This window comes from Aquarana catesbeiana, linkage group LG04 (genome assembly GCF_042186555.1).
Source record: "Aquarana catesbeiana isolate 2022-GZ linkage group LG04, ASM4218655v1, whole genome shotgun sequence".
NCBI classification, from domain to species: domain Eukaryota; kingdom Metazoa; phylum Chordata; class Amphibia; order Anura; family Ranidae; genus Aquarana; species Aquarana catesbeiana.
This window is the reverse complement of record NC_133327.1, coordinates 119752690-119824778: the sequence shown is the minus strand read 5'-3', so window position 1 is coordinate 119824778 and position 72089 is coordinate 119752690. Positions and strand designations below refer to the sequence as shown.

The 72089-nt window shown below is 45.3% G+C and overlaps 1 protein-coding gene across 1 annotated transcript; it reads right to left on the bottom strand.

The window, feature by feature from the left end:
- Positions 1-32038: 32038 nt before the first annotated feature.
- On the bottom strand, positions 32039-52628 carry LOC141141406 (alpha-1,4-N-acetylglucosaminyltransferase-like). Its single transcript, XM_073629057.1, has 3 exons — positions 52441-52628; positions 52017-52314; positions 32039-32740 (listed from the first exon to the last, which is right to left on the bottom strand). Exons 1-3 carry the CDS (start codon positions 52611-52613, stop codon positions 32153-32155), a joined length of 1059 nt encoding a protein of 352 aa, XP_073485158.1. The 5' UTR covers positions 52614-52628; the 3' UTR covers positions 32039-32152.
- Between the last annotated feature and the right edge of the window lie 19461 nt (positions 52629-72089).

The following is a 72089-nucleotide window of genomic DNA, read 5'->3' as shown; positions in this document are numbered from 1 at the left end:
TTCCCTGGATTTGTTTTGAATGATCCTTGGTCTTCATCAGTCTGGGTATTTTACTTAAAACATTCTGTGACCTTAAAGAAACAGAAGTAGTTATTCTGAGATCATGTGACTTCATGTGACACCAATTATGTGACTTCTGCAGGCAATTCATTAAACCAGAGTTTTTTTTAGGGGTTTCACAGTAAAGAATGTAAACAATTACATTTGTTTACACTTGTTTGCAATCAGCGGTGCAATACTTTTCTGCTGTTTACATGAAAATAATTTGGAAAGCTATGTAGATTTTTTACACCTCAACATTATAGACAGTTTTTTGCAGGTAATATAAAATCCCAACTAAATCTAAACCACAAACTGGAAAGTCCAGTGAATAAGTATGCAAAGAACAATGTGTGCCCTTTTACTAAAGGCTAAAGTTTTTTTTCTTAGTTTTGGGTAGAGCACAGAGGGATTAGAACACCTGCCCGATTTGTATTGCTATCTGTGCCCCTGTTAGGAAGATTCATCTTTTGTAATTGCTCTGTTTATTGGTATTATTTAAACAGAAAGTGAAAAGAAAATCCTAAATTTTAGGGTGTCACCAGAACAAGAATAGAGATCTTCCAATGAGGATACTACAGTAGTTCTGGTAACCCTGGTGACACCCAGGGATTCTCTAACTTTGGACGGATTTCTTCTCACTTCCTCTTTTTACTATGGGAAAGGAAGTAAAGGGAAATCTCACCAATAAGACAAAGGTGGCAAAATAAAAAAAAAAAACCTGACAGGGATTATAACTTTTACACTTTTACACTATTAAAAATGAAAAAAGAAAAGTTTTACCATTAGTTCTACTATAAAATTTCAGTGGATGCTACTTGCCAGCCACCTCAGTGAAGCCCAGATCATAAAATATCTTCATCTCCGCTCTTGACATCTTGAACGTGTGGCCCACTGGCTGTTTGAAAAAAATGGCCCATTTATAGCTTAAGCTTTAAATCATATGTAAACACTATCAAACAAACTTATTTTCTCTTTTGATCTGTTAACGACTGCCTGTCCACATGTTGTCATATGACGTCTTGAAATTTAAGGGTCTATATCTGGATGATGCCTACAGCTACATGCATCATCCAGATATCTTGTTTTTTCAGCTACCAATTTCCTACACAGTTAAAGCCATCCTAGTGGCTGATAAGCCACTGGATGGCTTTTACAGGCAGTGGGAGGGGATGTCCCTTCCCCTCCGACCACCCACCGGCGCTTCCTGAGCTCTCCCGTTCGATCGGGAAGCCAAAGACTCAAGTCAGCGATGGCGGCTCCGGATTACCTTAGAGCTGGCTGAGGACTGGATGGTCCCAGGTTATCTCTATGGCCCTCGGAAGCTGGAAGCAACGCCATGATGTCACTTCCGGCTCTGGCAGATGTAAACACTACCATTTTGTTCCCCCCTAGAAATCAGAGAGCAGTGTATTTTTATTGATCTCATGCTTTCTCAGGTCCATAAAGAGAATCTGTCATGCATTATTTCTATCACAAGGGATGTTTACATTTCTTGTGATAGGAATAAAAGTGATCATAAAAAATAGAAATAAAAAATTAAAGTGGCAGTGTAAAAATAAAAAAATAAAAACAAAATAAATAATAATTAAAAAAAGGTTTAAAGCGCCCTGTCCCCTCGTGCTCGCACGCATAAGCAAACGCATACATAGGTCGTGCCCACATAATGTAACCGTGTTTGTAACACCCATGTGAGGTATCGCCGTGATCATTAAAGAGAGAGTAATAATTCCACCACTAGACCTCCTCTGTAACTCTAAACTGGTAACCTGTAAAAAAATGTAAAGCTTTGCCTATGGAGATTTTAAAAATTCCATGAGCATGCAAACTTTTAAAGCATGACATGTTAGGTATCTATTTACTCCGCGTAACATCATCTTTTATATTTTACAAAAAAATTGGGTTACAGTGCCTTGAAAAAGTATTCATACCACTTAAAATTTTCCACATTTTGTCATGTTACAATCAAAAAACGTAAATGTATTTTATTGGGATTTTACGTGATAGACCAACACATAGTGGCACATAATTGTGAAGTGGAAGGAAAATGATAAATGGGTTTCATTTTTTTTACAAATAAATATGTGAAAAGTGTGTTGTGCATTTGTATTCAGCCTCCCTGAGTCAATACCTTGTAGAACCACCTTTCACTGCAATTACAGCTGCAAGTCTTTTTGGGGATGTCTCTACCAGCTTTGCACATCTACGGAGTGACATTTGTGCCAAGTCTACTTTGCAAAATAGCCCAAGCTCTCTCAGATTGAACGGAGAGCGTCTGTGAAACACAATTTCCAAGTCTTGCCACAGATTCTCAATTGGATTTAGGTCTGGACTTTGAATGAGCCATTCTATCATTCATTATCATATCATGCCATTGATCTAGACCATTCCATTGTAGCTCTGGCTGTATGTTTAGGGTCGTTGTCCTGCTGGAAGGTAAACCTCCGCCCCAGTCTCAAGTCTGTTGCAGACTCCAACAGGTTTTGTTCTAAGATTGCCCTGTATTTGGCTCCTTCCATCTTCCCATAAACTCTGACTAGCTTCCCTGTCCCCACTGAGGAAAAGCATCTCCACAACATGATGCTGCCACCACCATGTTTCACGGTGGGATGGTGTGTTCAGGGTGATGTGCAGTGTTAGCATTTTGCTTTTAGGCCAAAAAGTTCAATTTTGGTCTCATCTGACCAGAGCACCTTCTTCCACATGTTTTCTGTGTCCCCCACATGGCTTCTCGCAACCTGCAAACTGGACTTTTGATGGCTTTCTTTCAACAATGGTTTTCTTCTTGCCACTCTTCCATAAAGGCCAGATTTGTGGAGTGCATGACTAATAGTTGTTCTGTGGACAGATTCTTCCATCTGAACTGTGGATCTCTGCAGCTCCTCCAGAGTTACCATGGGCCTCTTGACTGCTTCTCTGATTAATGCTCTCCTTGCCCGGCCTGTCAGTTTAGGTGGATGGCCATGTCTTGGTAGGTTTGCAGTTGTGCCATATTCTTTCCATTTTCGGATGATGGATTGAACAGTGAGATGTTCAAAGCTTGGGATATTTTTTTTTTATAACGTAACCCTGCTTTAAATGTTTCTACAACTTTATCCTTGACCTGTCTGGTGTGTTCCCTGGCCTTCATAATGCTGTTTATTCATTAAGGTTTTCTAACAAACCTCGGAGGGCTTCATAGAATAGCTGTATTTATACTGAGATTAAATTACACACAGGTGTACTCTATTTACTAAATAGGTGACTTCTGAAGGCTATTGGTTCCACTAGATTTTAGTTAGGGGTATCAGAGTAAAGGGGGCTGAATACAAATGCACGTCACACTTTCACATATGTATTTGTAAAAAAAAGTAAAAACCATTTGTCATTTTCCTTCCACTTCACAATTATGTGCTGGTCTATCACATAAAATCAAAATAAAATACATTTACGTTTTTGGTTGTAATATGACAAAATTTCAGGGTTGTGAATACTTTTTCAGGACACCGTATGTATTGTGTTTTTTTGTATTTAAATTCATTAAAGTGTATTTTTTTCTCCAAAAAATTGCATTTAAAAAATTGCTGGCCAAATATCGTGTGACATAACAAATTGCAACAACAACCATTTTATTCTCTAGGGCAGTGGTCTCCAAACTGCAACCCTGACTGCTTGACTCTTTCTTGCTATTGGGGAACTTTTCCTTCCACTGATACAATACACCATTCTTCCCACTGACACCAACAATGGGGCATTATAACTCCCAATGACAACAATGAAGGGGTGCTATTCCTCTCAATGATATCAATGATGTGGCACTATTCCTCTCACTTACACCAATGATGGGGCACCATTTCTTCCACGGATACCAATAATGGGGCACCATTTCTCCCACGGTTACCAATGATGGATCACTATTTCTCCCACTGACACCGACAATGGGGCAGTATTCCTCCCACTGACACCAACAATGAGGCCCTATCCTTCCCACTGCCACCAACAATGGGGCACTATTCCTCCAACTGACACCAATAAGGCACTATTTTTCCCCTTAATACCAAAGATGTATTGTTTACTCCCACAGACACCAAGACAATTTCTCCTCCCAATGGCCACAGTCTGGCCCCCCTAAAGTATGAAGGACAGTAACCTGGCCCTTTGGTTAGAAAGTTTGGCGACCCCTGCTCTAAGGTCTCTGCTAAAAAACATATATAATGTTTGGGGAGTTCCAAGTAATTTTCTAGCAAAAAAATACTATCTCAGTAAATCTCAGAATTGTTAAAAAAAGTTAAAAATACCATGGAAAGTGTTTTGTTATATCTGCTAGATAGGTGGAAAACATACCTGTTGGTCCTTTCATAAATCTTGCCAGTTGATAATCTTTCTCTACTCTCTGCCTGTGCTGCATCATTATCAATTACATTGTTGTCAGTTGTTGTCGCTGAGTACCATACCCCTCTATGTTATGGAGAAGAGGAAGTTCTATAGTGTGGATTTTTTTTCAGACATTTTCCATCGGATTTTCCGACACACAAAGTTGGAGAGCAGGAGATAAAATTTTTCGACAACAAAATCCGATCGCGTCAATTCCGACCGTGTGTGGCCTGTTCCGACGCACAAAGTGCCACGCATGCTCAGAAGAAATTCCGACACGGAACAGCTCGGTCTGGTAAACTTAGCGTTCGCAATGGATACAGCACTTTCGTCACGCTGCAATGTTAAAAATGGTTTAATACAGCGCACTCTCTTCTTCTTTATAATTTGACAAGAATTAAGTAGTTTTGCTGCTCATATTCACACACATTTCTCACAAACTTATTTCGTTACTATTTATCGTGATTCAGTCAATATATTTTGATTTCTCACATCTGACCACATTATTTTGGTGTTTATTTATTTTTTTTTTGGGTTTAATGTAGATGATTTTTTTTGTGTTTGTATTTTTTGGAAGGGTTTTTTTTTTTTTTTAGGATTTTTATTTGTACTCCCTAAAATGTTTGAGTGTGTTTTTTGTGTCAAGTTACCACAACACCATTGATATGTTGTTATATTTAATCTGTAGGAGATTGTTTGGTGTTGTTGTCCCTTGTTAATTTCACATTTTATGTTAGAAATGTACCTGAATCCTCACCAACAAACTGTCTTTTTTGGTTGAAAACACACACAGGAGAGTAGAATTTCACAACAAAAAACTTTTATTAAGGGCTCACAACTAAACAAAGAGGGAGGCAACGCTGGAGAAACTGCAGAAATTGGCAAAGCCTTGGACCCCCAGGGCGGACATCAATTATTTTAAAGCAAAATTAGTGGCCTGAGGAGTCCTTATCTAAGGGAGTGCAGTCTGGTCCAGAAGTCCCAGAGATCCGGAAAGCAGCAGATGACATCTGTGTCCCCAGGCTGTGGTCATACGAGAGACTGCATCTTCTGTCAGACCAGACTGAACCCAGGGTCATCACTCTCAGGTCTTCTTTCCACGCTTCCTTCCACGCTGTGGCTGTGGTGGTGGAGTTGTGGCAGCAGGAGGAGGAGGAGGATGGTCCAACTCAACCACGTCGGTCTTGGGTGTTAGTTTCCCACTCACCCCCTTAGTTAGTACTTTATAAAGCAGTTGCTCACATAGGGGGCGTTGACTCTCCTGCATGCACTTCAGTTTGGTGGCAGCCATGCAGGCAAAGGCCTCTTCAGGAGTGGGTAAGGCTCGTAGGGACGCCGAAGCCTCCTGAATTAGCCTGAACGCTGAATCCTGCATGGGAGTCGTCTTCCTGGCTCTTTTATATGGAAGGCGGAGGGGAGGAACCTGAGATTTAGTCAGGCTTCGACTTGTCCCAGGCTTCTCTTGGCTGACACTTAGCCCCGCCTCCTCTTGGCTGCCACTAATCCCCGCCTCCTCCTGACTGCCACATTCCACAACCTCCTCCTGGCTGAGGTCTTCCTGTGTATGAAAAAGGGACATAGTTTTAGTATTTTCTTCATCAATAACACACAATTGTCACCTCCTGACTGTTGCAAATTGAATGTTAACAAATATAACAGACTATCATTCTGAGCCCAGCATTTTTGTTTCTTTTTTACCAATTTTGGGTGCCCACTACTGTCTATTAATATGTAAAACACTTTTTTTCAATCAGCAATTAGTGATTAATAATAACATCTATAGTAAACATCATTTCTTTATTGACCAGAAATCTGTAGAGGAATGCTATACCTGACTCCAGCTGGGCTCCTCCACTTCTTCCTGGCTGGAAGGCCCAAGTTGGACATCGGAAGCCTCAGCTGGGGTGGAAGGAAGCGTGGAAGGAAGAGTAGAGAGGGATTCCCTGACTTCAGTGTGGTCTGACAGAAATCGCAGTTTCTCATAGTACCACAGCCTGGGGACATAAACGTCATCTGCTGCAGCTCCGGATCTCTGGGAATCTGTGACCTTCTTGCGCTCCCTAAGATAAGTGCTCCTCAGGCCACCAATTTTGTTTTTTAAATAGGGGATGGTTGCTGTGGGGACCACCGGCTTCACCAACTCCAGCAGTTTCTCCAGCGCTGCCTGCCTCTTTTGTTTATTATTGTAATGGGGATGTCTCACCTGCCACAGACAGGGCAGCTCCCTGTACTTGTCTATGAACAGGGGGAGGAAATTGTGGTCGTTGAACCCATCCATTTTCTCTGCAAGACACAACACAAGACAAACCCTAAGGTCAGGCCAAACTCCCCTAATCTTGTTAAAATATAGGCTTCCATTTCGAAGCAGTATAGGCGCAAGTTTAGATCTTACCTTCGTTATTATGATCGGCGCCTCCGATGCTCCTTCCTCCGCTCACAAATTGTACGTAATACGCACGCGTGTTACACTTTATACACACTGCGCATGCGTGTAACTCCGCCCGCCCCTGACGTTCTTTCTAGTCTATTCCCTGCCCCTTTTCAATCAGCGCAGTGGGGGAAGAGCACATGGCGGAGACACAGCAGGATCGTGCTAATTGTAGCAACGAGGAGGAGGAGGAGGAAAGGCCGAATCCGGAAACGTCCCAATCCAGAAGGAGTAGATTTAAGGCCTCAGATATGTCCTTTGGGGAGATGTTGAAGATGATGGACATCCTGAAGAGGGTCGACTATGATGGGAAGTATGGACCTTACCCCAACCCCAATGTCAGAAAGGCCAAGATCATTGCGAAAGTGGTCAAGAGTCTGCACCGGAAATTCGGGGTACGTCGATCGAAAGATCAGCTCAGGAAGCGGTGGTCGGACCTCAAATTACGAGAACATAAGCAGTACAGAAAGATCCGGAGAGTGCTGCAAAAAAGTAAGTAGTTGTGCTGTGTTCCTATTCTTTTTTGTGTTTATTACGTTCGTGGTGCTCCATGTGCTTTTATTACAAGTGTACATTTTAAAATGGCAACTTTCATGTTCATGGGCACATTATTCGTTCGTATCAAACATTTTTCTTTCGGCCTATAAAACACCATTGTTTAGGCCATATGCATTTGGCCACCATTTTTACGCCCTATACTTGTCTGAAACGAATTTGGTTGTGTAGATGGCTTTGTTACTAGAATGAAATGCAAACTAGATTCTGTTTAAGGAGAGGACACTCAGCAGCTGTTTTCACATCTGGACACTGGAGCACTAGTGTGGGACACAAGAACACCATTTTTATTAGGGGGCCACACAGGTGCTCCAGTGTATACTATAGGGGGGGCTACATCTGTGAAGCTTGTACCAAACAGGTAAAGTATTGAAGCTTGACAAAGGACACTGAAAATGCTACATTTTTGAACTCTGCTAAAATTGACAATTGTACCCCACTTCCAAGCAATGTTTCCTATTTATAGTTCTGCCATCAAATATCTGTGTGCTAATTATACCATTTTGTTTTACATAGGGGAGAAAAGACTTGGAGGACACCCCTCATCCGAGGAGACCAGAGCCCACCCCCCTCTGGAAGAAGGGGAAATCCCCCAACACAAGCTGAGCAGGAGGAAGAAGACGTGGTGGAACTAGTCACCACAACAGGTGAGTGTCTGCGACCACAGGCTCAGGTAAGAAATGTATGGCGGCATATTTTTGATACCTATTTTTTTGTGTGTTCCTCTCTTTTTAGGTGATCGTGAGGTTGTGGATCCAGATCCTTTCACATCCGAAAGTTCCCAGATCCTGATTGGGGAGATCATGGGATGTAATTTACAATTGGAAAACCTCAAGAAAAACATCAATGATGTTATTCAAAAAAATAAAAACATCATTAATGTTTTGGGGCGAGTTTAAAGCCCCTCCAAATCCCTTTGTTTTTTGGTGTACTACAATGTGAAAAATGTTTTTGTGATTTTTCCAAAAGCCAAATTTGGAGAATGCACACAGTGTGCCAACATGTGCTATCTGCCATCACGGGAGATCAGTTTTGGGGGTGCAAACCCTTCCTCAATAATAAAGTAGCTGAGAGGAAGGGGTTTCTCCCCCAAAACACGTCCCTTGATCCCCCGTGATAGCAGCTAGCACATGTTGACATTCGTAAATTGGTGTGCATCTTCCAAATTTGGCTTTTCCTGGGGTGACTTCACCCCATCTGAACGCAATATCGAACACAGTTCCTAAATACTTATGTGTGATATTGCCTTCAAATTCTACCAAATGTGAACGTTGTAAGTTCAAGATTTGTGTCTTTCTTGTTGGTTTTACACAGGCCTGTTTTATCTTAAATGGACATTTCTATTTGTGATAATGCCACCCCAAAAATTGTTATACAACAAACATTTTGGTTTGTTAGTAAAACCTTTGGTAAATGCACATGTGATTGTGCAGGTATTAAAAAGTGTGTTAATCAAGAATGTGTGGATTATTGTGTCAACGCTAAAACACTTTGGTGGTGATGTAATTGTTTTTTTCGGTGAAAATGGGGGTTATTTCCTAAGGGCAAATCCTCTTGGCACTACAAGTGCAGTTTCAGTGCAGTTGCAACTGCACTTGTAGTGAAAAGTGTCTTTGCATTTAGTAAATAACACCCAACAGTGCTTTGTATAAGGTTACACAATCACGCCATTTTCTGGACTAAACACATTTCTGTCAGGGTCAGCTAAAACAAACACAAGCAGTAAATGTCCACAAATATTTTCTTTTTTTTGCTTTTTCATTTGAAAAAGGCTTCACATATTTGCTGGCATATTTATGGCCCCCCTACCCGCAAAGAACTCCAGGTATCGTAACCGGACATCACGGGCACTCAGGGAGGGCAAGCCAGGACGGTCGCTTTCAAGCGCCATCAGTGTTGTTTCAGGGATCACTCCGGCCTCAGGCCCAGCAGAGCCAGCATAGTTGGCCGAATGTTTCCTTAAAAAGTTATGGAGAATACAGCACGCCATGATGATATGGTTAAGTTTATACTCCGCCATATGGATAGGTGTCAGAAATAGGCGGAACCGGCTGGCCAGGATTCCAAATGTGTTCTCCACCACTCTTCGGGCTCTGGCCAGCCAGTAATTAAAAACCTTCTGTTCGGGGGTGAGGGTCCTCATAGGGAATGGCCGCATAAGATGGTCCCCCAGCGCAAAAGCTTCATCAGCAACGAACACAAATGGTAGTCCTTCCACATTGTCCTCTGGAGCTGGCAAGTCCAAGCTGCCATTCTGGAGACGCCTGTAGAACTCCGTCTGGGCGATGACTTCACCATCGGACATCCAGCCATTCTTCCCCACGTCCACATACAAGAAGTCGTAATTAGCCGACACCACTGCCAACATCACTATACTATTGAACCCCTTATAGTTGAAATAGTATGACCCCGAGTTGGGTGGTGGGACGATGTGGACGTGTTTCCCATCAATTGCCCCTCCGCAGTTAGGAAAGTCCCACCGCTGGGCAAAGTGGGAGGCCACAGTCTGCCATTCCTGTGGCGTGGAAGGAAACTGTTGAGGAAAAAATAAAAAAATTTGTATTTTTGCACATAAACATGGCAAGCAGATTAGACACAAACATTCTTGGCCAACCTTCAGATAGCATTTAGTAAGGGGAATTTAATAACGCCAAAGTATAAGGTACACCTATCATATCCCCCCCCCTCTCATGGGCCATTTCTAACATTATAGGGGGGGATCTTGGACAGGTAACCCTCTTCACTTCATTGAGAGATGAATGCCTAAATACAGAGTATTACTTGGAACAGCCCCTCCTTAGTTACACTATTGGCAGCCCACTGGACAGGTAAGAAGTGTCATAATACAAAGATATAAATACACACTGTACACATTTGAGCACATTTGGACATTCTGCTATTACCTATCAAGATAATAATAGGATCTAAAAAGTTTAAACACTACCATTGGAAAGTATACAGGCAGGCCCTTGCACTACATGCTTTGGGGAATTCATCCATAAATCTGACCACAAAAGAGATGGGTATAGTGTGTATGGGTTTGGCAAAGTCAGCAGATAGATGATTGAGGATAGATAGAGAATTGGGATCAGCTGACTTAGCAGTTGGGGGAGGGAGGGTTACTAAAAATGATTTGGGGACACCACAAAAAATAAGCCTCTGCCACTCTGCCAGAATTTAAAGCTAAAATAACATTTCTAAACATTTTAGGGGGTGTTTGGGGTAAAGCACTACTATGGAGCTGATATAATACATTGTTAAGTGACTACATGCGGTGAATATAGGGCCCGTAGAGCATGCTGGGGAGGTTAGTGAAGGACAATCTGTATGAAGGACCTAAAAAATTAATTACATAAAAATCCAGCATGCATGAGGACAAAGGGGACATTCACAGCATATTCCAATCATGGTAATTAGGGAATGAGGAAAGAAATACAATATATTAGCAAACATTAAATACAATAAAATGTGAGATTAAAGGATACAAATCTTACCTTCAGATACTCCTTCTGCAGGACCTGGATGATGGCAGAACAGGTCTCTGGGATAATGATACCCAGAGCCTGGGGGGAGATGCCTGTCGAGAACTTCAAGTCCTGCAGACTTCTCCCTGTCACCAAATACCGCAGGGTAGCGACCAACCTCTGCTCCGGAGTGATGGCTTGCCTCATGCAGGTATCCTGCCTGCTAATATAAGGGGTCAGGGAAGCCAACAGACGGTGAAACACGGGGTCCGTCATCCTGAGAAAGTTCCTGAAATCATCAGGATTATTCTCATGGATCTCACGGAGCAAAGGCATATGAGAGAACTGGTCACGCTGAAGCAACCAATTCTTGGTCCATGAACTCCTCCCCACCCTGTTCATGGACTGGACTTGTGTCAAGGTCAGGACCCCAACACCAAGCCCCCGCACAGCACGAACTCTACGAGGAGTACGCATACGCAACATGGCTAGAAAACAGTCGGCTGCTCAGAACGAAGTAACAGAACGCACTGAAGAACAGCAAGGCCTGTGAAGAGCGACCTGAAAAACAGTAACGAACGAACAAGAACACAATGACTAAGTCACGCGGAACTTGCTTGCACGCACTGAAGAGCAGATACAAACCCACAAGCACAAACTGAACGTCAGAAAATGATCTGAAAACCACGAGTCTGAAAAAGCGCGAATTGTCTCTCACCAAACTTTTACTAACACGAGATTAGCAAAAGGAGCCCAAAGGGTGCCGCGCTTGGTTCTGAACTGGCCTTTTCTAGTCTCGTCGTACTTGCTTGACATCACCGCGTTCTTGGCGATCGGAAATTCTGACAACTTTGTGCGACCGTGTGTACGCAAAACAAGTTTGAGCCAACATCCGTCGGAAAAAAACCTAGGATTTTGTTGTCGGAATGTCCGAACAAAGTCCGACCGTGTGTACGGGGCATAAGTGAGCGTTGCCACCTGTAGACAGGAAATGTGTTACTGGCAGAATCACCAGATGTAATTAAAGAAAGCAAAGCATGAAAAGGAAAACACATGCAGCCACCACATTTAAGGACTGGTCATGTTTTGTTGTGAGTGTGGATACAATTTATCAATTAAATGCTGCAAAAATCACGTTCTTTGTTTTTCCTAATACTTTGTCACAGAAACACTTACATCATGTGTAGAATTTAAATAGTCAAGTTATCAGTCTCAAGGCAATTATTGTTGCGTTATCTTAGGTCTGTGGTCAAATGTATTGTTCAGTTCTTTTCATAATCAGCTTCAGTAACAAAACATGAGATAACCACATCCTTTTAGGTTTGTTAAACCAGGAACCGTACTGTAAACAAATGTACTAGCTGCTAAATGGTCTTACACATTATGTACATAAACTATGTCTCACCAGCACAACATGCTGCATATTCCTTGTGAACTAATCATAAACACCCTCACAGTATATACCGCAGCTCTCAATCAAAAGGGTTTATAGACTGTGTATAAAAAAAATGCACAAAATTCAAGAATAATATTATATATTATAATATTTATTATAATATTATATATTATAATATATTATAATATTATAATGTTTGTATTATGTGTAATGTTAGTTTCTATTTGTTGCCTGGTGAATGTAACAGTGTTAATTTTGACTTCAAATTTCAATTTAATTTTAGTCATAGTCTTTTGAGTAAAATGCCATTTTAGTTTTAGTCATATTTTAGTCATCTGAAATGTTTTATTCTTAGCTGTATTTTCAGGGGTCAAGTCCTGGGAAAAAAAAGTTTGCGATCTCACCCAAGCTGCCCCCCACCTCAAAAATAAAAAAATGTGTGTGTGTGTAAATATATATATATATATATATATATATATATATATATATATATATATATATAAATGATACGTACTCCTTTTTTAACAAGTAAAGTGCAGTATTTATTGTAAAGTGCCAGTTTACGGGGACACTTTCAAAATTCACATGCATTAAACAAATAGATACAGAACAGGTGTAACAACAAAATCATTTAACCTGTATGCTATACTAACAAAAAAAAAACACCACAATGTGTAATAATGGTTCCTTCGCAGGGAATTTCTAAAACAATTAGTGTATTAAAAAAAAAAAAAGACTATGCGGCCATGATACAGGAGATTGTCAGAGGCTGTGCGGCCATAATACAGGAGGTGGCCAGAGACCGTGCGGCCATAATACAGGAGGTGGTCAGAGACCGTGCGGCCATAATACAGGAGGCGGTCAGAGACTGTGCAGCCAGGATACAGGAGGCGGTCAGAGACTGTGCAGCCAGGATACAGGAGATGGTGAGAGACTGTGCAGCCAGGATACAGGAGATGGTCAGAGACTGTGCAGCCAGGATACAGGAGATGGTCAGAGACTGTGCAGCCAGGATACAGGAAATGGTGAGAAACTGTGCAGCCAGGATACAGGAGATGGTCAGAGACTTTGCAGCCAGGATACAGGAAATGGTCAGAGACTGTGCAGCCAGGATACAGGAGATGGTGAGAGACTGTGCAGCAAGGATACAGGAGATGGTGAGAGACTGTGCAGCCAGGATACAGGAAATGGTCAGAGACTGTGAAGCCAGGATACAGGAGATGGTCAGAGACTGTGCAGCCAGGATACAGGAAATGGTCAGAGACTGTGCAGCCAGGATACAGGAGATGGTCAGAGACATTGCAGCCAGGATACAGGAGATGGTCGGAGACTGTGCAGCCAGGATACAGGAGATGGTCAAAGACTGTGCGGCTATGATACAGGAGATGGTCAGAGACTGTGCGGCCAGGATACAGGAGATGGTCAGAGACTGTGCAGCTATGATACAGGAGATGGTCAGAGACTGTGCAGCCAGGATACAGGAGATGGTCAGAGACTGTGCAGCCAGGATACAGAAGATGGTCAGAGACTGTGCGGCCAGGATACAGGAGATGATCAGAGACTGTGAGGCCAGGATACAGGAGATGGTCAGAGACTGTGCGGCCAGGATACAGGAGATGGTCAGAGACTGTGCGGCCAGGATACAGGAGATGGTCAGAGACTGTGCGGCCAGGATACAGGAGATGGTCAGAGACTGTGCGGCCAGGATACAGGAGATGGTCAGAGACTGTGCGGCCAGGATACAGGAGATGGTCAGAGACTGTGCGGCCAGGATACAGGAGATGGTCAGAGACTGTGCGGCCAGGATACAGGAGATGGTCAGAGACTGTGCGGCCAGGATACAGGAGATGGTCAGAGACTGTGCGGCCAGGATACAGGAGATGGTCAGAGACTGTGCGGCCAGGATACAGGAGATGGTCAGAGACTGTGCAGCCAGGATACAGGAGATGGTCAGAGACTGTGTGGCCAGGATACAGGAGATGGTCAGAGACTGTGCGGCCAGGATACAGGAGATGGTAAGAGACTGTGCAGACAGGATACAGGAGATGGTCAGAGACTGTGCAGCCAGGATACAGAAGATGGTCAGAGACTGTGCGGCTATGATACAGGAGATGGTCAGAGACTGTGCAGCCAGGATACAGGAGATGGTCAGAGACTGTGCAGCCAGGATACAGAAGATGGTCAGAGACTGTGCAGCCAGGATACAGGAGATGGTCAGAGACTGTGTGGCTATGATACAGGAGATGGTCAGAGACTGTGCGGCCAGGATACAGGAGATGGTCAGAGACTGTGCGGCTATGATACAGGAGATGGTCAGAGACTGTGCAGCCAGGATACAGGAGATGGTCAGAGACTGTGCAGCCAGGATACAGAAGATGGTCAGAGACTGTGCAGCCAGGATACAGGAGATGGTCAGAGACTGTGTGGCTATCATACAGGAGACAGTCAGAGCGTGTGCGGCCAGGATACAGGAGACAGTGAGAGACTGTGCAGCCAGGATACAGGAGATGGTCAGAGAATGTGCAGCCAGGATACAGGAGATGGTCAGAGACTGTGTGGCTATGATACAGGAGATGGTCAGAGACTGTGCAGCCAGGATACAGGAGATGGTCAGAGACTGTGCAGCCAGGATACAGAAGATGGTCAGAGACTGTGCAGCCAGGATACAGGAGATGGTCAGAGACTGTGTGGCTATGATACAGGAGATGGTCAAAGACTGTGCGGCCAGGATACAGGAGACAGCGAGAGACTGTGCAGCCAGGATACAGGAGATGGTCAGAGAATGTGCAGCCAGGATACAGGAAATAGTCAGAGACTGTGCAGCCAGGATACAGGAGGTGGTGAGAGACTGTGCAGCCAGGATACAGGAAATGGTCAGAGACTGTGCAGCCAGGATACAGGAAATGGTCAGAGACTGTGCAGCCAGGATACAGGAGATGGTGAGAGACTGTGCAGCCAGGATACAGGAGATGGTGAGAGACTGTGCAGCCAGGATACAGGAAATGGTCAGAGACTGTGCAGCCAGGATACAGGAGATGGTCAGAGACTGTGCAGCCAGGATACAGGAAATGGTGAGAGACTGTGCAGCCAGGATACAGGAGATGGTCAGAGACTTTGCAGCCAGGATACAGGAAATGGTCAGAGACTGTGCAGCCAGGATACAGGAGATGGTGAGAGACTGTGCAGCAAGGATACAGGAGATGGTGAGAGACTATGCAGCCAGGATACAGGAAATGGTCAGAGACTGTGCAGCCAGGATACAGGAGATGGTCAGAGACTGTGCAGCCAGGATACAGGAAATGGTGAGAGACTGTGCAGCCAGGATACAGGAGATGGTCAGAGACTTTGCAGCCAGGATACAGGAGATGGTCGGAGACTGTGCAGCCAGGATACAGGAGATGGTCAAAGACTGTGCGGCTATGATACAGGAGATGGTCAGAGACTGTGTGGCCAGGATACAGGAGATGGTCAGAGACTGTGCAGCTATGATACAGGAGATGGTCAGAGACTGTGCAGCCAGGATACAGGAGATGGTCAGAGACCGTGCAGCCAGGATACAGAAGATGGTCAGAGACTGTGTGGCCAGGATACAGGAGATGATCAGAGACTGTGCGGCCAGGATACAGGAGATGGTCAGAGACTGTGCGGCCAGGATACAGGAGATGGTCAGAGACTGTGCGGCCAGGATACAGGAGATGGTCAGAGACTGTGCGGCCAGGATACAGGAGATGGTCAGAGACTGTGCGGCCAGGATACAGGAGATGGTCAGAGACTGTGCGGCCAGGATACAGGAGATGGTCAGAGACTGTGCGGCCAGGATACAGGAGATGGTCAGAGACTATGCGGCCAGGATACAGGAGATATTCAGAGATTGTGCAGCCAGGATACAGGAGATGGTCAGAGACTGTGTGGCCAGGATACAGGAGATGGTCAAAGACTGTGCGGCTATGATACAGGAGATGGTCAGAGACTGTGTGGCCAGGATACAGGAGATGGTCAGAGACTGTGCAGCTATGATACAGGAGATGGTCAGAGACTGTGCAGCCAGGATACAGGAGATGGTCAGAGACCGTGCAGCCAGGATACAGAAGATGGTCAGAGACTGTGTGGCCAGGATACAGGAGATGATCAGAGACTGTGCGGCCAGGATACAGGAGATGGTCAGAGACTGTGCGGCCAGGATACAGGAGATGGTCAGAGACTGTGCGGCCAGGATACAGGAGATGGTCAGAGACTGTGCGGCCAGGATACAGGAGATGGTCAGAGACTGTGCGGCCAGGATACAGGAGATGGTCAGAGACTGTGCGGCCAGGATACAGGAGATGGTCAGAGACTGTGCGGCCAGGATACAGGAGATGGTCAGAGACTATGCGGCCAGGATACAGGAGATATTCAGAGACTGTGCAGCCAGGATACAGGAGATGGTCAGAGACTGTGTGGCCAGGATACAGGAGATGGTCAGAGACTGTGCGGCCAGGATACAGGAGATGGTCAGAGACTGTGCAGCCAGGATACAGGAGATGGTCAGAGACTGTGCAGCCAGGATACAGAAGATGGTCAGAGACTGTGCAGCCAGGATACAGGAGATGGTCAGAGACTGTGTGGCTATGATACAGGAGATGGTCAGAGACTGTGCGGCCAGGATACAGGAGATGGTCAGAGACTGTGCGGCTATGATACAGGAGATGGTCAGAGACTGTGCAGCCAGGATACAGGAGATGGTCAGAGACTGTGCAGCCAGGATACAGAAGATGGTCAGAGACTGTGCAGCCAGGATACAGGAGATGGTCAGAGACTGTGTGGCTATGATACAGGAGACAGTCAGAGCGTGTGCGGCCAGGATACAGGAGACAGTGAGAGACTGTGCAGCCAGGATACAGGAGATGGTCAGAGAATGTGCAGCCAGGATACAGGAGATGGTCAGAGACTGTGTGGCTATGATACAGGAGATGATCAGAGACTGTGCGGCCAGGATACAGGAGATGGTCAGAGACTGTGCGGCCAGGATACAGGAGATGGTCAGAGACTGTGCGGCCAGGATACAGGAGATGGTCAGAGACTGTGCGGCCAGGATACAGGAGATGGTCAGAGACTGTGCGGCCAGGATACAGGAGATGGTCAGAGACTGTGCGGCCAGGATACAGGAGATGGTCAGAGACTGTGCGGCCAGGATACAGGAGATGGTCAGAGACTATGCGGCCAGGATACAGGAGATATTCAGAGACTGTGCAGCCAGGATACAGGAGATGGTCAGAGACTGTGTGGCCAGGATACAGGAGATGGTCAGAGACTGTGCGGCCAGGATACAGGAGATGGTCAGAGACTGTGCAGCCAGGATACAGGAGATGGTCAGAGACTGTGCAGCCAGGATACAGAAGATGGTCAGAGACTGTGCAGCCAGGATACAGGAGATGGTCAGAGACTGTGTGGCTATGATACAGGAGATGGTCAGAGACTGTGCGGCCAGGATACAGGAGATGGTCAGAGACTGTGCGGCTATGATACAGGAGATGGTCAGAGACTGTGCAGCCAGGATACAGGAGATGGTCAGAGACTGTGCAGCCAGGATACAGAAGATGGTCAGAGACTGTGCAGCCAGGATACAGGAGATGGTCAGAGACTGTGTGGCTATGATACAGGAGACAGTCAGAGCGTGTGCGGCCAGGATACAGGAGACAGTGAGAGACTGTGCAGCCAGGATACAGGAGATGGTCAGAGAATGTGCAGCCAGGATACAGGAGATGGTCAGAGACTGTGTGGCTATGATACAGGAGATGGTCAGAGACTGTGCAGCCAGGATACAGGAGATGGTCAGAGACTGTGCAACCAGGATACAGAAGATGGTCAGAGACTGTGCAGCCAGAATACAGGAGATGGTCAGAGACTGTGTGGCTATGATACAGGAGATGGTCAAAGACTGTGCGGCCAGGATACAGGAGACAGTGAGAGACTGTGCAGCCAGGATACAGGAGATGGTCAGAGAATGTGCAGCCAGGATACAGGAAATGGTCAGAGACTGTGCAGCCAGGACACAGGAGATGGTGAGAGACTGTGCAGCCAGGATACAGGAAATGGTCAGAGACTGTGCAGCCAGGATACAGGAAATGGTCAGAGACTGTGCAGCCAGGATACAGGAGATGGTGAGAGACTGTGCAGCCAGGATACAGGAGATGGTGAGAGACTGTGCAGACAGGATACAGGAAATGGTCAGAGACTGTGCAGCCAGGATACAGGAGATGGTCAGAGACTGTGCAGCCAGGATACAGGAAATGGTGAGAGACTGTGCAGCCAGGATACAGGAGATGGTCAGAGACTTTGCAGCCAGGATACAGGAGATGGTCGGAGACTGTGCAGCCAGGATACAGGAGATGGTCAAAGACTGTGCGGCTATGATACAGGAGATGGTCAGAGACTGTGTGGCCAGGATACAGGAGATGGTCAGAGACTGTGCAGCTATGATACAGGAGATGGTCAGAGACTGTGCAGCCAGGATACAGGAGATGGTCAGAGACCGTGCAGCCAGGATACAGAAGATGGTCAGAGACTGTGTGGCCAGGATACAGGAGATGATCAGAGACTGTGCGGCCAGGATACAGGAGATGGTCAGAGACTGTGCGGCCAGGATACAGGAGATGGTCAGAGACTGTGCGGCCAGGATACAGGAGATGGTCAGAGACTGTGCGGCCAGGATACAGGAGATGATCAGAGACTGTGCGGCCAGGATACAGGAGATGGTCAGAGACTGTGCGGCCAGGATACAGGAGATGGTCAGAGACTGTGCGGCCAGGATACAGGAGATGGTCAGAGACTGTGCGGCCAGGATACAGGAGATGGTCAGAGACTGTGCGGCCAGGATACAGGAGATGGTCAGAGACTGTGCGGCCAGGATACAGGAGATGGTCAGAGACTGTGCGGCCAGGATACAGGAGATGGTCAGAGACTGTGCGGCCAGGATACAGGAGATGGTCAGAGACTATGCGGCCAGGATACAGGAGATATTCAGAGACTGTGCAGCCAGGATACAGGAGATGGTCAGAGACTGTGTGGCCAGGATACAGGAGATGGTCAGAGACTGTGCGGCCAGGATACAGGAGATGGTCAGAGACTGTGCAGCCAGGATACAGGAAATGGTCAGAGACTGTGCAGCCAGGATACAGGAGATGGTCAGAGACATTGCAGCCAGGATACAGGAGATGGTCGGAGACTGTGCAGCCAGGATACAGGAGATGGTCAAAGACTGTGCGGCTATGATACAGGAGATGGTCAGAGACTGTGCGGCCAGGATACAGGAGATGGTCAGAGACTGTGCAGCTATGATACAGGAGATGGTCAGAGACTGTGCAGCCAGGATACAGGAGATGGTCAGAGACTGTGCAGCCAGGATACAGAAGATGGTCAGAGACTGTGCGGCCAGGATACAGGAGATGATCAGAGACTGTGAGGCCAGGATACAGGAGATGGTCAGAGACTGTGCGGCCAGGATACAGGAGATGGTCAGAGACTGTGCGGCCAGGATACAGGAGATGGTCAGAGACTGTGCGGCCAGGATACAGGAGATGGTCAGAGACTGTGCGGCCAGGATACAGGAGATGGTCAGAGACTGTGCGGCCAGGATACAGGAGATGGTCAGAGACTGTGCGGCCAGGATACAGGAGATGGTCAGAGACTGTGCGGCCAGGATACAGGAGATGGTCAGAGACTGTGCGGCCAGGATACAGGAGATGGTCAGAGACTGTGCGGCCAGGATACAGGAGATGGTCAGAGACTGTGCGGCCAAGATACAGGAGATGGTCAGAGACTGTGCAGCCAGGATACAGGAGATGGTCAGAGACTGTGTGGCCAGGATACAGGAGATGGTCAGAGACTGTGCGGCCAGGATACAGGAGATGGTAAGAGACTGTGCAGACAGGATACAGGAGATGGTCAGAGACTGTGCAGCCAGGATACAGAAGATGGTCAGAGACTGTGCGGCTATGATACAGGAGATGGTTTAGAGACTGTGCAGCCAGGATACAGGAGATGGTCAGAGACTGTGCAGCCAGGATACAGAAGATGGTCAGAGACTGTGCAGCCAGGATACAGGAGATGGTCAGAGACTGTGTGGCTATGATACAGGAGATGGTCAGAGACTGTGCGGCCAGGATACAGGAGATGGTCAGAGACTGTGCGGCTATGATACAGGAGATGGTCAGAGACTGTGCAGCCAGGATACAGGAGATGGTCAGAGACTGTGCAGCCAGGATACAGAAGATGGTCAGAGACTGTGCAGCCAGGATACAGGAGATGGTCAGAGACTGTGTGGCTATCATACAGGAGACAGTCAGAGCGTGTGCGGCCAGGATACAGGAGACAGTGAGAGACTGTGCAGCCAGGATACAGGAGATGGTCAGAGAATGTGCAGCCAGGATACAGGAGATGGTCAGAGACTGTGCAGCCAGGATACAGAAGATGGTCAGAGACTGTGCAGCCAGGATACAGGAGATGGTCAGAGACTGTGTGGCTATGATACAGGAGATGGTCAAAGACTGTGCGGCCAGGATACAGGAGACAGCGAGAGACTGTGCAGCCAGGATACAGGAGATGGTCAGAGAATGTGCAGCCAGGATACAGGAAATAGTCAGAGACTGTGCAGCCAGGATACAGGAGGTGGTGGGAGACTGTGCAGCCAGGATACAGGAAATGGTCAGAGACTGTGCAGCCAGGATACAGGAAATGGTCAGAGACTGTGCAGCCAGGATACAGGAGATGGTGAGAGACTGTGCAGCCAGGATACAGGAGATGGTGAGAGACTGTGCAGCCAGGATACAAGAAATGGTCAGAGACTGTGCAGCCAGGATACAGGAGATGGTCAGAGACTGTGCAGCCAGGATACAGGAAATGGTGAGAGACTGTGCAGCCAGGATACAGGAGATGGTCAGAGACTTTGCAGCCAGGATACAGGAAATGGTCAGAGACTGTGCAGCCAGGATACAGGAGATGGTGAGAGACTGTGCAGCAAGGATACAGGAGATGGTGAGAGACTATGCAGCCAGGATACAGGAAATGGTCAGAGACTGTGCAGCCAGGATACAGGAGATGGTCAGAGACTGTGCAGCCAGGATACAGGAAATGGTGAGAGACTGTGCAGCCAGGATACAGGAGATGGTCAGAGACTTTGCAGCCAGGATACAGGAGATGGTCGGAGACTGTGCAGCCAGGATACAGGAGATGGTCAAAGACTGTGCGGCTATGATACAGGAGATGGTCAAAGACTGTGTGGCCAGGATACAGGAGATGGTCAGAGACTGTGCAGCTATGATACAGGAGATGGTCAGAGACTGTGCAGCCAGGATACAGGAGATGGTCAGAGACCGTGCAGCCAGGATACAGAAGATGGTCAGAGACTGTGTGGCCAGGATACAGGAGATGATCAGAGACTGTGCGGCCAGGATACAGGAGATGGTCAGAGACTGTGCGGCCAGGATACAGGAGATGGTCAGAGACTGTGCGGCCAGGATACAGGAGATGGTCAGAGACTGTGCGGCCAGGATACAGGAGATGGTCAGAGACTGTGCGGCCAGGATACAGGAGATGGTCAGAGACTGTGCGGCCAGGATACAGGAGATGGTCAGAGACTGTGCGGCCAGGATACAGGAGATGGTCAGAGACTATGCGGCCAGGATACAGGAGATATTCAGAGACTGTGCAGCCAGGATACAGGAGATGGTCAGAGACTGTGTGGCCAGGATACAGGAGATGGTCAAAGACTGTGCGGCTATGATACAGGAGATGGTCAGAGACTGTGTGGCCAGGATACAGGAGATGGTCAGAGACTGTGCAGCTATGATACAGGAGATGGTCAGAGACTGTGCAGCCAGGATACAGGAGATGGTCAGAGACCGTGCAGCCAGGATACAGAAGATGGTCAGAGACTGTGTGGCCAGGATACAGGAGATGATCAGAGACTGTGCGGCCAGGATACAGGAGATGGTCAGAGACTGTGCGGCCAGGATACAGGAGATGGTCAGAGACTGTGCGGCCAGGATACAGGAGATGGTCAGAGACTGTGCGGCCAGGATACAGGAGATGGTCAGAGACTGTGCGGCCAGGATACAGGAGATGGTCAGAGACTGTGTGGCTATGATACAGGAGATGGTCAGAGACTGTGCGGCCAGGATACAGGAGATGGTCAGAGACTGTGCGGCTATGATACAGGAGATGGTCAGAGACTGTGCAGCCAGGATACAGGAGATGGTCAGAGACTGTGCAGCCAGGATACAGAAGATGGTCAGAGACTGTGCAGCCAGGATACAGGAGATGGTCAGAGACTGTGTGGCTATGATACAGGAGACAGTCAGAGCGTGTGCGGCCAGGATACAGGAGACAGTGAGAGACTGTGCAGCCAGGATACAGGAGATGGTCAGAGAATGTGCAGCCAGGATACAGGAGATGGTCAGAGACTGTGTGGCTATGATACAGGAGATGATCAGAGACTGTGCGGCCAGGATACAGGAGATGGTCAGAGACTGTGCGGCCAGGATACAGGAGATGGTCAGAGACTGTGCGGCCAGGATACAGGAGATGGTTAGAGACTGTGCGGCCAGGATACAGGAGATGGTCAGAGACTGTGCGGCCAGGATACAGGAGATGGTCAGAGACTGTGCGGCCAGGATACAGGAGATGGTCAGAGACTGTGCGGCCAGGATACAGGAGATGGTCAGAGACCATGCGGCCAGGATACAGGAGATATTCAGAGACTGTGCAGCCAGGATACAGGAGATGGTCAGAGACTGTGTGGCCAGGATACAGGAGATGGTCAGAGACTGTGCGGCCAGGATACAGGAGATGGTCAGAGACTGTGCAGCCAGGATACAGGAGATGGTCAGAGACTGTGCAGCCAGGATACAGAAGATGGTCAGAGACTGTGCAGCCAGGATACAGGAGATGGTCAGAGACTGTGTGGCTATGATACAGGAGATGGTCAGAGACTGTGCGGCCAGGATACAGGAGATGGTCAGAGACTGTGCGGCTATGATACAGGAGATGGTCAGAGACTGTGCAGCCAGGATACAGGAGATGGTCAGAGACTGTGCAGCCAGGATACAGAAGATGGTCAGAGACTGTGCAGCCAGGATACAGGAGATGGTCAGAGACTGTGTGGCTATGATACAGGAGACAGTCAGAGCGTGTGCGGCCAGGATACAGGAGACAGTGAGAGACTGTGCAGCCAGGATACAGGAGATGGTCAGAGAATGTGCAGCCAGGATACAGGAGATGGTCAGAGACTGTGTGGCTATGATACAGGAGATGGTCAGAGACTGTGCAGCCAGGATACAGGAGATGGTCAGAGACTGTGCAACCAGGATACAGAAGATGGTCAGAGACTGTGCAGCCAGGATACAGGAGATGGTCAGAGACTGTGTGGCTATGATACAGGAGATGGTCAAAGACTGTGCAGCCAGGATACAGGAGACAGTGAGAGACTGTGCAGCCAGGATACAGGAGATGGTCAGAGAATGTGCAGCCAGGATACAGGAAATGGTCAGAGACTGTGCAGCCAGGACACAGGAGATGGTGAGAGACTGTGCAGCCAGGATACAGGAAATGGTCAGAGACTGTGCAGCCAGGATACAGGAAATGGTCAGAGACTGTGCAGCCAGGATACAGGAGATGGTGAGAGACTGTGCAGCCAGGATACAGGAGATGGTGAGAGACTGTGCAGCCAGGATACAGGAAATGGTCAGAGACTGTGCAGCCAGGATACAGGAGATGGTCAGAGACTGTGCAGCCAGGATACAGGAAATGGTGAGAGACTGTGCAGCCAGGATACAGGAGATGGTCAGAGACTTTGCAGCCAGGATACAGGAGATGGTCGGAGACTGTGCAGCCAGGATACAGGAGATGGTCAAAGACTGTGCGGCTATGATACAGGAGATGGTCAGAGACTGTGTGGCCAGGATACAGGAGATGGTCAGAGACTGTGCAGCTATGATACAGGAGATGGTCAGAGACTGTGCAGCCAGGATACAGGAGATGGTCAGAGACCGTGCAGCCAGGATACAGAAGATGGTCAGAGACTGTGTGGCCAGGATACAGGAGATGATCAGAGACTGTGCGGCCAGGATACAGGAGATGGTCAGAGACTGTGCGGCCAGGATACAGGAGATGGTCAGAGACTGTGCGGCCAGGATACAGGAGATGGTCAGAGACTGTGCGGCCAGGATACAGGAGATGATCAGAGACTGTGCGGCCAGGATACAGGAGATGGTCAGAGACTGTGCGGCCAGGATACAGGAGATGGTCAGAGACTGTGCGGCCAGGATACAGGAGATGGTCAGAGACTGTGCGGCCAGGATACAGGAGATGGTCAGAGACTGTGCGGCCAGGATACAGGAGATGGTCAGAGACTGTGCGGCCAGGATACAGGAGATGGTCAGAGACTGTGCGGCCAGGATACAGGAGATGGTCAGAGACTATGCGGCCAGGATACAGGAGATATTCAGAGACTGTGCAGCCAGGATACAGGAGATGGTCAGAGACTGTGTGGCCAGGATACAGGAGATGGTCAGAGACTGTGCGGCCAGGATACAGGAGATGGTCAGAGACTGTGCAGCCAGGATACAGGAGATGGTCAGGGACTGTGCAGCCAGGATACAGAAGATGGTCAGAGACTGTGCGACCATGATACAGGAGATGAATATTAATTCCCTATTGTCACACAACTGGGTGGGCTCAAGGTGCAGTGTTCTGTGCCCCGAGCCCACCCTTTTTTGAAACCAATTAGAGCCTCAGGCATTGAAATCCATGCGTCCGGCACCCTGCATGTAAATTAGGGAGCGGATGCATGGATTAGGGGGGCGGCACCCCTGCGCCCCTAATGGATGGGCCGTCACTGGTATTAATGTTTGACCATACATTACAGACACAGATTTAACTGTTGTGTTTGTTTCATAAACAAACAAAAATATTACTTTTTGACAAACAGATTGTACAAATTACCTGAATATATTACAAACATTAAATATTAAGAAAAAAAAAAGAAAAGACATTTTTTTTTATTTCAGCAGCTTAGTACTAATTAGATGCCCCCTACTTATTCTTGTGTGATAGCGCAATAGTGCAATACATGTTTAAACTTTAATGTGCTATTATTATAGCCTGGGGATGGAATTGTGTTGCTGGTTTAGAAAAGGCCAGCAGAGGGTGCCAAGAGATAGTGTGAATGAGAGTAATGTGTGGAACCGCATAGGAAAGAGGAATCATTGATGGGAGCCTGCGTCTCTCAGCCAATACAGCTTACCTCAACACTTCATATTCCTGACATGTGCCTGCGGTACCATGCACTTGAATGAGAAAGTAACCTGTTCTCTTTGTATTGCTTTCTTTTTGTCTTCTTGCTTTTCTATTAAAAACTGGCCACACTAAGCAGGAGAGCACACCGTTGTCAGTTCTCTAGCTATTCTGTGAACTCTGTGTACTCTCCTACAATGATCAGACGTAACCTGACACCCCCCCGCTGTACAACCCAAGCTAAGTGTGCTGCTGCTTCTGCTCCCCCCAGCTTTATGCAGCTGAGAACAGAGGGAATGTGATCATTTATAAGAAGGGAAAAAAGGTAATGATAATGTTGTTTCTTTTAAATATATACAAAAATGTTTTGGCTTTCATTTTTATTTTAAACTGAATGGGCTGTTTTACAAGGTGATCGTTTACAATCAATTTAACAGACAGGTAGAGCTCAGAGGAAAGCTGAAGTGGGTAAATGTCTCTCCCTCACATTTTTGTTATGTTTTCATGCACCTTGCTTTGTGCACTGGTCCAAATCATTTGGTGGAGGTGGGATTATGGTGTGGGGTTGTTTTTCTTGGGTTGGGCTTGACGCCTTGGCCATTTAGTTCCAGTGAAGGGAACTCTTAAGGCCCAGCATACCAAGACATTTTGGACAATTTCATACTCCCAGCTTTGTGGGAACAGTTTGGGGTTGGCTCCTTCCTTTTCCAACATGACTGCGCACTAGTGCACAAAACAAGGTCCATAGAGACTTGGATGAGTGAGTTTTGGGGTGGAGGAAATTGACCCGCACAGAGTCCTGACCTCAACCCCCATAGAACACCTTTGGGATGAATTAGAGTGGAGACTGTGAGCCAGGCCTTCTTGTCCAACATCAGTGCCTGATCTCACAAATGCGCTTCTGGAAGAATGGTCAAAAATTTCCATAGACACACTCCTAAACCTTGTGGACAGCCTTCCCAGAAGAGTTGAAGCTGTTGCAAAGGGTGGGTCAACCCAATATTGAATATCCTAGGTTTTGCAGATTATATCGCTCCCCTTCCTTTCCATCGAGTGCCTGTCCTTTCTCCTTCTAGTTTGTCTATAGTTATGTAGACGCATATTTTGTTTTATGCATTGTTTATCTTTGTGATGTTCATGTATTTTAATGATGGCACTTTTTTTTTTTTTAAATGGCCGTTTTTTCAGGAGCAGTGATTTTAATAATGCTTAAAGTCAAACAATAAAAGTGTAATATCCCTTTAAATTTCGTAGCTGGGGGGTGTCTATAGTATGCCTGGAAAGGGGTGCATGTTTCCCGTGTTTAGAACAGTCTGACAGCAAAATGACATTTCAAAGGAAAAAAGACATTTAAAACTACTCGCGGCTATTGCATTGCCGGTCCGACAATACACATAGAAGTTCATTGATAAAAACGGCATGGGAATTCCCCACAGTGGAACCCCGAACCAAAATTAAAAAAAAAAAATCATATGGGGGTCCCCCTAAATTCCATACCAGGCCCTTTAGGTCTGGTATGGATATTAAGGGGAACCTCGGCCAAAAAAAAAAAAAACAGCGTGGTTCTTCCTCCGGCGTTCTCGTCCAGCATCTCCTCAGCGGCGTCTTCTATCTTCTTCTCCTCGGGCCGCTCCGCACCCATGGCATGGGGGGAGGCTCCCGCTCTTCTCTTCATCTTCTTCTCTTCTTCATCTTCTTCTTCATCTTCTTCTCTGCTTCATCTTCTTCTCTTCTTCTCTTCTTCATTTTCTTCTCCGGGCCGCTCCGCATCCATGCTGGCATGGAGGAAGGCTCCCGCTGTGTGACATTGTCTCCTCATCTGACGGTTCTTAAATAACGGGGGGGGCGGGGCCACCCAGTGACCCCGCCCCCCCTGATGCACGGTGACTAGACGGGACTTCCCTGTGACGTCACGGGGAATGCCACAGGGAAGTCCCGTCATGTCCCGTGCGTCAGAGGGGGGGGCGGGGTCACCGGGTGGCCCTGCCCCCCGTTATTTAAGAACCGTCAGAAGAGGAGACGCCGTCACACAGCGGGAGACTCCCTCCATGCCATCATGGATGCGGAGCGGCCCGGAGAAGAAAATGAAGAAGAGTAGAAGAGAAGAAGAGAAGAAGAAGATGAAGAAGAGAGGAAGATGAAGAGAAGAGCGGGAGCCTCCCCCCATGCCATGGGTGCGGAGCGGCCCAAGGAGAAGATAGAAGACGCCGCGGAGGAGATGCTGGACGAGAACGCCGGAGGAAGAATCAGAAGAACCAGAAGAAGAAGAAGAAGATGAAGGAAGATAGAAGAAAGAAGATAGAAGATAGAAGATAGAAGAAAGAAGAAGCATTTAAATAAAGGAATTGTCAAAAACTGTCTCTTGTCATTTTTAACATTTTTGACAGTTTTTTAGTGAAATGGTAGGGGTACAAAACCCTTTACCATTTCACACAGGGGGGGCCGGGATCTGGGGGTCCCCTTGTTAAAGGGGGCTTCCAGATTCCGATAAGCCCCCCGCCCGCAGACCCCCACAACCACTGGCCAGGGTTGTGGGGATGAGGCCCTTGTCCTCATCAACATGGGGACAAGGTGTTTTGGGGGGCTACCCCAAAGCACCCTCCCAATGTTGAGGGCATGTGGCCTGGTACGGTTCAGGAGGGGGGGCGCTCTCTCGTCCCCCCCTCTTTTCCTGTGGCCTGCCAGGTTGCATGCTCGGATAAGGGTCTAGTGTGGATATTTGGGGGGACCCCACGCCGTTTTTTTTTAAATTTTGGTTTGGGGAATTCCCATGCCATTTTTATCAATGAACTTCTATGTGTATTGTCGGACCGGCAATGCAATAGCCGCGAGTAGTTTTAAATGGCTTTTTTCCTTTGAAATGTCATTTTGCTGTCAGACTGTTCTAAACACAGGAAACATGCGCCCCTTTACAGGCATACTATAGACACCCCCCAGCTACGAAATTTGAAGGGATATTACACTATTATTGTTTGACTTTAAGCATTATTAAAATCACTGCTCCTGAAAAAACGGCCGTTTTTAAAACTTTTTTTGCATTGATCCATGTCCCCTGGGGCAGGACCCAGGTCCCCAAACACTTTTTATGACAATAACTTGCATATAAGCCTTTAAAATTAGCACTTTTGATTTCTCCCATAGACTTTTAAAGGGTGTTCTGCGGCATTCGAATTTGCCGTGAACACCCCAAATTGTTCGCTGTTCGGCGAACTTGCGAACAGCCAATGTTCGAGTCGAACATGTGTTCGACTCGAACTCGAAGCTCATCCCTAATGAGGTCTCTACATCCGTGTTAGATTGAGTTCTACATTGTGTGTGTTATATACAGTGGGGACAGAAAGTATTCAGACCCCCTTAAATTTTTCACTCTTTGTTATATTGCAGCCATTTGCTAAAATCATTTAAGTTCATTTTTTCCTCATTAATGTACACACAGCACCCCATATTGACAGAAAAACACAGAATTGTTGACATTTTTGCAGATTTATTAAAAAAGAAAAACTGAAATATCACATGGTCCTAAGTATTCAGACCCTTTGCTGTGACACTCATATATTTAACTCAGGTGCTGTCCATTTCTTCTGATCATCCTTGAGATGGTTCTACATCTTCATTTGAGTCCAGTTGTGTTTGATTATACTGATTAGACTTGATTAGGAAAGCCACACACCTGTCTATATAAGACCTTACTGCTCACAGTGCATGTCAGAGCAAATGAGAATCATGAGGTCAAAGGAACTGCCTGAAGAGCTCAGAGACAGAATTGTGGCAAGGCACAGATCTGGCCAAGGTTACAAAAAGTTTCTGCTGCACTTAAGGTTCCTAAGAGCACAGTGGCCTCCATAATCCTTGCATGGAAGAATTTTGGGACGACCAGAAACCTTCCTAGAGCTGGCAGTCTGGCCAAACTGAGCTATAGGGGGAGAAGAGCCTTGGTGAGAGAGGTAAAGAAGAACCCAAAGATCACTGTGGCTGAGCTCCAGAGATGCAGTCTGGAGATGGGAGAAAGTTGTAGAAAGTCAACCATCACTGCAGCCCTCCCTCTGGGCTTTATGGCAGAGTGGCCCGACAGAAGCCTCTCCTCAGTGCAAGACACAGGAAAGGCCGCATGGAGTTTGCTAAAAAACACCTGAAGGACTCCAAGATGGTGAGAAATAAGATTCTCTGGTCTGATGAGACCAAGATAGAACTTTTTGGCTTTAATTCTAAGCGGTATGTGTGGAGAAATCCAGGCACTGCTCATCACCTGTCCAATACAGTCCCAACAGTGAAGCATGGTGGTGGCAGCATGATGCTGTGGGGGTGTTTTTCAGCTGCAGGGACAGGACGACTGGTTGCAATCGAGGGAAAGATGAATGCAGCCAAGTACAGGGATATCCTGGACGAAAACCTTCTCCAGAGTGCTCAGGACCTCAGACTGGGCCGATGGTTTACCTTCCAACAAGACAATGACCCTAAGCACGCAGCTAAAATAACGAAGGAGTGGCTTCACAACAACTCCGTCACTGTTCTTGAATGGCCCAGCCAGAGCCCTGATTGAGCATCTCTGGAGAGACCTAAAAATGGCTGTCCACCAACATTTACCATCCAACCTGACAGAACTGGAGAGGATCTGCAAGGAGGAATGGCAGAGGATCCCCAAATCCATGTGTGAAAAACTTGTTGCATCTTTCCCAAAAAGACTCATGGCTGTATTAGATCAAAAGGCTGCTTCTACTAAATACTGAGCAAAGGATCTGAATACTTAGGACCATGTGATATTTCAGTTTTTCTTTTTTAATCAATCTGTAAAAATTTCAACAATTCTGTGTTTTTCTGTCAATATGGGGTGCTGTGTGTACATTGAGGAAAAAAAATGAACTTAAATGATTTTAGCAAATGGCTGCAATATAACAAAGAGTGAAAAATTAAAAGGGGTCTGAATACTTCCCGTCCCCACTGTATATATATGGACAGTGGTTGAATTGCACAAGAGTTATCTGCTGAAATAGTGGAAACTATCTCACAGGTTTATGGATACTGACAAAAGGATTTCTAGTTGAGAAAATAGTTTAGAGTATTTTAGTATAAAGAGTTTGCTACGTATTTTATATTTTTTAAAGTATCACAAAAAAGGTATTGAATGTCTTTTAAGTTTGTATGCACAAGTATAATATTTACAAACCACCTTGGCATCTATAAGGTCTGACTAAGTGAGTTTGGAGTGACTGTGCATTGATCACACTGATAGCCTGACTGAAAAACTCCCACAGATGGTATCATCCCATCCTGCCTTGTTGCTGGGATGTTGCTAGGATACTCCCAGCTGTTACTGTTCACCTCCACCATCACAGGAGCAAGCTCTTTTATCTTGATTCAAATCCCCACCCATGCACTCTCGTTCTCCTGAAGCAGTAGCTCTGAGTTTAGCATTTGGAAGCGCGCTCAGAATGCTTGAGCAGCCAAAGGTCAGAACTTTTTTTTGGACTGAGCCTTAACCTCAACCTTAAGCACCTAATGTTTGTCCTGGACAGTTCAGGCATGATAACAGCAACAAGACCAATCAGAAAGCAGCATGCAGAGGGATCATATTTGACAGGTTCTTATGAAGAGGAAGATCAAGAGATGGCAGATAAAGGTAAATATTACCTGTTATTAAAATATTTATGAAAAAAGAGAGATTTGTGTTAAGCCTCGTACACACGATCGGATTGTTGGCCAATAAAACCGTGGACTTTTGTCTGAAGGGCGTTGGCCCAAACTTGTCTTGCATACAAATGGCAAGGAATTGTTGGCCAACAAATACGAACGTAGTGACTTACTATGTTATTTTTCAGCTCTTTAGCGCCACCCTTTGGGCTCCTTCTGCTAATTTCGTGTTAGTAGAAGTTTGGTGAGTGTTTGATTCGTGCTTTTCATTTCGCACTTTTTCATTTCGCGCTTTTCATTTCGTGCATTTCAGTTAGTTTCTGAACAGTCGTTCGTCAACCAGCCATGTTGCGGAATCAGAGGAGATAATGTCTTATTTATTATTAGCCTTGGAGTTATTGATTTGACATTATTTTTTTGGTTGAATAATGATTTGATTTGGTGTATTTTCTATATTTTTGGATGCATAGAATGCATTTTTTGGTTAAGTTCTAATGGCAGATAGCATGTCTAATTTTGTTTGTTTTCTTTTTTTAATGCACAATAAAAAAAATTGTGGAGAATAATACTTGGCTATGTGTTTTACTTCAAATGACAGTTTGGGAGTAGGCAGTTACATTAAAAAAAATACAATGTAAAATTGACAAGGGACACCAACATAGTTGTATCTTTGATCTTAAAAACTACAGGATAATGGTGTTGTGGTAACTTGTCCCAAAAAAAAAAAAAAAAAAAAAAAAGCATAATAATATTATTCTTGATATCACTAGAAAAAAAATCCTACAACAGACATTTGTCCATGGAGTATTTTAAAACCTGCGATCCAACAATTGTCCGATGGAGCATACACACGGTCGGATTTTCCACCAACAGCCTTTCCCATCGGAAAATCCAATCTTGTGTACGAGGCTTTAGAGTGGTGGTGGGGGGGGGGTTTAAAAAAAATCTTTTTTTTTTTTTTTTGTACTTGTGATTTTCATATTTATGCCTCTAATGCATAAAAAAGACAGTAATTTCTCTTTATACCAGGGTCCCATTTCTAGTTAAATCAGCATATACTGAAGGACAATTATTTTGGTATAGATGCTCCACCAATGTGTTACTTCCAGGGACCATTGTCCTATGATCCCCTCGATTTGCATAATTCCAGAGGTGCAGCGCATAACATGTGTCAAATGTCGGTTCTTTGTCCCAAACCTCATAGTACCGTTTGAATGATGCAGGTCCAATAGGATAAAAATGTTCAGGGCTCAGGATAGTGATATTGCCACACATAAAATCCTCTTTCCCAGTAAAGGAAGCCATACTACAAAACTTATTTCGAATACGAGTAAACAAAAATGGCCCTTGGTAGCCCCATATTTCACCATGATAATTTTTAACAAAGTCTTCCATACATTTCCAGGTGAACTCATGGTTCGAAGAGAAACCTACAACAGCATTGCTAGAATACTGCTTTGACTCTGCAGCCAGAAAGTTGTGATGTGGTATGGGTCGAAGTGATATGAAATCAGTGTCCATGTAAATGCCACCATGTTTCCAAAGCAAAGCTAGCCTGCAAGCATCAGAACTGACATGGGCCCAGTATCTTTCTTTCGCTGGATCAACCTGCAAGTAAAATTGAGAGCCAATTAGAAATAAGTAAAAATAAATATATAAATAACAGTTTTCCAGTATTTGGAATATATTCATAGCCAAACTGTATGTTTGCACTTTTTAGTTGTGACCAAGTGCATCTCCTCCTTTGTGTATAATAGGACTGTCACATTAGGAATACTAAAAGTTGCTGACACAAAAAAAGTGCAGGCATGTACCCTGGAGTTGTCCCAGCACCTGACTCTTAGCACTTGGCACCTTACAGAAAGAGTACACTGCACTGCGCATGTGCCTCAAGCAGTGTTTAAAAAACAGGAAGTACAGTGTAGTTTCATGGCTAAAGAGACAAAAAAAGTAATTTCCACTAAAAAATAAACATCTACCTGCTAGCATTGTTTTTTTTTTTGTTTTTTTGTTTATCTTTAATTCTGCTTTTAGTCTGGTGTCTGATTGGAGCATCACGGGGGATTTGCCCTGGGGATGGTCGATGGGACAGAGCGACTCTGCCTACAGTGTCCCGAGTGCCAGATACCGACAGCGAAGGTCAACGCATGGGTCCGGTGTGGCCATTGCGGCAAACCGCTGATACGGCAAGCATCTGCCTAGCAGAAGCCATGATATTACAATGTGGACCTGCTCTCAGCACTGTGCCAGTTACAGCCTCGAATGTCCTGGAAGACGCGAGACGGCCTTGGATTATCCCCTAAAGGTGGAGTGGAGTTGCGGCCTGGTGATTCCCCTGTGAAGAAAGAAGACATTGGGAAAGAGAGGACTGTCATGACTGGCGGCCTGGTCGGGGACCTGGTAACTGTAAGTACTGCCCAGCAGGAGCCAGAAGTCCCTGAAATGCCGGCTTCCCCTATGCCCCTCGCCTTTAAATTCCATCAGAGCCAATGCAGGAGGGGGTGCACCCTCAGGTGTGCTGAATGGGGAGTATGAGGGCAGGGTCATCGATTGGGGTTCCCCCAGACTATTGGCAGAATTTGGGTCCCTGGAGAGATTGGTGGAGTGGTCATCCCCTGAAGAGAGCTTGGATGAGGAGGAATGGGAGACGGGAGGTTCCCATACTCAGTCTGAGGGAGGAGATGGACCAGAGCCAGTGCTGGGAACAGAGGAAGCCACAGGAACCCTTGTCGACAGCAGTAAACTCTTTGTGAACAGACTTTCAACCACCCAGACCAGAACACCCACCTATCGGCAATGGGTTGTGAGATCCCAGGATGCCTATGTCCTGCTGGGAAATGGGAGCCCCAAGGAGATGCCCAGGGAGGTGCAGAGGAAAGTTGCTCTGGAGTGGGGTCTGGACTCTCCCTACGTACACGAACACTCCTGGGATGAGTGGGAGGATGACCTGGTCTGGGACTATTTGAATATCCCCAAGCCTGTGCGAACACCGGAGAGTGAAGCCTGGGTCCGTTTTGTGGACTTTCGTCCGTAATGGAGGCTGGGGAGAGCCTTTTACAAAGACCAGGTGCTCCATTGTGAAGGCGGGACGGCCTACAAAGAGCCATTCGGTCTCCATCAGAGAGGATGGGGCAGGCAGGAGGAGACTACCTGATTCTCCCCTGTATGTATGAGAGGACTGTGAGTGTATAGCCATCATAGAAAAAAAAAATCACAGAGACTGCAGGGGAGTTCTTTTTCCTCCCTGACTTTGCAGGAACAGGCCAGCCAGCCACCCGTGTGCCCGATGGATGGATCTTTTTTTTCTATGTTGCAAGGACACTTGGGTGAGGCCTTTTCTTGAACTGATCCTTTAGGAGCCTGTCTGCTTCGGGAGGGGCCCCTCCCATGAGGAACTCTAAAGAAAGACTTTGCTTTAATTTCATGTGTTTTCCCCCCTTATTGTTTCTACCAGCAGGTCATAACCCCCTCCCGACAGAACAAACAGGAAAAAAAAACATGCGTTTCTCTTCTCTATTTCTATTGGGCAGATGCTAACCCCCCCAACAGAAACTGTCAGTATGAAGATAGGACAAGAATAGGATGATGTTTTGTCTTCTCTTAGGATCTTCTGGAATGGGACGGCTGTCCATCCCCTCTGGCTGGAGTCTAGATTTTCCTGCGGGAGGAGTATCTTTCTTGTGGGAGAGATGCTCTGGCCTAAATGTGTATATTGTGTGATGTTGATGTCAGCTATAGGGACCTGTAGTTAGGAGTGTACAGTGATGTGAATACTGTAAATACCCACAAAATCGATTCTATTTCTGTATGTATTTGTACAGTTACCCATCCAAGTTATTTCTCTTTCCCCATTCCATTTTATCTAATGGGATGCCCTTGCTCTTGGGCCCAGGAGCCATATTTTTGTAAATTTTCCCAGCTGAGGGACCAGCTGGATTCTGGTGAGGGGTGAGGATCCTAGGTAAGTGCTAGAGGTAGATTTTTGGTGAGTACAGGTAAATTTAGTCAGGCCTAGCTAGAAGCTAAGCCTGTTTGTTTTGATCTGTGTGGGCTTGGAGTGGCTCAGAGTAGGCTGGTGACTCACAGATAGCATCACTTCTTGGTTACCACCCTCTGCCTTCTAGAGGATTCTAGAAGAGAGGAGGGGAAGAGAGGTGGAGCTGTCTGAGGGAGCCATGACCAATCCCCATTTAGGATTGTCAGAGGGCAGGCCTCCTTGATATACCCAGGGTCAGCCCAGCTGGGGAGGATTTGTCGGATGGAAGAACTGAGGATGGAGTGCTAGGCTGTCGGGGCCTTTGAGGGTGCCCCCCCAGTCTTGGGGGGTGACCTTGGGCCTTGGACTCGGGTGCAGGAAGGATCCCTTCAAGAACGCATGAAGGATCTGGACAGGAGGCACAGAGAGGAGTTAGAGAGGACAGTGGGAGCTAGTACTGCCATGCAAGTCTTCAGGAGGGAACCACCGGTGTATGTGTGGTCAGGAGGGTCGGTGAATGACAAGTATAGTCGGGAGGACTGGGGAGGCACGCCTGAGAGGACTGAGAGTGTGCAGTTTGGGATGGGTGCAGAGCCAGCCATAAGGACTGTGATGTCATGGGCAGTGGAGTCGGGCAGCTGCAGCCAGGAGGGCTGGCAGGGCCTGAAGAGGACTTACTGGGAGCAGTAGTCCACCATAGGACAGCTAGCACTAAAAGACTTCCTATTTCTATTTTTGTTACATCAAAGGGACCTGCGGTCCCTGCCAGTAAAAGGCAGTTGCTGAAGCAAGTGATGTGCTGGAGGAGACTGGAGTAAGTCAAGTATATACAGTTGTCCCAACTGATTGATATACAAACAACCAATTGCTTGTTCTACTTGGCATCCCATATATTCCCATCCCTATAAGTTCAAATTGTTCTGTCCACCAGATGTCTTGCTGATGTTTTATACTGGTTATTTGTACCTGTGTTAAATTTACATGCAAAATGTGTAATTTACTTAAGACAATCATATGTGGTGTGCAGGCTCCATCTAGCGTTCCTTTTTGGTATTGCTGCAGTTCTGTTTTTTTTTTAATGTATGTGTAAATAGGAAGTTGTCAGCAAGCAGGGAATTATGGGTAGAATCTTGGCAGGAAGTTAACCAGTCACCATTCTTTTCAACACATTGCAGGGTGCAACACATGTATTTTGCAATCTATCGCCATCACCCCTTAGAGAACTTAAAAAAGCAAGTTTTTATTATCTCATCTTGTACTGTATATCATTGTTTATGCAATGTATGCTGTATTGTATGCAATATTATACTTATTGAGGTCTATTTCTGTTATTTTGTAGTTTCATCTGGCTTGTTCTAATAAAACTGAGATCAAAGAAATATGGTATCCACAGTTATTGGGATAAGGATGTTTAACTATCTGCTCCTTGAGACAGAACACAAATCCCTCAATAAAAATACAAGACAACCACATAGGCTGTTAATTGTCTCAAAGTGACTGGGAAGAGAATGTCGGGCTGGGCAGGGTGACAGGTGGGCCACAACTCTCAGCAGCCCCTACGAGGGTACTGCTACATATGCTGTAGATGAAGTGTAGGGCAGTGCTGCATTTTTTGCTTTTTATTGATTTGCGTTAGATGAGGGAACCAGCTAACAAGATTCTCTTATTGCTTTTGAGATTTTTTTTAGTTGCATGGTAGTTGTTTTACTACCACTGGCCCTGCATATTGGTGATCAGTATGCCCCTGTATACTGGTGTTATGTCCTCTGTATACTGGTAACCACTGGCCCTGCATGTTGGTAATCAGTATGCCCCTGTATGCTGTTGGTCAGTGTGCCTCGGCATTCTGGTGGTCAGTGTGCCCCTGTATGCTGGTGCTACATGCAGGCGGATGCTATGTTTAGGTTGCAGGAGGATGCTATGTTTAGGTTGCAGGAGGATGCTACGTGCAGGGTGCCTGGCGAATGCTACATGCAGGGTTCAGGAGGATGCTACATGCAAAGTGCATAGTTCATGAGGATGCTACGTGCAGGGTGCAGGAGGATTCTATGTGCAGGGTTCAGGAGGATGCTATGTGCAGGGTGCAGAGCTCAGGAGGATGCTACATACAGAGTGCAGGGCTCAAGAGTGTATTATGTACAGGGTGCAGGGCTCAGGAGGATGCTATGTACAGGGTGCAGAGTTCAAGAGTGTACTACATGGAGTGCACAGTAGCGAATTGGCTGATTCTCTTGAATAGATTGCATGACATGAGGAGGGAGAGAGTACAGAGGGAAAGTTCACGTTACTTTTATTGAGATTCGTGTGTCTTACACACAGGTGGCTGAGCCCATTCTGTGTAATTGCAGTTGAATTTCCTCCTTCCATTCAGCCCAGGTGCAGCATACAGCCTGTCATTGACATGAATGGTTGTATTCTGCAGTATTTATGTTTATGATGGCAACCCTATATAAAGGAATACAGCAGCATACAATCATTCATGCCAATGACAGGTTGTACACTGCACCTGGGCCCCTTGGTTGGAGGAAATTCAACTGCAACTACACAAAATGGGCTCAGCCACCTGTCTGCAAGAGACCTGGTTTGTTTCTAAGGAGTGGGAAACAGCGTTGGAATAACACCAGAGGACAAAATCCTTTGTTTCAACCTATTTATCTTGTTGTCACACCAGCAATGTTTATTATAAAGATAAGGGAAGCAGATGGATGGACAAACATAACACACAGAGATCCAACATTCTCCCTGTCAGAGTCTCTGTAAGAGCCAGGAGCCTTGTTCTGGCAGAAAGTAATGCAGAATGTGCATACCTCCCAACTTTTTGAGATGGGAATGAGGGACACCTATCAGCAAAAGTTGGCAGGCATAGGACACACCCCTTAAAGGAGAATTGTACAAAAAAACAAGATTTGTTAAACCCACAAATGTTTTTTTTTACCATTAATATTCCTTTATATTGGCTTTTGGAATTTACAAATGCAGCAATTTAGAAATCAGAAAAAAGATTTAGCGCTGGAAAAGTGCATTTTATATACAACTATATAGATCAGATTAAAATGAGGGACAAATGAGGAGGAAAGAGGGACAGAGGGACATTTCTTCAAATCAGGGACAGCCCCTCGAAATCAGGGACAGTTGGGAGCTATGGATGTGTGTGCTCTGTCTACCCCAAAGAGGAGCTTTACCAAAAGCCTTGCTGGTGTCAGAATACAGCCTGGATGGTCTTGTTCTCTGGAGCTGCCCTATTAATTTCCACTGTGCCACACTGCAAAAACAAGCATGTGCTCTTCATGCTGACAGAAGCTGTTCCTCTCTCTCTTTAGACCAAGTGCAGGAAAAAAGAGTCCCCAGATTTCTGGCATCAGCACAGGATTTACAGGTAGTTCAAAAAAGGAGGGGGATGGTTAATGCGCTACCCTAAAAAAAACATTGAATAAGCTGCTACAAACCATGTGACAAAAATGTGTACCAAAATAAAATAAATATTTTATTCAGGATTTACAGGTAGAATAAAATTTTAAAAAAAACCCATGACACATACAAGAACTGTATGTGAATTTTGTATGCGAATTGGGTCTTGTGTGGGAGTGCTTAAAGAATTTGTGAGGGTGCTTGAGCTCCTATCTGGCGCCGTGCCTGAATGCAGGGACAAAACCGGCGTCAGACTTCGTCCGGGAACAGTGTCCTCAGTCCGGGCATTGTCCCCAGAAACCGCGGATGTCTGATCACCCTAGCTTTTAGGGCTCATCAAATGGTTTGAAGGGTTCGGGTGCAACAAATGACACGTTGAAGAGAATTCTATAGAAAGAGGGTGTACATGTGTATCTAGCCAGACTCGGTAGAGTTGATGAGCATGAACAAAGGCGGCTCTTTAATTAGGTGGTCGCCTAAGGCCTTGCGCTCACAGGGGCCTTGTGACCGCCTAATTTATCTACTGAAGGAAGGGGAGCACTGGCTTAGCATGGGCAGCTGGTGGACCCACGCTGTCCATGAGTCTGATGCCCCAGCCAGCCACGGGAGTCGGGATACTACTGACAACCATGCCCTGTATCTGTGTCCATCCAGCAGCTGAAAGCCCTGCCACCCGTGGCCGCCCCCCCCTTCCCCACTGGACGGACACAGATACAGGGCATGGTTCCTGTAATTGTTCCTCGCAGTCTCGTCTCTATCAAAGTCTCATGTCAGGCGGATTCTTCTTCTCTGCCCGACACATCACATCAAGTGCTGCTGATAAAGAGAACAGGACCTACGGGCAGAGGTAGCATGACTCGGGAGCCCTGGAAGAAGTACATGCATGGTGAGTAGAGGGCTCTGTGTGATAGAGGCTCGGCGGGACTACGGAATACAATCTCCAGCAATGTCTATGGAGGAGGAGCACTTAGTATGAGGCTGGAGGTGAAAGCATGGTGTATCAGTCCCACTTGCAGTGTAGGTGAGATCACATGTGTCTGGATGGCAGGAGGAGGAGCTCAGAACACCCTGATATATATCTGCAATCAGTGGTGGCTGGTATTTTGTTTGGGGGGCATGGCAAACAATCCACCCCTGCCAGCCCCCCGTCCCATCCCGTCAGGTCACAGAAGGCACAGAGGCCCCCCAGGTCGTGGGTGGCACCCCCTGGTCGGTCAGGTTAGTCAGTTAGGGCCCACACTTACCCCATCTCACGGGCAGCGACGGCGGCTTCTCTCCAGCCTGCAGGCATCTCGTCCCCCTGTTCAACAAGGTCTCCTCCCTCCTCTTCATTTTGGCCAATCGGGTCTAATGACCCACTTCCTGATTGGCCGGGAGGAGGATCACTGTGAGAATAGTGAATATTCATTTGCTATTCTCACACAACTGGGTGGGCTTGGAGCGCAATGCTCTGCGCCCCAAGACCACCCTTTTTTTGAAGCCTATAAGAGCCTCTGGCTCTAATCATGTGCTTCAAACCCTCCCATTGGAATCCATGCATTTAGCCCCGGGTATGTAGATCAGGGGGCCGAGCACACGGATAGGGGTCGGCGCCCCTGTGCCCCTAATGGATGGGCCGCCACTGTCTGCAATCCTACAGTGGTACAACACTGTGCACATATCCTAATTATCACATCAGCCCCTCCTCCTCTTCTCCTTCTGCCTCACCTCCTACCCCCCTCTATTCCCCCTCCCTCTGCCCTCTAACCCTCCTATCCCTCTCCCCCCCATTGTTTCCATCATCCCTCGCTTTCTCTTCTCTCCCCCCCTCCCTCTCTCTATCATTCCCCCCTCCCATGTCCTCTCTCCACCAACCCCATGTCCATCTCCCCCCTCGTTCTCTCTATCCTCTTCTCCCTCATTCTCTCTATCCCCCCTCTCTCTCCCCTCTCCCCCTCCCTCTCTCTCCCCTCTCCCCCTCCCTCTCTATCCTCTCTCCCTCCCTCTCTCCTCTCCCCCACCTCCCTCTGTCTCTCCTCTGCCCCTCCCTCTCTCTCCCCTTTCCCCCTCCCCCTCTCTATCCTCTCCCCCTCCCTCTCTTTACCCTCCCTCTCCCCTCCCTCTGTCCACTCTCTCCTCTCCCCTCCCTCTGTCCACTCTCTCCTCTCCCCATCCCTCTATCTCTCTCCTCTCCCCCTCCCTCTTTTTATCCTCTCCTCCTCCCTCTTTCTATCCTCTCTCCCCTCCCTCTGTCCACACTCGCCTCTCCCCCCTCTATCCTCTCTCCCTTCCCTCCCTCTCTCTGCCCCCATTTGCTCTCTTCCCTCTCTCCCTCCCTCTCTTTGTCCTTCCCCTGTCCTTTCTCCCCCCTCCCTCTCTCTATCCTCTCCCCCTCCCTCTCTTTACCCTCTCCCCTCCCTCTCTCTATCCTCTCCCCCCTCCCTCTCCCCTCCCTCTCCCCTCCCTCTGTCCACTCTCTCCTCTCCCCATTCCTCTATCTCTCTCCTCTCCCCCCCTCCCTCTTTTTATCCTCTCCTCCTCCCTCTTTCTGTCCTCTCCCCCCTCTCTATCCTCTCCCCCCTCCCTCTGTCCACACTCGCCTCTCCCCCCTCTATCCTCTTTCCCTTCCCTCCCTCTCTCTGCCCCCCATTTGCTCTCTTCCCTCTCTACCTCCCTCTCTCTGTCCTTCCCCTGTCCTTTCTCCCCCCTCCCCCCTCTCTATCCTCTTCACCTCCCTCTCTCTGTCCCCTTTCCCCCTCCCTCTCTCTATCCTCTCCCCCTCCCTCTCTTTACCCTCTCCCCTCCCTCTCTCTATCCTCTCCCCCCTCCCTCTCCCCTCCCTCTGTCCACTCTCTCCTCTCCCCATCCCTCTATCTCTCTCCTCTCCCCTTCCCTCTTTCTATCCTCTCCCCACCTCTCTATCCTCTCCCCCCTCCCTCTGTCCACACTCGCCTCTCCCCCCTCTATCCTCTCTCCCTTCCCTTCCTCTCTCTGCCCCCCATTTGCTCTCTTCCCTCTCTCCCTCCCTCTCTCTGTCCGTCCCCTGTCTTTTCTCCCCCCTCCCTCTCTCTATCCTCTTCACCTCCTCTCTCTGTCCCCTCTCCCGATCCCTCTCTCCCCTCTCCTCCTCCCTCTCTCCTCTCCCCCACCTCCCTCTGTCCCTCTGTCTCTCCTCCCCCCTCCCTCTGTCTCTCCTGTCCCCCTTCCTCTCTCTATCCTCTCCCCCCTCACTCTCTATCCTCTCCCCCCTCCCTCTCTCTCCCCTTTCCCCCTCCCTCTCTTTATCCTCTCCCCCTCCCTCTCCCCCTCCCTCTGTCCACTCTCTCCTCTCCCCATCCATCCCTCCCTCCCTCTCTCTCTCTCTCTCTCCTCTCCCCCCTCCCTCTTTCTATCCTCCCCCCTCCCTCTTTCTATCCCCTCCCCCCTCTCTCTATCCTCTTCCCCCTCCCTCTGTCCATACTCTCCTCTTCCCCCTTCTTTCCTATCTCCCTTCCCTCGCTCTCTCTGCTCCCCAATTTGCTCTCTTCCCTCTCTCCCTCCCTTTCTCTGTCCTTCCCCCATGTCCTCTCTCCCCCCTCCCTCTCTCCCCCCTCTCTCTGCCCTCCCTCTCTCTGTCCTCTCTCTCCTCTCCCTTTCTCTCTCTGCCCCCCCATTCTCTCTCCCCCCTCCCTCTCCCCCCTCTCCCTCCCTTCTCTGTCTCTGTCCTCCCCCTCTGCTCTCTCTCCCCCGTCCTTTCTCCCCCTCCCTCTCTGTTCTCTCTCCCCCTCCCTCTGTCCTCTCACCTCCCCTCCTTCTGTCTTCTTTTGCCTACCCATATCCTCTCTACTCCCCTTCCTCTGTCCTCTCCCCCCTCCCTCCCTCCCCTCCAGGGTCATGTATTATCTAAAGACCCCAGCCCTCTACACCAGAAGCATGGGATCTCATGGGCACTATGAACAGTGAGGTCCAGAGGGATAGCCAGGATACTGGGAGTCAGTTCAGCTTTTCATTTTTTGTGAAAAGGTGAACTTGCCATTTAAGCCTTCCAAACTATCTCAGGGTACAAAAGAGGCCCTATAGGTGCTGCATTCCTCTTACCTACTTGGTTAAACATTCAGGAGCCCTGAGCCCCCAAAAACTCTATTATATACAGATCTAGACCAGCCATGGGAAGTGGTAAGGCTCCAATGGTTGTTATTGGCTTCTAACTTTGATGGATGGCCTCCTTTACCAGTAGGGTGGAGAGGGCGGGCCCAAGCTTTTTACAACAGTGGCTGGTCAAGATTTGCATAATGGAGCACCCGAGGTTTAGGGGTTCTGTGGTATGTGACCTTAAAACCTCCAACAGAAGGGAAATATGGGAACCTGTGGTTGATGTCACCGCTCCAAAAAATACAAATTGATTGCCTGGATCAACCGTTAATTATTGATTATAATCATCAAAGTAAGAAAAATATATAAATAATTTGTCAATCTTTCGTCCAGGTGGTATAACCAAAGGACGCAGTCCTAGTGACCCTAAAATGCATATAACAAAAAAGGAGAGAATATAGTTCTCCCAAGAGGGCCGATTCTAGGACACAGTGATTGAATCAAAAAGTTTTATTAAGTAGAAAAACCACACCACATAATAATGAAAAAGGGGGGGACTGATAGTTTACCTCACAGGTAGTTTAAAAATAGGACATATACAGCGGGGACGGAAAGTATTCAGACCCCCTTAAATTTTTCACTCTTTGTTGTATTGCAGCCATTTGCTAACATCATTTAAGTTCATTTTTTTTCCTCATTAATGTACACACAGCACCCCATATTGACAGAAAAACACAGAATTGTTGACATTTTTGCAGATTTATTAAAAAAGAAAAACTGAAATATCACATGGTCCTGAGTATTCAGACCCTTTGCTTAGTATTCAATAGAAGCACCCTTTTGATCTAATACAGCCATGAGTCTTTTTGGGAAAGATGCAACAAGTTTTTCACACCTGGATTTGGGGATTCTCTGCCATTCCTCCTTGCAGATCCTCTCCAGTTCTGTCAGGTTAGATGGTAAACGTTGGTGGACAGCCATTTTTAGGTCTCTCCAGAGATGCTCAATTGGGTTTAAGTCAGGGCTCTGGCTGGGCCATTCAAGAACAGTCACAGAGTTGTTGTGAAGCCACTCCTTCGTTATTTTAGCTGTGTGCTTAGGGTCATTTTCTTGTTGGAAGGTAAACCTTCGGCCCAGTCTGAGGTCCTGAGCAGAAGGTTTTCGTCCAGGATATCCCTGTACTTGGCCGCACTCATTTTTCCCTTGATTGCAATCAGTCGTCCTGTCCCTGCAACTGAAAAACACCCCCACAACATGATGCTGCCACCACCATGCTTCACTGTTGGGACTGTATTGGACAGGTGATGAGCAATGCCTGGTTTTCTCTACATATACCGCTTAGAATTAAGGCCAAAGAGTTCTATCTTGGTCTCATCAAATCAGAGAATCTTATTTCTCACCATCTTGGAGTCCTTCAGGTGTTTTTTAGCAAACTCCATGCGGGCTTTCATGTGTCTTGCACTGAGGAGAGGCTTCTGTCGGGCCACTCTGCCATAAAGCCCCAACTGGTGGAGGGCTGCAGTGATGGTTGACTTTCTACAACTTTCTCCCATCTCCCGACTGCATCTCTGGAGCTCAGCCACAGTGATCTTTGGTTCTTCTTTACCTCTCTCACCAAGGCTCTTCTCCCCCAATAGCTCAGTTTGGCCAGACGGCCAGCTCTAGGAAGGGTTCTGGTCGTCCCAAACGTCTTCCATTTAAGGATTATGGAGGCCACTGTGCTCTTAGGGACCTTAAGTGCAGCAGAAATTTTTTTTAACCTTGGGAAGATCTCTGACTTGCCACAATTCTGTCTCTGAGCTCTTCAGGCAGTTCCTTTGACCTCATGATCCTCATTTGCTCTGACATGCACTGTGAGCTGTAAGGTCTTATATAGACAGGTGTGTGGCTTTCCTAATCAAGTCCAATCAGTATAATCAAAAACAGCTGGACTCAAATGAAGGTGTAGAACCATCTCAAGGATGATCATAAGAAATGGACAGCACCTGAGTTAAATATATGAGTGTCACAGCAAAGGGTCTGAATACTTGGGACCATGAGATATTTCAGTTTTTCTTTTTTAATGAATCTGCAAAAATGTCAACAATTCTGTGTTTTTCTGTCAATATGGGGTGCTGTGTGTACATTAATGAAGAAAAAAATGAACTTAAATGATTTTAGCAAATGGCTGCAATATAACAAAGAGTGACAAATGTAAGGGGGTCTGAATACTTTCCGTCCCCACTGTATTAAAAATGGGGATTGCAGTTGCGCATACCATTCACACACACGCCCATACCCACATTTGAACAATCACTTTTGGTCAAACCATTAGCTCCTATAATTCTAAACTTGTATATGGTGACCTAATAATGACCAAATGAGAAATGTATGCCTGCTTAGTCTCCCTATAAATTTAAAGCAGCCTATGGGGTGGCGCAGACAGGGGCAAGGCGCAGACATAATGGCTCTGTCCTGAGTGGCTCTGTCACGAGTAATGCACAGTTTCACCGCCACAGTTTAACGAAAGCAGGATAACTAAACCTGGATGGAGATACAACAAGAACTCTGCTCCACTCTGCAAGACGACAAGCAACCAGCATTTGACATTATATAAAGTTTGTTTCCCACTCTCTATCCACTAACATGCTCCTTATACTCTTCCTTCTCACATTGGTGTCTTCTATCCTCAAATTATCTTTACTCTACCCCTCCTCTCTTCCCTGCAGCATGCACATATCACCCTCACTCCTACCCTCTCCCTACTATGGCACCCATCATCTCCTGCATTTGCTGCACCCACATGCTGACATAAACACCAGGGCCACTAGACATGTGTGCTCATGCACATCCCACTCCCATCTTGCCTTCCTCGCCCTCCTCCTTCTCCTAGTCTCAGGTGACATTTCTCCTAATCCTGGTCCACCATTTTCCAACTGCAAGCCACATATCCAATACCCCTCCCCCTCTGGCAACCACCGCAATCCACTCAGTTTAATTTCTATCCCCCTGCTTCCTCAAAGCAGCCCACCAATCTCATGCACCCTTTGGAACGCCCGCTCCATCTGTAACAAGCTAACATCTGTACACGACCTCTTCATCTCTCATGGCTTCAACATACTCGCCATGACAGAAAACTGGCTTCAAAATTTTGACTCAGCTTCTCCTGCTGCTCTCTCCGATGGTGGTCTCCATTGGACTCACTCCACCAGACCCAACAGACAGAAAGGAGGTGGAGTTGGCTTCCCTCTATCCCCAAAAAGTACCTTCCAAATCCTTCCTGTCCCTTCCTCTCTATCCCTCTCTTCTTTCGAGATGCACTGTATTCGTCTGTTTTCTCCCATTTCTCTGAGGATTGCAGCAATTTATCAGCCTCCAGGACCGGTATCACGCTTTCTTGATGACTTTGCTGCCTGGCTACCCTACTTTATCTCCTCTGAAATACCCACCATTATTCTTGGTGACTTCAACATTCCTGTCAATGTTATCCTCCCAACTACAGCTAAACTTCTCGACTTAACTTCATCTTTTGACCTAACCCAATGGACACATACTTCCACTCACTCCAATGGTAATACCCTTGACCTTGTATTCTCCCATCTCTGCAACCCTGGCAACCTCACCAGCACCCCCTTTCCTCTCTCTGATCACAACCTCATTACTTTCACTGTATCCTTGCATCCAACCACCCATCCCTCCAAGCAGCAAACAATTACTTGTAGAAACCTTCGCCACTTTAACCCTTCTCTTCTCTATTCTGCTACTGACCACCTATATGACATAATCTCTCACCTGTCTTGTCCTGACCTGGCAACTCTGTCTACAACAGTTCACTCTCATCATCACTAGATGCACTTGCTATTCTAACCATACGTAGAATCGGCCCCGACTGTTACAACCCTGGCAAACTGACAACACTAGAAATCTCGAGACATTGCTGTGCTCTTGACTGACTGTGGCGTAAAACCAAATGCCTGCAAGACTTCACCCTATATAAATCTGCCCTTCTAAAATACAATTCCTGCCTCCATGCTGCCAAACAAGCATACTTTTTCTCTCTTATTAATTCCTTGTCATCCAGTCCCCGTTGGCTCTTCTCAACCTTTAACTTTCTGCTTCGTCCCCCACCCCTTCTACCCACTAACACACTCACTGCCCAAGAGATTGCCAATCACTTCAAAGACAAGATCGATGCAATTTGTTAGGACACCTCCACTGTGCGTACGTCTTCCCCCCCAACAAACCTTGCCTAGCAGCACATTCAACACTCTCCTCTTTTGAATTGGCTACTACTGAAAAGGTTACAAAACTTTTCTCAGATGCCCACCTAACCAATTCTCCCTTGGATCCTGTTCCCTCACAACTACTATGGTCACCCTCTTCTTCTATCCTATGCTCCCTCACTCACATCTTCAATCTCTCCCTCTCTAGTGGCCCCTTCCCCTCCCCTCTAAAACATGCGCAGATCACTCCCATACTTAAAAAGCCCTCACTGGACCCTACCAACATGAACAACTTAAGACCCATCTCATTACTCCCATTCACCTCTAAACTTCTAGAACACTTAGTCTACAACCGTCTTAGCTCCTACCTCAGTGAAAATAACCTTCTTGACCTCTTACAGTCTGGCTTTCGCTCGCAGTATTCCACAGAACTGCCTTACTAAAACTCACTAACGATTTACTAACTGCTAAAACCAACAGCCAGTACTCCATACTCCTACTACTTGACCTCTCTGCGGCTTTTGATACTGTTGACCACCCGCTCCTTCTCAATAAACTACATTCCCTTGGCCTCCCAGATTCTGCTCTATCCTGGTTCTCTGCCTATTTATCACAGCGCTCCTTCAGTGTCACCTACAACTCTGTCTCCTCTTCTCTATTGCCCCTTTCTCTGGGGGTCCCCCAAGGCTCTGTTCTTGGACCCCTTCTCTTCTCTATCTACACCTCCTCCCTTGGTCACTTGATAACCGCCCACGGCTTCCAATACCACTTATACGCTGATGACACCCAAATCTATCTGTCTACTCCTCACCTCACTCCTTCATTCTCCTCTCGCATTACTAACTTACTAACTGACATATCAGCATGGATGTCGCACCACTTCCTTAAACGACATCTCTCTAAAACTGAGCTATTGATATTCCCCCCCGCCCGTGCCCCCCTCCATGACTTTTCCATCAAAATCAACAATGCAACCATCAGTCCTTCCCCTTATGCCAGGGTACTAGGTGTAATCCTAGACTCTGACTTGTCATTTCAGCCTCAAATCCAATCATTGTCAAAAGTTTGTAGAATTCACCTCTGTAACATCTCTAAAATTCACCCCTTTTTATCAAATGAAACCACCAAGCTCCTCATTCACTCCCTTGTTATCTCTTGCCTTGACTATTGCAACTCCCTTCTCATTGGCCTACCTCTCCATAGGCTATCCCCTCTTCAGGCTATCATGAATGCTGCTGCCAGACTTATCCACCTTACCAACCACTCAGTGTCTGCCAACCCTCTCCTCCAATCCCTACACTGGCTCCCAATCACCCAGTGAATTAAATTCAAAATACTAACCACAACATATAAAGCCATTCACGAGGGGCGTGGTTTCGACATGCTGCAATGAGGACGCGTCTCTCCCGAGCTCCGGTGCTGACACCAGGTTTACAGCACTCGTTTTATCTTTTACCACCATCCTTTCTCTAACTAAGATGGCCCCTTTGAAGACGTCTACTAATGACGAAACATGTAGGGCGTGGCTACGTTGTAAGCCGTCACGATTGCCCCATGTTATGCACGGGTTATTACGATTCTTATATGCCGGCTTGTTTTTAATTGTATTTTTACCTCACGGAGCGTGCACTCTCCGTTGCGGTCCGTACTTTTATTGAATAAATTCCGAAACTTTTTACACTATTGGAGCTCCGCTCTTTTGCTTTTTCCTTTGCCACACTGGGAGCAAGAGAGCTTTCCTTCCCCCCTCTCCAGGCGTTTCACTTGGACCAGCCCGGATCGGAGACAACATTCCTGACAGCTGCTGGGGAGATCTTCTCATTACACGGTCCCTGCAGAGGGCAAAAATCTGCATGCCTGATAGACCCTGCCAAGGAGGGGGTCCAACACGGAGGGTAAGAGTCCACCTTTATCACTTTCTCACTTATTGGAGTCACCGTCAGTGGATTTGCACCATCCTGCACATCTCTCTCCTTTGTCAATCCACTCATAGGGGGATTAGTTGCTGCTGAGCTGTATAGTGGATGGAAGCTTTTTTTCACTGATGAACTTTTTATGTTTGAACCCATGGACTGAGTTTGTTTGATTTTCAGATTTTCACGCTATTAATATCATTGTACTTCACATGTACACATTTTTTGTTTCTTCTTTTTATTTGAGTTTTTATGTTTTGCACTTATATATTTCTACCACTCATGGAGTCATTTACTTGCTCTCAGTAGATTGTGGTTTTTACTACCACCCACATGTATTCACATCTATGTGTGTATTTTCATATAATTAGCGCACTTTATTTATTTTTTATTTTTCATGGTATACACAGATATTGGTGTATTTTGTGTGCAGCTTTTACCTTTGACATTTTTTGCTCTGCAGCGCAGTTTTTCTTTTTATTTTTGAACTAAGATGAGGAAGAGGTCTGGCAAGCCCCTACCTAAAAAGGGATCTTCAACCGGCTCGATTAAGCGATTTCTCGCTGTGGATCCAGACGATCCAGGGGACATGGATGACCTAGGCCGCTCACCTCGTGGCGTGAGCTCCGGCACAAGCCCCGCCCCTCGACTCAGACCCGAACGCAGACATTGCTCGCCGGCATCTTCAGCCTGCACGGAGGAGGAGGATATCGCATCCAGACACTCTGGAATCGCGGCCCTGGTGAGTGACTTGCCCACTAAAACAGAACTTGACTCCATGTTACTGAGCCTGGAGCGGGCCATTAAGAAAGAGGTCTCCGCTGTGCGCTCTGATCTATCCCAGGTACTTGAGCGGGTGGAGGAGTCAGAGCAATGCTTGGATCGCCACGCGGCGGCCATAAGAAACCTACAGTCCACCACCCGCACACTTACAATAGCCCATAGAATGGCTTTATACAAGATCGAAGATCAGGAAAACCGTAACAGGCGTAACAATATTCGCATTAGAGGACTGCCTGAAGCGACTGGAGATGAAGATCTCCTCCCATCCATCCGTGGGATCTTTAATGGCATGTTGGGCCAGGCCGCTGACTACCCTCTAAAAATTGACCGGGTTCACAGGGCCCTCAGACCCTGCAACCTCTCCTCAGACACCCCCCGCGATGTCATATGCCAAGTTCATTATTATGATGAAAAAGAACTTATTATGAAAAAAGCCAAGGAAGCTGCATCACTGGACTTTGATGGCGCCATTCTGTCTTTCTACCCAGACCTGGCCAGGGAAACCTTGGAACGGCGCAGGGCCCTGCGTCCCCTGACGGAGAAGCTGCGAGCTGCTTCTATTAAATACAGAAGGGGCTTTCCAGCGGCGTTGATTGCAAGCAGAGATGGTAAGATGGCGATCTTACGGTTCCCAGAGGACCTTGAGAAGTTTTGCATGGATGTCAACATAATACCGCCTGAACTACCCGGCTGGCAAGAGGCTATCCCGGCTCTGCCCAACAACTCAGAGCCTAGATGGCAGAAAGTGGACCGCAAGCACCGAACCTCCCCTGCTGGGAGTTCACCCCTGGGGGATTAGTTTCTAACCAAAATGGCCTTGCCCACTCCATTCATTTTACCTGCCTGTACCGGAGCAATGTGGCCCATAAGTATCGCCTCTTTCTTCCTCTGTTTTTTGTTTTTTGTTTTTTTTTCTCTTTTTACTGATTGACTTTTTATTTGTATTTTTTATGCTTCAGCCTCCACCCTGAGTACCTGGCTGGGGGCACAGACTCTGATGCACCTCACCACGCTGTCAGGGCTGTATAGGATGATAGACATGCTCTGATCCGAACATTCTCATCTTTCTTTTTCCTTTTTGCTATGGTCTGATATTATATTTTATTTTTCATTTTTTTTTTCAATATCCTAGACCATTTTACGTTTAAGGTTTTAAGGTTCTGCTATTTAACGTTGATGTTTATGGGCCAAGTGTCGCTCTCTGAGTATATGTTACAACACTTAAACAATATACCGAGTGCTTTTTATTAGCATCACTTTTTATTTTCAGATGTGGTGCTGGAGTCGGAGCTTCGTGACGATGCGCACGTCTACCCAGCATCCACGTTTGGATGCCTGGAACTCCTTACTCCCCCAACATAGGGTGCAGCGTGGCCTCATGCCCTCACGGTCCTGTCCCCAACGGGACTGTGGTCGTGTGGGTGTTGGGCGTCGTCTGCACCCTCTCCATGCACGGCAGTTTTCTGCGTGCACATGTTGACCACCTTTTTATGTGGTCAGTTTTTTCTACTTATCGATGTTGTTCTTTTTTGTTCCTCTTTTTCCTGCTTTCTTTTTTTCTCTTTACTACTCTATTCCTTCTTTTCCTTCCCTCCCCCCCCCCCCACCCCTATTTCTCTCCTAACCTTTTTTTTTCCCTACCTCAGGTCCATTTCATTGCGAAGATATGTCAGCTGAATCCTCCTCCTTCTCCCCATGGGTACAGTAAAACTTATTTCATTTAATGTACGAGGTCTTTATGCTCCAGGGAAAAGACATAATTTATATAGAGAGCTGAGTCGCCTACATGGAGATATTATTTTTCTACAGGAGACTCACCTCACACATACTACTAGTGTGAAGTTATTCTCCAAAAGGTACCCTACTTGGTATTATAGTCTTTCTGACATACATAAAGCAAAAGGTGTGGCCATTGGGCTTAGCTGCAATACGGCGTTTAAATTGGATAAGATGTTATGTGACCCTATGGGCCATTTTCTGTTCCTTAAGGGCAGCCTGGGTAGTATGCCATGCACTCTAGCAAATCTCTATGCTCCTAATAGAGATCAGGCAGGATTCTTGACCACCACCCTGAAAAAACTGAGGGATTTCTCTCAAGGGTGCGTTCTCCTAGCTGGAGATTTTAATGTTCCTTTGGAACCGTGCATAGACACGTCTAAAGGGAGATCTAGTATTTCACATAATCGATTGTCGTTTATACGTAAGCGATTACAAGACTCCCAACTAATGGATGTTTGGAGGATTATGCACCCAGGGACGAAAGATTATACCCACTTCTCCCACGTTCATCACACGTACTCCAGGCTCGATTATTTCTTTATAGATCACCATCACCTTTCACTACTCAACAACACTCACATAGAATCCTCCCCTATGTCTACCCATTCCCCGATTTCGCTTGAACTAAAAATCCCGTCATTTCCCCTTAGGGCCACTAATTGGAAACTTAACAAATCCCTTATAATTGAAGACATAGACAGAAAAAATTTGAAAAAATTATAAAAACATTAATTATTATCCATTCGATAGAGACAATTTTATAAACAACTGACCTTTTGGTACCAGGAGAGAAGTGGTGTGTCAGCTAAAATTGCTTCCATTTGCAAAGGAAAAAAGTAGACATTCTTAAGAGATGAAAACATAGAAAGGTGTTTGTTTTTAACCTCCTTGGCATTTGTTTCAGTCAGTCCTTTCATGAAAAAGACCACTGATCTATTAGGATAGTAGTGAGCTGCTGATTCAATGGCACAAAGTACCAGTGATTTTGGTGGCAATTTATCTATAGTTTCCACAAATATGATCGAATCACCACCTTTTAAAACATCAGAAGGGCTTAAATCTTTGGAGGGAACATTAGATATTGGGATTGCTTCAATTGATTTTTTTTCCAATGATGTTTTGTCCTTTTCGTGGTTTTCAGCATTGTTTGCAGTCAACACTTCATTCGTTTTTGTTTCTGCAGCTGTATTAGATAGAGGTTCATAATTGTTCTGGGGAGATAACAATTTTGACTTTAAAGTTTTGATCATATCATTTTCAGCGAAAAAAGATACATAGTGCAAGAATGTATTATTAAAGCTGGCTTTGTATAAGAAACCAAAAGCTATCAAAATGGAAAGGAATATCACTATCCTCTGGGTTTTTCTCATTGTTGTGTTGTATGCTTGTCATTCTGAAAAAGAAAACACATTTATTCTTTAGAAAAACATGACATTCTCATTAATGTAGAAGATGATTACAAATTGTTTGTATATATATATATATATATATATATAGTTATAGAATATGAGATTTCTAAAAAGTCTTTCTATAGCCAACCCTTTTTTAACTGTTGGATAAAGTGGAAAAGGATCATAACCTTTCAGGTTTTATTACTGTTTAGGGCTCCATTAGAAAGTCTTCTCCATACTGTTAGTTAGGTAGGGTGTAGGTACCTCCTAGCTGCTCCACATGGCCAAACCTCCAGCTAGTGGTCTACAGTAATATGATCTCCATGTCTTCATGATCCAATGGGTTCTTTAGCCCATTTGGCCTACCCTTCAGTGGGAGCTGTGCATCAAATATAGAAGCAGTATTTCTTCCACTTCTATAAATGACAGCTTCCCACTGCCATTTGTTCCTAAGTAAGCCATGGGTGCTAGGAAGAGGTCCTTGTCCTTATCAACATGGGGACAAGATGCTTTGCCATTGGGTGCCTGAGGGCTTGTGGTTTACTATGGCTCAGAAAAGGGAGTCACCCCCTTGCCCTCCCCTTTGCTGGACAGCCAGGCTGCATGCTCGAATTAGGGTCTTGTAGACCTCATGCATTCTTGTTTGTTTTTCTTTTGTGTGTGGAGTTCCCCTTAAAAACTGTAGCAGACCTGAAGGGTCTGGTATGGATTTCCTGGGAGACCTCACACATTTTTTTTGAGCTAGGTACTCCCTTAAAGTCCATACTAGACTCATAGGGTCTGGTTATTATTTTTGGTGAGCTCTACACAATTTGTGGGTCATTTACTATAGCACTATGTGCTAATTAGCACTCAAATTACTGCAATTGCAGTAATTAATGCTCAAATGGAATTCACAATAGCGCTGGGGCAAAAATACTCCCAAAACCGAATTTATTATAGCGCCCTGACAACAGATAGCTCTTAAACCCTTACTCTTGCTAGAACCTGGAGAATTGCACATGGAATAATGGATAATGTTTAGAGCATATGATCGCCAAATGGTACTGAAATATGTGGTATATTGTTTAATCTGCTTTTAAACTGTGTTAAAAAGTGATTTCTACACTGAAAAGTCTGAGAAGACATCAATTCCTCGTCTCTTTAAAACTTGGTGCCAGCACAGCTGAGCATGCTCAGACATGCAAACGACTCTCATTTTAACTCCCATGCCTTTTTTATTATAGTAAATACCAAAATTAGCGCTGGGTTAAAAAGCATTTTTTGGGGGGCGTGGCCTGCAGCGGAGCCGGATGGTTGCATAATCCCAGAGCTCTGTCTTCCCAGGGACAAAGTGGCACAAAGCAACCCTTCCGAGGTATCTTTTCACCCCGTTTTCACGGCGGTCCGGACCGGGACACCACCGGGAGCATGCCCAACAAACGGCGTAACGATAGCCGTCCCCAGTGTCTGACAGACTTTTACTCCATAACAGACACAGGAGGTAAGCAAGATGGTGCCGAGGCCTATACTCCGCCGGCAGCCTCGTTTACTAAAAAAAAGTCAAAAAAGAGTAATCCTCCTCCGACATCTCCTGGCAGCCAACACTCCTGTCCCCCCAGCCCTTCATCAAATAGCCCAGCTAAGTCTAGGCCCAGGCTAGATGGCAACGGATTGGGTTCACCTGTGAGCCCCACACCAGATTCAGGGGAAGACACAAGGGAAATGCCCGAATCTATTGAATCCTTTCCCACACAGAACCAACCTGTACTTGATACAGTACTAAAAGACATGCTACTGTCTTTCAGGAGCACAATCCAGTCTGACATGGCCTCATGTATGAACAGATTCAATAGAGATATCCAGGCAATGGGGGACAGGGTGGACCACATTGAGGTTAAGATGGGAGAATATGCTCACAACATAAATGATCTGGTTGATGCCTATGAAGAAAAAGAAGGGGAAAACGATTGGATCAAGGCAAAATTAGCTGATTTGGAAGATAGGTCGAGAAGAAATTATTTGAAAATAAGAGGCATACCAGAGTCGGTGCAACCAACCGACCTACGCTCTTATGCAGCGACCTTATTCAAAAATCTTATACCAGGCCTTACTGACTTAGATGTCACGATAGACAGGATCCACCGTCTACCCAAGCCATCTCATCTATCTGACCACATTCCAAGGGATGTACTCCTTCGTCTCCATTTCTTTCATGTAAAAGAAAATCTAATGTCATGTATGCAAAAACAGGAGCAAATACCAGCAACCTATCAGAATTTACAATTCTTTGCGGACCTCTCGCAATACACGCTCCAAAAATGGAAAAATCTGAACACGGTAACTAAAGTATTGAGTAACCATAAAATTCCTTATAGATGGGGTTACCCAACAAAAATCACTGTGACCAGAGAAAATCACACATATGTGATATCATCCCTGGACAAAGGACTTGCACTCCTGCAGGAATGGGGCATTCTCCCAGAATCAGATGGCGTTAACCCCACTACCAGTACTCTACGCCGAGTTGACGGCGAGTGAAAGGAAGTTACAGCCAAGAATGCGAAATCTCACGTGTGAATTGGACCAGAGGGTCCTCTTTTAGCTCCCTAATCCCTGGGACGGCGAAGTTAGGGATTCTTAGGTTGAACTAAATCCCCCCACTATCAGTTAGCAGCAATCAGTTGCCTATAGGTGCTTTGCACCAGTTCTATCCTTTGCACAATGTTAAGTGCCTTAAACCTGCTATATTTGTTTAATTGTTCTCCCTGTTTTCTTTTTTCATTTTTCTTGTTTATTTTCCGGGATGTTAACGGATTCAAGTTACTGAAAGGAACATTTCACCACGTTCCAGCTACAACCACGTTCTTCCAAAGGGAAACTTCTCTTCGGACACTATATGGAGGTATGGTCAGTAATTATATTATACACAATGAATACATTACCAAGCTAACTTACGATGGATATAATCTACCAATTCTGACAAAGGATTCCTATAGAACCCCAGCATTCACATTTCCTGCTAAAGATGACACTTAACATTATTTCCATTAATGCGAAAGGGCTCAACCATCCAGCAAAACGCAAGTCTCTCTGGACTGAAGCTCTTCTACATAACAGTGACATAGTCTGTGTACAAGAGACTCATTTCAGCTCATCAGCTCCACCTAAATGCACGCACAGGAATTACCCTTTTATTTTCACTGCTAATGCAGACTCCAAAACCAAGGGAGTATTGATAGCTATCAAAGACACAATAGCGTTCAAAATACACGAAGAAGTAAAAGATCCGAAAGGCAGATTTTTGATACTTACCTGTGATCTAAACTCAACTACCTATACGATTGTCACAGTGTACTCACCCAACAAACGCCAGGTTCATTTCTTCAATAAGCTAATTTAAAAAGTCAACACTCATCTCAAAGGCCTGTTAATAGTATGCGGAGACTTTAATGTTATCCCAGATCAGGTAATGGACTCTACGTCCCAACCAAAACGTCATGCTACTACGCTACTCCCTTCTATACATAATCATAACCTATATGATGCATGGCGCTGCCTACACGCTAGTGAAAAGGATTTCACCTATTTCTCTCCACCCCATCAAGTCTATACGAGGATTGATCTATTTTTAATCGATCAACGAGTTCTATTCCAAACCATCTCTGCTACCATCAACACAATAACTTGGTCTGACCATGCCTCCATTGTCCTATCTATAGCGGACTTATCATCCTCCAAACAGAAGCCAATATGGCGATTAAACCCTTTTTTATTACAGCAAGAAGAATCAAAGACAATCCTCAAAACTCGTTTAGGGGAATTTTTCTCTATAAACGAGGGCTCGGTTCAGAATCCTTTTATTTTATGGAACGCCCATAAGGCGTATATGAGAGGAATATTGGTACAATTAGGAGCCAGAGCAAAGAGGCAGAGGCAAAAATGGCTAGCAGAGCTTACAAAAGAAATCTCAATTATAGAAGCCCAAAATAAAACTACAACCACCTCTACCTTATCCAAAAAATTATCGCAACTCAGACAAGACCTTAGAATACTACTACTAGATAATTTCGAAAAAAATTCCCGACGACTAAAAATGAACTACTATGTGCATGGTAATAGAGCTGGGAAACTACTAGCGCAAAATTTAAAGGGACATAGATATAGAACTAAAATACCCTATATAATGCACCCAGACACCAAACAAAAAATATATCATCCACAGAAGATAGCAGACGCTTTTAGTTTTTACTATGGAGCACTATATAATTTAAAAGACGACCCAAACACAATACAACCTGATACTGAAGCTATCAATGACTTTCTTGCCAAAATAGAAATACCTAAATTGTCCAAGGCCCAACTCCAATCTTTGAACCAACCTTTTACATTACTGGAAATCCAAAATGCTATAAAATCCCTCCCTTCAAATAAATCTCCTGGTCCTGATGGATTCAGCGGGGAATATTACAGGGAATTTATGACTCTTCTATCCCCATACTTGCTTCAAATTTTGATTCTGCCTCTGCCTCTTTTCCTCCTGAAATGTTGGAAGCCTTGATTGTCACCTTGCCAAAACCAGGGAAGGATCCAGATACACCAGCAAATTTTAGACCAATCTCGCTTTTAAACATCGACTTAAAGATATATGCTAAGTTAGTAGCGATACGCCTTGTAACTATTTTACCTACACTCATTCATCCTGACCAGACAGGTTTTACCCAAAACAGGCAAACCTCAGATGCTACCCATAGACTTGTGAATATCATCCATATGGCAGAATCACAGAAAAGGCCTTGTCTGCTTCTCACGTTGGATGCAGAGAAGGCCTTTGACCGCATACATTGGCGATATTTAGCCAAGGTATTGCGGTCATTTGGGTTTGGTGGCAGCATATTCACGGCTATAATGGCTTTATACTCCAAACCATCAGCTAGAGTATATATGTCAGGAGTTCTGTCTACACCTTTTTCCATATCAAACGGTACTAGGCAAGGGTGTCCATTGTCACCTTTAATTTTTAATCTATTAATGGAACCCGTGGCTATTTATATTAGAAACCACCCTGTCATTAAGGGTTTCCCAGCAGGTGACGGGGACCACACTATTAGCCTATTCGCAGATGACATAATTCTAATTCTAACAGAAGTGGATCCTTCCCTGGCAGCAACACATGATACCTTGAATATGTTTAATCGCATTTCTTATTAAAAGTTAATGAAGGCAAATCTCATATACTTGGCTTAGGAATTGAAAGCTTACGGAATCCAGACTTAAATCACAATATCCATATTAATGGAACGCGGAGGGAATACAATACCTCGGTATAACACTTACCACGAAGACTGAACAATTGCTTGATGCAAACTACACCCCATTCATTAATCAACTCATCCCTAAATTAAATGCTATCTCCAAGACCGAACTAACCTGGTCTGGAAGGTTAGCAGCATTTAAAATGAATATATTGCCACAATTTATTTATATGTTCCAAACCCTTCCCGTCCCAGTCCCAAACTCGTTTTTCTCTAAAGCACAGTCATTAATTAACAAATTTCTATGGCAGGGAAAGAAGGCTAGATGCGCCTTCCAAAAACTGATCAAATCTAGGAACGTAGGAGGAGTGGGACATGCCCTCATAAAGGACTACTACCAAGCAGCTATTTTAGCACAAATACGTCAATGGTTTACCCAAAACCATACACCCAGATGGTATGAATTAGAGAACCATCAGAGCCCAAACAAAAAGATATCTGATCTACTCTTGGCCAGTAGCTTTATGACACACATTCCTATAGACATCTCACCTACTATGGTAGCAGCACTACAGACCTGGAAAATACTTCTAGAAATCCCCACAGATAATACACCCTCCAAATCTATCCCCCTACCTATATCAAGCCTACAACTCTTAATACCCAATCTAAACGTCAAACATTGGGGGTCCAAAGGCATCTCCAATGTTGCCGATCTCCAAATAGGCCCCTCACTTAAAACATTTAGGGCACTCCAAACAGAATATGGTTTAAACAATAATGACCTGTTTACATTCCTCCAGATTTCACACTTGTTAGCAACGATTCCTGAACCCACTGTTACACTGCCCTGGAGGATAGCTTTATATCTAACAAACCCTACTACTACAATTAAAGGCATTTCCTTATTCTATAACATTCTAAATCAAAAATCAATATTCACTAAATCACCCTCCATGAGGACGTGGGAAATTGCTCTGATGACCTCTTATTCCACTGAATAATGGAAGAAGGCATTGACATCTACCTACAAGTCCACTAAAAGTGTTAATCTCTGGGAACTTTATCAAAAGCTACCGTTAAGATGGTATTTAACACCCACAAGAGTAGCAGGGTTTGACCCGCAATCATCCCCACTGTGCTGGAGACAATGCGGTCATAGAGGATCATTAATCCACATATTCTGGAAAAGTCCAATATTACAACCCCTCTGGTCAACCATTTTTAATATCATAACTCAAATAATGGGCGCACAGGTCCCCAAGATCCCAGGGATGGCTATTCTATCCCTACGGATGGAATCAATCCCTCTTCCTCTAAGGAAAATAGTATCACATATATTATTAAGTATGAGATTGGAAATCGCTAGACATTGGAAACAAAAGAAAGTGCCAACCTTTATTTAAGTAATAAGAACCACTAACTTACACATATCTTACGAAATTATGTTTGATATATCCCAAAATAACACTCAATCACTACACACAACCTGGAAACCTTGGATAGACTGGTATAATATAAATAAAGTCTGATATAAACCATCTACATTCTAAACAATATTATCAACTTATGTTCCTTTGCTCCAAGCCACATCCCAATATTTGTTACAAGTTCATTTTAAATGATTATGTTACTAGACGCCTTTTTAAGACAGCTTATTCTGAATACATAGACTAATAGCCAAAATGACTACCGACAGGACACCTCCTCTGTGGTTGTGGGTCATCCCCGTCTGTTCGTATCTGGTGCCGCAATATGTGCCCAGGTGGGGCGGTGCCGGATGGGAATGGAGGGGGCCCATAATCCGGAGTAGTGATGTTGCTAAGAAATACTACAGAGGGCTCCGACTGCACTTCTGGCGGCGGTCACCAGCCCTCTTGATAGCAAACAAATACCTTTTGGCCAATATTTAGCTATAAGTTACATACAAAGTATAATTCTATATATCCACATAACTTCAGAAAATGTACTGTCTATATACAGTAGGTGACCGCGATATTGTGTCAATCTCGACGCATTTCTCGGCGAGATTTGACACCTGCGAGCCCCATCGCGGGAACCAGCGCCAAGATGGCTCACTCATCGAGAAAGGAAAACTTTTTTTTCCTTTCGCGATGAGTGACAGACAGTGCTGACAGCTGTCTGGTATGAATCCTGAGAGGGAACACCGCGCCAAATTTTAAATAAAAAACCGGCATGGGTTCCCCCCAGGGGCATACCAGGCCCTTAGGTCTGGTATGGATTGTAAGGGGAACCCCCTACGCCGAAAAATCGGCGTGGGGGACCCCCCCAAATCCATACCAGACCCTTATCTGAGCATGCAGCCCGGCTGGCCAGGAAAGAGGGTGGGGACGAGAGAGCGCCCCCCTCGAGCCGTACCAGGCCGCATGCCCTCAACATGGGGGTGTGGGTGCCTTGTGGGAGGGTGGCGCCCTGCGGCCCCCCCACCCCAAAGCACCTTGTCAAGGGCCTCTTCCTGACAACCCTGGCCGTTGGTTGTCGGGGTCTGCAGGCGGGGGGCTTATCGGAATCCAGGAGTCCCCTTTAATAAGGCCCCCCACCCTATGTAAATGAGTATGGGGTACATGGTACCCCTACCCATTCACCTAGGGAAAAAAGTGTCAATGAAAAAAAAAACACAGTACACAGATTTTAAGAGTAATTTATTAGGCAGCTCCGGGGTCTTCTTCCGACTTCGGGGGTCTGCTTCCAACTTCTCCCGGTGTTCGGCCTCTTCTCCCGGGCCCCTGCGCTATCTTCTTCCAGCTCTTTTGCTAGCAGGGGGCCCAGTCTGCTGCCGCTGTCTTGTCGCCGCTGTCTCATCGCTTCTTCTCCCGGGCCCCTCCGCTATCTTCTTCCAGCCCTTTTGCCAGTAGGGGGCCCGGTCTGCGTCTGCTGCCACTGTCTTGGCGCCGCTGTCTCGCCGCTTCTTCGCTTCTTCTCTTCTTCTTTTCTTCTCTTCTTCCGATGTTGACACGACGCTCTCTCCAGCTGGAATGCTGTGTGCGAGCTGCGGAGCCACATAAAAATATTGTAAATACTGAAACAGAAGAAAAGAAAAATCTCAGTGCAAAAGGGCTAGTATCATACTAGCACATATGTGGTAACTCAGCAAATACTTATTTTACAAATTCTTAAATACAGTGTGGGTACAAAAAAAAATTAATAATAATTGAACCAAATAAAAATATATAAATCAAACAAAGTCCATGAGCATGAGGGCTAGTATCATACTAGCACATAAAAAAATATATAAATCAAACAAAGTCCATGTGCATGAGGGCTAGTATCATACTAGCACATAAAAAAATATATGAATCAAACAAATTCCATGTGCATGAGGGCTAGTATCATACTAGCACATAAAAAATATTGTAAATACTGAAACAAAAGAAAAAATCTCAGTGCAAAAGGGCTAGTATCATACTAGCACATATGTGGTAACTCAGCAAATTCTTATTAGTGACTCCAAGAAAATAAATAAATGGTGAACAGTCCCACCATCAGAGGATGAAGTCACGTGACATGACGATACGCGTCAGGATTCGAGCACGGGAACTGTCACAGACTGACGATAGGATACGAGCTCGGCGCTCGTGGATGTTTTTTACTATAGCCTTCTGGTAAATGTAAGTGTACCATGTTGTTTTTAACCTAATAAACTGATTTATATATGGGATCACGCTATGTGCACTCTCTTCCAACACTCCACATATATTCATCCCATTGTGACGAGCATTGAGGAAACAGAGACGGTTTGAAGACACCCTTTTGAGGTATACGAACTCGGCGTTCGTTGGATTGACGCCCACACTCATTTTACAAAAGTGAGTGCATCCCCCTTCGGTGTCCTGTCCCCTTTTTCCACTGTGGTCGCCACGGAGTTATACTATATACTGTCTGCTTATGTTTTTATATACCATCCTGCACACCCACCACCCGAATCGCCTGAACTACTGGATGGGACCCTTGCCTGCTGGTGATTTGTTACTGGATTACAAGCTGTTGTCTTGCAGCAGTAAGGTGACCTTTTCCCCTCCCTGTGGCTTGTGGACTTGCGTTTTTGGAACTGATGACTCATTGTTCGAGCACTTTGTACTACAAGGTGGTGGGACTGTTCACCATTTATTTATTTTCTTGGAGTCACTAATATGAATTTGCTGAGTTACCACATATGTGCTAGTATGATACTAGCCCTTTTGCACTGAGATTTTTTCTTTTCTTTTGTTTCAGTATTTACAATATTTTTTATGTGCTAGTATGATACTAGCCCTCATGCACATGGGCTTTGTTCGATTTATATATTTTTGTATGTGCTAGTATGATACTAGCCCTCATGCACATGGACTTTGTTTGATTTATATATTTTTATTTGGTTCAATTATTTTTTTTTTTTGTACCCACACTGTATTTAAGAATTTGTAAAATAAGTATTTGCTGAGTTACCACATATGTGCTAGTATGATACTAGCCCTTTTGCACTGAGATTTTTCTTTTCTTCTGTTTCAGTATTTACAATATTTTTATGTGCTAGTATGATACTAACCCTTATGCTCATTATACCTTTATATTTTGTATAATTTTTTCATTTTTCATTCACCTCTCTATACATTTAAGCTAGCCCCTTCCCCTTCTTCTTCCTTCCTTACCCTTTTATCACAGCACAATCACCACTTACTTTATTCACAATAATCAAAAGTGCTAATTTTAAAGTCTTATATGCAAGTTATTGTCATAAAAAGTGTTTGCTAACCCAGGTCCTGCCCCAGGAGACATGTATTTTAATGCTTAAAGTGAAACAATAAAAATGAAATGTTCCTTTAAATATCGAGCCTGGGGGGTGTCTATAGTATGCCTGTAAAGTGGCGCATATTTCCCGTGTTTAGAACAGTACCACAGCAAAATGACATTTCTAAAGGAACAATTGGCATTTAAAACTGATCTCGGCTAATGAATTGTCGGGTCTTGGAAATATTGATAAAAATCATTGAAAAAAAGAGCTTGGGATCCCCCCCCCCAGTCCATTACCAGACCCATTTGGGTCTGGTATGAATATTAAGGGGAATTCCAAACCAATTTTTTTTTTTTTAAATTGTGTGGGGTCCCCCTAAAATCCATACCAGGCCCTTCGGGTCTGATATGGAAATTAATGGGAACCCTGCGCCAAATTTTTTTAAAAGATGGTGTAGGGGTCCCCCTCAAAATAATAAAGGAATTGTCAAAGTCCGGCTATTGTCTTTTTTACCATTTTGACACTTTTTTTTTTTTTTGTACATCGTACCCCATTACCAATTCATACAGGGGGGAGGCCGGGATCTGGGGGTCCCCTTGTTAAAGGGGCCTTCCAGATTCCGATAAGCAAGGGCAAGGGTTGTGGGGGACGAGGCTACCCCAAAGCACCCTCCCCTTGTTGCGGGCATGTGGCCTGTTATGGTTCAGGAGGGGGGGCCTGCCAGTTTGCGTGCTTGGATAAGGGTCTGGTATGGATTTTGAGGGGGACCCCTACGCTATTTAAAAAAAAAATTGGCGCAGGGTTCCCCTTAATTTCCATATCAGACCTGAAGGGCCTGGTATGTATTTTAGAGGGACCCCCAGCCAATTTTTTTTTACATTTTGGTTTGCGGTTCCCCTTAATATTCTTACCAGACCCAAAGGGCCTGGTAATGTACTGGGGGGGGGGGGGGATCCCATGCTCTTTTTTTAATGATTTGTATCTGTATTGCTGAGACCCGACAATTCATTACAGCCGCGATCAGTTTTAAATGACAATTTTTTCTTTAGAAATGTCATGTTGCTGTGGTACTGTTCTAAACATGGTAAAAATGCACCACTTTATAGGCATACTATAGACACCACCCCCCCCGGCACGATATTTAAAGGAATATTTAATTTTTATTGTTTCACTTTAAGCATTAAAAAAATCACTGCTCCTGAAAAAACGACCGTTTTAAGAAAAAAAAATTTCATTGATACATGTCCCCTGGGGCAGGACCCGTGTCCCCAAACACTTTTTATGACAATAACTTGCATATAAGCCTTTAAAATGAACACTTTTGATTTTTCATGTTAATGTCCCATAGACTTTAAAGGTGTTCTGGTGGCTTTCGAATTTGCCCCGAACACCGCCTATTGTTCGGTGTTCGCAGAACATCTGAACAACCAAAGTTCGGCCCGAACTTATGCTCGGGCCGAACCGTTCGCCCATCCCTAGTTGAGATGAAATGTATCTTTCTCCCGAAGAAATTGTCCTTGCAACAATGTTGCTTCTTCTTCATCTATTTTGTTTTTAAGAATGCTAGATTGTGTAATGTTTTCATGTTTTGGTAAAATATATTTTTCTCTGTCTCTCTCACTTGTTGCTGTCCATCTCACAAAAATATTTACCCAAACTCACATAGGTGTCTTTACAAACCACAAACAATACCATTGCTGATGCAAATTTCAAATGAGTCACAATTTTGTTTGTTTTTTATTTCCAAATGATCATAATTTGAGCCTAAAAAAATTGATATGTGTACCAACATCAGAAATCAAAATGTCATTCCCAAAAATCAGAGAATAACATCACTATTCTACACTCATACACCAAGAACCACCAAATATCACAGAATAAATCAAGAAAAATAACTCCACCACCTATATGTCCAAAGAAATGCAGTATTTATGTGTATTTATGTGTAGGAGGGTTTCACATTTGGTAGCACAGTGGCTAACAGGTTAGCGCTTCTGCCTAGCATCACTGAGGTTCTTGGTTCAAATCCCAAACATGCCACTTCATGTAGAAAAGTTGTCTGTTCTCCCTATGTTGTTAAACATAGCTCCTGACTCAGGTCCTTACATAAGTTATAATATAAATTTTAAAAATACAGCGCTGTCTAAAAATATATATTTTCAAGAAAGCCAAAGTTATAATTACCCGTCTATCTTAGAAAAAATAGGTAATGGAGGTCTTGCTGCAGTTTAAAATGTGAGATTTATCAAAATGTCAAACGAAAAAACTGCGCTAAAATGAGACCAAATCAAGAATGTAGTAGCACAATTTATGCTATGTAACTAAAATAACATAAGAAAATGCAAAATAGTACCACTGTATTACAAAGTACTTTCACTCAGCCATATGGCAAATAAACGCATCATAGAAAGAAAATTGCATCCTAATAGAATAAGAGTACATGTGGGAGTTTTTAATTTCTAAAAGAAGTGAGCCTAGAAATGCTGTTGACTGATCCCTAGTCCAGATGTAATAGAGTCTCTCCTTTACATGACAGGTGACATCAAACTTGAGAAGCACCACAGAAAATAGTGATGTGAGATAGGAAAGTCCATCCACCTGTAAAATCACAGCCCCTTACCAGCTGCCCAGATCTCTTATCAGGAGATCAATTCCACTTTTTGGCTTATGACTAGGGATGAGCTTCGAGTTCGAGTCGAACTCATGTTCGACTCGAACATTGGCTGTTCGCAAGTTCGCCGAACAGCGAACAATTTGGGGTGTTCGCGGCAAATTCGAATGCCGCGGAACACCCTTTAAAAGTCTATGGGAGAAATCAAAAGTGCTAATTTTAAAGGCTTATATGCAAGTTATTGTCATAAAAAGTGTTTGGGGACCCGGGTCCTGCCCCAGGGGACATGGATCAATGCAAAAAAAGTTTTAAAAACGGCCGTTTTTTCAGGAGCAGTGATTTTACTAATGCTTAAAGTCAAACAATAAAAGTGTAATATTCCTTTAAATTTCGTAGCTGGGGTGTGTCTATAGTATGCCTAAAAAGGGGCGCATGTTTCCCGTGTTTAGAACAGTCTGACAGCAAAATGACATTTCGAAGGAAAAAACCCATTTAAACCTACTCGCGGCTATTGCATTGCCGACAATACACATAGAATTTCATTGATAAAAACGGCATGTGAATTCCCCACAGGGGAACCCCGAACCAAAATTAAAAAAAAAAAAAATGACGTGGGGGTCCCCCTAAATTCCATACCAGGCCCTTCAGGTCTGGTATGGATTTAAAGGGGAACCCCGCGCCAAAAAAAAAAAGGCGTGGGGTCCCCCCAAAAATCCATACCAGACCCTTATCAGAGCACGCAACCTGGCAGGCCGCAGGAAAAGAGGGGGGGACGAGAGTGCGGCCCCCCCCTCCTGAACCGTACCAGGCCACATGCCCTCAACATTGGGAGGGTGCTTTTGGGTAGCCCCCCAAAACACCTTGTCCCCATGTTGATGAGGACAAGGGCCTCATCCCCACAACCCTGGCCGGTGGTTGTGGGGGTCTGCGGGCGGGGTGCTTATCGGAATCTGGAAGCCCCCTTTAACAAGGGGACCCCCAGATCCTGGCCCCCCCCCTTTGTGAAATGGTAAGGGGGTACTTACCCCTACCATTTCACTAAAAAACTGTCAAAAATGTTAAAAATGACAAGAGACAGTTTTTTACAATTCCTTTATTTAAATGCTTCTTCTTTCTTCTATCTTCCTTCATCTTCTTCTTCTTCTGGTTCTTCTGGTTCTTCCTCCGGCGTTCTCGTCCAGCATCTCCTCTGCGGCGTCTTCTATCTTCTTCTGAACTTCTATGTGTATTGTCGGCAATGCAATAGCCGCGAGTAGTTTTAAATGGGTTTTTTCCTTCGAAATGTCACTTTGCTGTCAGACTGTTCTAAACACGGGAAACATGCGCCCCTTTACAGGCATACTATAGACACCCCCAGCTACGAAATTTAAAGGGATATTACAGTTTTATTGTTTGACTTTAAGCATTATTAAAATCACTGCTCCTGAAAAAACTGCCGTTTTTAAAACTTTTTTTTGCATTGATCCATGTCCCCTGGGGCAGTACCCAGGTCCCCAAACATTTTTATGACAATAACTTGCATATAAGCCTTTAAAATTAGCACTTTTGATTATTCATGTTCGTGTCCCATAGACTTTAACGGTGTTCGCGCGTTCGAACAAACTTTTTTCCTGTTCGCATGTTCTGGTGCGAACCGAACAGGGGGGTGTTCGGCTCATCCCTACTTATGACCCAGCCACAGTCTCTTATTCAAGCTATCAGAAACTACTTCTCCTTCTCTTTAATCTCTCTCAAGCATCTCTCAGTTAGCCTGCCAAATTCCTTCTAAAACTGCGTGCAAGTGTACCTTTTTGTTATTCTGAAGAAATCCAACACTATTTTGCATTTTCTTATGTTATTTTAGTTACATAGCATCAATTGTGCTACTACATTCTTGATTTGGTCTCATTTTAGAGCAGTTTTTTCGTTTGACACCTTACATAAATTATGTCTAAATGTAGTATTTATGTGTAGGAGGGTTCCACCACCATTGCAAATCATGTCATATGTTTTCCATGGGCAAGGGCTATAATCAGCCTTAACATTTCCCCACCAGCACTATTTGCAGCCTATTACCAAGTTGCCAAAACCCACAAAATGACAGCTGTTTATCTCTCAGCATGCTGACAGTAATAAGCCATAACCAGCCTTCAAAACAGATGGCATACGCCAGAAACAGGTTGTTCAGTGTCTCTCTGGCCTCCCATAGTACATCTGCATTGATTAATTTCTTGCACCCCTGGGAATTAGGACAGTTTGACACCACAGAGATGCAGCCTACAAACATGTGGCAGCGTAGTGGCTAACGGGTTAGTACTTCTACCTAGCAGAACTAAGGCTCTTTGTTCAAATCCCAATCCTGCTCCCTGACTAGAGGTTTCTATGTTCTTCCTCTGTTGTGATGTAAAAGTTTATTTTTCACCATTTGTGCTGGGTTTCACATAATGGAATCCCAAGAAATAACATTATGGGGTGTTTTGGCCCAGATATGGATGTATAAGTCTGGTGTGATCCTGCTCATATATATGAATGTTGTATGCTTATGATGAATGACAAATGCGCTTTGTCACCAATTTGTGTGAAGCAGCCCTCACAAAGTTGTCATTTCCTGTTTTGGATCCTCCACATGCCCAACGACGTATAAGTTTGATTTGGAGATTTTTGGGATCAATGATCATGGCCAGAGCCTTGGACATTTGTTATTTTGAGGTTTACCCTGCACAGATATCTATGCTGATGCATTTTTCATTTGTGAAGAGTGTGTATTCCTAATGAACAGGTGTGAGCACTTGAGGACTACACGAAGAGACAGAATCAATTACACTGATGTGTGTGTCCTTTACTGGAAGGTCTAGGTGGGTGTGCTAGCAATCCTAGCTAGGTTATTTAAAGGCCTGCATTTGTGGTGGGTGTTTGGCCTAAGAATAGGCCTGAATCTTTCTTTGCAGTGTGGATATTGAGTTACAAATAGATATGTTTTTGTGTTTTTTTTTGGTGGGGGGGTATGCATAATTCCTGACCCACACCCCAATAAGGCTGTTGTTTGATGATTGCTTCTAAATATCACATGATAGACTTACAACTGCTATGTAATGGTTTAGGTGAAAAGGAAGGTTCCTGCTAATTCATTCATTCCTGCTGTGTGTGTCAATGTAGTTTGTGCACTGCCTTTTTGGCTTTTGTACACATTTTGTCTGTTTTTGCTAATGATAATCCTGCCATTTAACTTTTTAGGGGTTTGGGGCGAGGACTTCTGATCACCGCAAAGGTTTCTCATGGTTGTTATTAGCTTGATTTGTATCCCTGCTTTTCTAATGTGATTTGTTTAATGTGTCTAATTTTTAGTATCCTAGATTGTAGATTGCAAGCTCTTTTGACGCAAACATAGTTCCTTGAGCACTAAAAACTGTCAGCCATATACGTAGGTATACGAATCCTGGAAATTATAAAATGAGCTGGAATCCAGGGCAGCCGCCAACCACTGGAAAAAATGGATAACAAGACACACAAAACAAAGAAGCAGCGCTCTATGGGTGAAGCATAAAAACTTGCAGACCTGTGGCCAAGTAAAAAGTTAATTTATTTATTGCAATTCTGAAGAATGACAAGTGTCAATGATATAAACTTACAGGGGTTGCAGGGGCAATCCTAAAAGTGTATAGTCAATGCAGATACTAAAGTAAAGGAATAGGAGCGGAACCACTGAGACATCTAGGTGGAAAGGGGTTAACATCAACCGATCAGCTTCTACCTTTGGTCAGTAGTGAGACTCAGCCGGTGTCCAAGAAGAACCACAGTAGCGGAGGACCCTTCTTTCAGCTCTATGGCTGATCGTGGATACAAGCCCCCCTGTACTGCAGGTGGTGTGCTGTGGTATCCACTGCTAAGGGATGGGACCAGGAGAGCCGAACGAGCTGGCTGGAACCGGGCACACAGTGTGTCACGGCCATCGCTCAGGAAGTGAAGGTAAATAGGATGACGGTCAGTCACAGTGGACTGCAAGCTCCGGGTTGCAGAGATTACCGTGGCTTACATGTTTCGTGCGCATGCGCTTTTTCAAAGTAACAGGATGAGCGGCAACAGTAGAATTTAAGGTACTTAAGGAATTTAAGCGGAATTTAAGGTATCTTAAAAATGTAAGGTTTCATTTACATTAAAAAGCTTACCCACAATACACAATGGGTATCAAGATGGCTTCCATAAACTCTAAAGGCCTCCACCATCCGGCCAAAAGAACCTCCCTATGTCAAACTTCCATAAAACTAGGCTGCGACATAATATGCGACCAGGAGACTCACTTAAAAAAGTCTGCTACTCCTTTGTTCCAACATAAACTTTTCCCTCACATTTTCATGGCTTGTAGCTCAGAGAAGAAACGTGGAGTATTGATTGCCGTTAAAAATTCTGTAAACTTTCAACTCCTGGAACTAATCACGGATCCCGATGGCTGGTACCTGATCTTGATATGTACATTTGATTCTGCCATGTTCACTCTAGTCTGTCTCTACGGCCCAAACTCCTGGAAAATCTCATTCCTAAATAAACTGCTGAGAAAAGTTAGGAAAGCCCAGAAAGGCTCCTTAATTCTCTGCGGAGACTTCAACATCACTCCTGACTACGATCTTGTTACATCGAGCAGAAGCTGAAGGCACACTTCATTGATGCAACACTTTATCCACGCAAACGACTTATATGATGTGTGGCGATGCTACCACACTATATAAGCCTGGAGCAGCCTTATATAGTGTGGGGAGTGGACTTAGCCCTTGAGCCATGATTGACCAAAGGCACCCTTCCTTTGGCCAATCATGGCTATCCCAACAGATGGCACTGTGATTGGCCAAAGCATGCAGGTCAGGTGCAAGCTTTGGACAATCGGCAACCGTCAATGCACTGTGATCTCGTAGTGCATTATGGGGCACTCAAATTTGCCGCAAACGCCCCATATGTTCGGTTAGTTTGCAGACAAATGAACACCTGATGTTCTAGTCGAACTCTACCTCACCAGGGTCTTTCTCTTGCTCCTCTTCTTCCTTCACTTCCTCAGGCACCTCCTTCCAAGCTCATTTTTTGATCTAATATAGAAGTAGCTTATTGCTAATATGTATCATTCTAATAAAGTGTATTTACTGTTCCATTTTAGGTACCTGGCAACTAGACATTCCTTTGCAAGTTTGCATTTTAAATTTTTGGTTGGCAAAACTACTGTCAGCAATATTGTCCACACTACCTGCAGAGACATCTGGAATGTCCTTAGGGATTTGGTCCTGAAGAAGCCCACTCGCGAAGATTGGTGCAAGATATCTAAAGTTTTCTGGGACCGATGCAATTTCCCAAATTGTGTCAGGGCAATTGATGGAAAACATATGAAGGTAGTGATGCCCATCAGCAGTGGAACAAAATACTTTAATTACAAAAAAATATTTTTCTTCTGTATTACTAGCAGTGGCTGATGCCAATTATTGTTTTACCTATATAGACATAGGATCGTATGGCAGCAGCTCAGACTCCAGTATTTTCCAAAGATCATCTTTTGGAAGAATGTTGAGGGAAAAATGGCCTGGACCTGCCACAGGACTGTCCGTTACCAGGAACAAATGGGCCGCCAATGCCATTTGTGTATGTTGGGGATGAGGCCTTTGCTCTCAGTGAGCATCTATTAAGGCCTTATTCCAATAGGTGTCTGAGTGAAGAGAAGCGAATCTTCAATTACTGGTTAACGAGGGCAAGACGAGTGATAGAATGTTCATTTGGCATTTTAGCAAACAAGTCGAGTTTGCTACATACACCTATGAATTTAAAACTTGAGAATGCAATATATGCAGTAAAAGCAGCATGTGTGCTTCATAATTTTGTAAGAATTCATGATGGCTATCTTTTTGAAGATTCCCTCATGCACGATCTGGAAGGTGCACAATGGAGTGCCAGTAGGGGCACCACCAATGGTACCACTGTGCGTGAGGGATTCATGTTGTTTTTTATGTCTGCTTCTGGTTCTGTCCCCTGGCAGCAGGATGCCATTGCATAATGTATGTCATGCATATTTTATTTTATTAATATTTATATGTCTGTTATGTTTAATTGCATCCAAATGCAGAATAACAGGTCTTTAACACAAATTTAAAAAATGGATAAGTATAAAACACATAATGTAACCAGAATAGTTTTTATTTGTCAAAATTTTGGGCAAGAATGCACCAAAAATAATGTTTTTTTGGATGAACTACACCATTTGTTGTTTTTATTTTAAACAACCACAACAAAGAATAAAAAAATAACATTGAACAACACAAAATAAAAGTCATACAAAAAATATATATAATAATAATCTTTTTTTTCCAGCAAAATCTTTTTGCAAGAAGACAAAAAATAAAAAAAATAATTTCCATGAACTGAAACTTTTTTGGGTTGTTGTTTTGGCAACCACAACCAAAAACAAAAAAATTAACAAGTCTCAAAACAACAGCAAAAATAATATAAACTTACAATTGCTGGTATGTTTTGGTTTCAGTGGTTCTGGAAACTGAACTATTGGTTGGTCCAGGGCAATCCACTGATGGTCCCCGGTAGTATTTCCCTTCAAGAAAAGGTGGAACCTGACTGGATGTAGGCTGCCTAAGTTGCTGAGTGTTTGGGGGTCCAAGGGTAGAGGTAGTGGGGGCGGAAATTGGATGCAACATGCGTGGCCTTGAGGGATTCAGCATATTACCATACTGGTCACTAGGGATGAGCCAAGCACGCCCCTGTTCGGTTTGCACCAGAACATGCGAACAGGCAAAAAATTTGTTTGAACACGCGAACACCGTTAAAGTCTATGGGACACGAACATGGATAATCAAAAGTCCTAATTTTAAAGGCTTATATGCAAGTTATTGTCATAAAAAGTGTTTGAGGACCTG

Excerpts from the sequence above, each read along its gene's own strand:
- LOC141141406 (XM_073629057.1), bottom strand. The coding sequence starts at position 52,613 with ATGAGAAAAACCCAGAGGATAGTGATATTCCTTTCCATTTTGATAGCT. Across the intron at positions 52,315-52,440 it reads CCCCAGAACAATTATGAACC|TCCCTCCAAAGATTTAAGCC; the intron begins TCTATCTAATAC and ends AATATCTAATGT. Across the intron at positions 32,741-52,016 it reads TTCTCTCCTGGTACCAAAAG|GTTGATCCAGCGAAAGAAAG; the intron begins GTCAGTTGTTTA and ends TTTTACTTGCAG.